Source organism: Odocoileus virginianus, chromosome 6, assembly GCF_023699985.2.
Source record: "Odocoileus virginianus isolate 20LAN1187 ecotype Illinois chromosome 6, Ovbor_1.2, whole genome shotgun sequence".
NCBI lineage: Eukaryota > Metazoa > Chordata > Mammalia > Artiodactyla > Cervidae > Odocoileus > Odocoileus virginianus.
In genome coordinates this window covers 30831271-30903359 of record NC_069679.1, presented here as the reverse complement: position 1 = coordinate 30903359, position 72089 = coordinate 30831271, and positions in this window count along the sequence as shown.

Genomic DNA, 72089 nt, shown 5'->3' with positions numbered 1-72089 from the left:
GAAGATTTTCTAGCTTTGTAATAAATATTCTCTTACTGCTGAGAATTATTGGACTATGTAAACTCTGAATTATCAGGTATGATTTAAAATAGAGCATACAGTTTAGCATGATTCAACTTATTCTATAAATATTTAGGAGCAGTTTCTTCCATTTTTAAATATTATATACAAAATATACCAATAAAATGAGTGCTCTTTCTCATGTTTAAATCCAATACTTGAAGACAAAACAAGCATATGTGGTTGTTTAAATAAATTTAACAGAAAATTTTCTCTTTTAATTTCCCTTTGCTTTTCATGAAACAAGTTAAAACAGCAAAGTGAATATAAGCAAATGACCCTGGATAATAACAGACATTATCAAAGGTTTCAAACAGACATTTTCACAGACTGACAAAATTGTTACCAGTATGGTTCCAAAGAATAGATAAGCCTCTACTGGCTGCAAACTGCAACCTGCAGATACTTAGAAAGGTGGTCCATGTCAACTATTACTTTCCCAGTCCTGTAGGAAGCCTTAATTGTGTGAGGCTGCGCCATGATAGGCAGCCTAGATTTGGAGTAGGCCTGGTTTTCCAGGGTAACATGATTATCAGGCCACCTGGAGCCAGCCAATCAACATGCGCCTAGTAGGAAAAAGGGAACCTATCAGGGGAAAGCTGAAAAGCCTGCGAACGCCCAAGTTTGAAAAAAGCCCGTGAAGGTTTGGGCCAAGAAGATTACTTTTCAAACATGTAACCAATCCGCTTAAGTCAGCTACCAACTGCTTATGCACACCTTATAAATTGGGTAACAGCTTGAGCTCAGCGCTCTCTGACCCCGTACCACTGCGTTGGACGCACGGCAGGAGCCCTGACTCGAGTCAGCAATAAACTTCCCTTTTATGCGAGTTGCATTGTCTCTCTTCCCGCTCAGGGATTCAGACAATGGGCATAACATCTGGGGGCTCGTCTGGGATCCCTTGACCGGGGAGGGAGAACACTTCCAGGACAGAGGGGAAGGATAGATATAGCACTGGTGCTCAGGCAGGACAGGAAAGTCCAGTGTAAATCCGAGGCCCTGCTGAGAAGCAGGAAGGTATCTGGCACAGGAGAAAGCTTTCTATAAAGGGGGAACGGATTGGACGTTCCAGCCGGCACAAGACCGAGGCCAGCGAGCATACTGGAAGGCTGCCAGCTCTGCAGGAAGGGGAGTTCCTCTCCTGATCCCGAGTCTTGTGAACAGTGGATGCCATTTGGTAAGATAAACCTTGTACCAGGAGGCAAGAGGACTCAGGGGGCCCAAAAACCCAGCGCTGTGTTGTCGGCTGACATTTGTCTATCCGTTGTTGTCTGCTGACATTTGTCTATCCGTGTGTTTGTCTACAACCCTCCGTGTTTATGTGTGTGTGCCAGCATTGTCTCTGGTCTCGTTCTCTTCTGGTGCATCGTTCTCTTCTCTCTCTTCTGACTTACTCTCCTTTCCTCTTCTTCTCTGATCTGCCCTCAACTCCTTTTATTTTCGGGAGTTTCAGTGAACAGGTGAACAGTTGTGGTGGCAATTGATGAGTCCCGGCCAGGGCTACACTCTGGCGGACTCTGAAGGCCCTACAGTATGTGAGCCTCAGTAACGGGAGCCCGATCGGGTGAAACTCTCCTTTAACATCCCTAACTGAGGACGTGGCCTAAAATTCTTTGTGTGGGCACGGGTCAGGCACTTAAAGGCCATTAGGGCGCCTGCCACTTGAAGACTCCCATGAGAGGATAAGGGGGCCATGGAATGGGCTAGAAACCTCTAGGGTGCCTGCCCCCAGCAAGAAAACTTCCATGCAATGACGCAGGCACATAAACAGTTCCAAAAGCATACCATAAGTCCAACCTCTTGGCTGCCACCACTCCCGGTAGGATATTTTGGTGGTCATTCTCAGTGACTTCTCTCTCTCTCTCCCCTACCATTTATTCTTTGACCATGGGTCAGGGGGATCTACCCCACTTTCTCTCATGACTGACCATTTTTCAGATGTCAGGGCCAGGGCCCATAACTTGTCTTTACTAGTCAAAAAAGGTAAATTAATAAACTTTTGCTCTGCAGAGTGGCCCGCCTTCCAGGTTGGATGGCCTCTGGAAGGCACCTTTCAACCGTCCATCATACAGGCCGTGAAGGAGAAGATTATGGCTCCTGATCCCTGGGGCCATCCAGATCAGGTCCCCTATGTCATGGTCTGGCAAGGTCTAGTGGAAAATCCGCCTAAGTGGTTAAAACCTTTCGTTTACAAACTTCCTAGTTCTTCCAGTTCACAGGTCCTGGTTATGGAGATTCCCCCCCCCCCCCCCGAAGAAACCAAAAAGAAAGAGGACCCAAAACCAGTCCTTCAGGAATCATCTTATCCAAACCTGATAGATCTAGAAACGGAGATAAGGCCTCCGCCATATGTGCCCCCCCCCTTGCAGTTCTCTTCGAGGAGAGAAGCTCCCACGGGTGAACCAATAGGATTAAGAGGGCCAATGGGAACCGACCGTGGGGGGGGGGGGCGGCAGCATTGGGGACCCGGGGGAGAACTAGGGGTGGACAAGACTCTGGGGACCCAGAGTTACCTTCATCTCCTGTTCAGGCACTCCCCATCTGAGTGGGACCAGCTAACCAGGACGGAGAGCGAACCTATCAGTACAGGCCCTTTTCCACGAGTGACCTGTGTAATTGGAAAACCCAGAACCCTCCTTTCTCAGAGAAACCCCAAGGCCTCATTGACCTCTTAGATTCCGTTTTGTTCACTCACAACCCACCTGGGACGATTGTCAGCAGCTGTTGCAGGTGCTCTTCACCACAGAAGAACGGGAGCGAATTCTGGCAGAAGCACAGAAACGGGTCCCAGGGGTCGATGGGAGACCAACCACCCAGCCTCATCTCATGGACAAGGGGTTTCCTCTGTTGCGGCCTAACTGGGATTCTGAGCGAACGGAAGGTAGGGAGGTCTCCGAGTGTACTGCCAGACTCTAATGGCTGGCCTGCACACCGCAGCTAGAAAGCTGACAAATTTGGCGAAGGTAAATTTAGTAAGGCAAGAGCCCACTGAGAGCCCGGCAGCCTTCCTAGAGAGGCTGATGGAAGCCTTTAGGCAATATACACCTATGGACCCCCAGGCTGAGGAATCACGTGCTGCAGTTCTACTAGCATTTGTGAATCAGGCAGCCTCAGATATTAGGAGGAAATTACAAAAGATAGAGGGGTTGGGAGAACAGACAATACAAGATTTACTGAAAGCAGCTGAAAAGGTATTTAATAATAGAGAGACCCCCAGAATAAAGGGAAGAGCGAATTCGACAGGAGGAAAGGGAATTAGCTGAGAAGATCAGGAAGGAAGATAGGGAACATAGGGCGAAGGAAAATCGGAAGAACCAGAGGGAGCTAGCCCAGATTCTTTTTTCGGGGATGAAGGCTGGAACAGAATTGAGGGAGCCTCGAGACCCCTGATGGGAGAAAAAGAGAGACCAAAAAGACAGGCCCTACTAGAGGCCCCAGCCCTTGCCCTGCCTAACCCAAATAAGCCATTCCAGCTTTTTGTAGATGAAAAGCAAGGAATAGAAAAGGGGGTCTTGACACAACAATGGGGACCATGGAAGCGGCCGGTGGCATACCTTTCAAAGCGATTAGACCCGGTGGCTGCTGGGTGGCCCCCTTGCCTTCGCATCATTGCAGCCACTGCCCTCCTCGTCTGCGACGCTGACAAGTTGACGTATGGACAGCAACTCTGGGTTTACACCTCTCATGCCATCGAAGGGGTTTTAAAGCAGCCGCCAGGTAAGTGGATCTCCAATGCCCGCTTGACACATTACCAGGCCTTGCTGCTTGATGCCCCACGGGTGCGTTTTCAGACCCCTTGCTTCCTGAATCCAGCAACGCTCCTACCTAACCCAGAGAAAGACCGCCCTCTCCATGATTGTAGTGAGATACTGGCTGAGGCCCTGGCGGCACGAAAAGACTTAACTGATGTACCGCTAAACAACAGTGAGCTAGTATGGTTCACCAATGGGAGCAGCTATGTAAGAGATGGACAAAAGAAGGCGGGAGCCACCATAGTTGATGATTCAGGGCAGATGATATGGGCTGAGACACTTCCCCCAAACACTTCTGCGCAAAAAGCAGAATTGATTGCCCTAATACAGGCTCTGGAGCAAGCCAAAGAGAAGAGAGTCACCATTTTTACTGACAGCCGATATGCTTTCAGCACTGCCCATATTCAAGGTCCAATATACCAAGAAAGGGGATTTCGGACAGCTGAGGGAAAGGAGGTCAAAAATTTGCCCGAGATTCGCAGGCTCCTGAAAGCTGTCCAACTGCCCCGGGCAGTAGCAATAGTACATGTCCCCGGTCACCAGAAAGGAGAAGACCCTAAGGCATGGGGCAATCGTGCCGCTGATGCGGCCGCTCGAGAAGCAGCTAGCTGGGACTACGCCGCCCCCATATTAGCCGTGGGACTTCCACCTTCTGGTATGGTGACTCTGTCACCAGTTCCCGAATATTCCCTCCCTGATCTCGTCTGGATCAACGAGGATACCACCCTCCAGAAGGATGACAAAGATGGATGGTACCGAAATCAAAACAACAACCTGATATTGCCTGCCATCCTGGGTCATCACCTGTGTGAACACCTGCACACAACTACACACTTGGGAGGGAAAAAGACCTTGACACTTCTCCAGACGGCCTGCCTGAGGTTCCCTCGACAAAATGCAACTCTACGAGAGATAATCCAGACTTGCAAAGCATGCCAGCTGATGAAGACAGAGAAAAAGCAGCACACGGGAATGAGGTACCGAGGGGAAGAGCCAGGGCAACACTGGGAGATAGATTTCACTGAGGTAAGACCAGGCAAGTACGGATATCGCTATCTGTTGGTTCTGGTAGATACCTTCTCGGGGTAGGTAAAAGCCTTCCCCACTAAGGGAGAGACAGCAATAGAGACAGAGATAGTGCCTAGGTACGGGCTGCCAGTGACTATGGGCTCTGATAACGGACCTGCCTTTGTGAGCCAGATTGTACAAGGGCTGGCCCAAGCTCTAGGGACAAAATGGAAGTTCCATTGTGAATATAATCCCCAGAGCTCAGGACAGGTTGAGAGAATGAATCGGACCCTAAAAGAAACTTTGACAAAGTTGGCAATAGAGACTGGCGGGGACTGGGTGACCCTCCTTTCCTTCGCACTCTTTCGGGCGCATAACACCCCTTATAAGCTGAATCTTACCCCTTTTGAGATTCTGTATGGAAGACCCCCTCCTGTGTGTCCTATTTTCGAGGGAAAATGCCTGCCACCCCCTACTTTGGGACAATTCCAGCAAACTCTGATGGCATTAAGTAAGGTGCATAACCATGCTTGGAAATTGATTCAGAGATACACGAGGGTCAGAGCAAGGGGGCCCTCCCCGCAGATACCATTCGCCCAGGTGACCGGGTTTGGGTAAAACGGCACCGGTCTAAGGTATTAGAACCCAGATGGAAAGGCCCTTATGTTGTTCTCCTTACCACCCCTACCGCTGTTAAGGTTGACAGGATTGGACCCTGGGTTCATTGCAATCACGTGCGGCAAGCTACTCCAGAGGAACAGGAAAGAGCGCGAGCAGAATGGAAGGCGAGTCCTCACCCATCAAATCCTTTGAAACTGAAACTTGTTCGACGGGAGGCCTCCTAATTCTCCTGCTGATGGCAGCTCTCATCGACCCAGGAGCGACGAGCCACAACCCCCATCATCTGGTTAACATGATTTGGGTGGTCTACAACCCTGAGACCCGAGGACTACTTAATTCGAGTTCCAACGTAGCCCCCAAAGGGACATGGTGGCCTGAATTGACCTTTGATTTATGCGTCCTGGCAGCCGACATTAACGGCTTCCACGGTCCCAGTCAACTGAGTGACTTCATCAGGAGCCCTCAGTTTGAAACCCTCAGCCTTTTTGACTGGGCCTTCCAGGGAGACACACCATGCACAAAACCAACACCCGTATATGTCTGTCCGGGGGGAGGAAGGGATCGGAACCAAATTGCAAGATGTGGGGGAGTTGATTCTTTTTATTGCGCCGCTTGGGGATGTGAAACTACAGGAATGGTCCATTGGCTCACCAATCCCGTCAAAGACCTCATTCAAGTAAAATTACCCCAAGATTCCCCACCATGTAAGATGTTGTCGTCTAAACCTGGACAATGTTTTCCATTACAGATTAAGTTCACTGATGAGGGGAAAAGGTTTACCAGGTGGGACGTAGGAAGAGTCTGGGGCCTACGTCTTTATCAGACTGGATCCGATAATGGATTCCAGTTTGAGCTCAAATTACAACTGGGACCATTCTATTTGGCCCCTAGGTAGCTTTATTACAACTGGAACCATTCTATTTGGCCCCTAGGTAGCTTTGGGACCAAACCAGGTGACAGCCCCAAAACCTTCTTCCCAGAGGACAACCCCAAAACCTCCCTCCCAGAACCAAAGTCGGGATACTGGATCCACTCCACACCCCATAGCTCCCCCCATAGTTGACATGTCCCCACCTACAGGCCCCCTTATAAAAATGATCTCCTCAGCTTACCTTACCCTTAATGCCTCTCGTCCAGACTTAACAAATGGTTGCTGGCTCTGCTATAATATTAGGCCTCCTTATTATGAGGCAGTTGCTTTTTCTTCAGGATTCAATATGACAGCTGATGTCTCAGCCTGTAGATGGCAGCAACAACCTGGTATGGGCCACCTGACAGTAAGCTCCATTATGGGTATAGGTACCTACATAGGAGCTATCCTTGAGACTTATCAACACCTATGTAATCACATGGTCTCTATGACTAACCTCACTAATTCCACTCACCAGTGGATCATCCCACCAGAAAATGGGTGGTGGGCTTGCTCCACCAGACTAACTCCGTGTGCCCATCAGGCAGCACTAAAGACCTCCCAAGAATTCTGTGTCCTAGTCCATCTAATTCCCCGGCTGAACTATTACCCAGAAGAAGAACTGCAACCAAGGCTAGAGACACCAGGTCAGTATAGGGTAAAAAGAGAGCCCGTCACTGCCCTCACTTTAACTGTCCTATTGGGACTGGGGGCCATAGGAACTGGAAGTGGAATTGCAGCCTTAATGCTCCAAGATAAACAGTATAACCAGCTAAGGGCTGCAATAGATGAAGATATTGAATAACTCGAAAAATCCATTTCCCACCTCCAAGAATCCTTAAGTTCTCTGGCTGAGGTAGTGTTACAAAATAGAAGGGGTTTAGATCTGCTGTTCTTACAACAAGGAGGACTATGTGCAGCCCTAGGAGAAGAATGCTGTTTTTATATTGACCATTCAGGAGTAGTACAGAAATCTCTTCAAAAAGTTAGAGAAGGCCTAAGCAGGCGAAAACAAGAAAGAGAAAAAGAACAATCATGGTTTGAGTCTTGGTTTCAATGCTCCCCCTGGCTGACCACCTTAGTTTCCACCCTCCTGGGTCCACTTATAGTACTGTTATTGACACTAACGATTGGCCCTTGCATTTGAAACCGGTTAATGTCTTTTATTAAAGAACGTCTAAATACCATTCAGATTATGGTATTGAGGCAACAATATCAGATGGTAGCCCAGGATAAAGAAAAAGATTCCTCTACAGAAACAACAAGAAAGGGGAGAATGTGAGGCAGTGCCATGACAGGGAGCCTAGATTAGGAGTAGGCCTGGTTTTCCAGGGTAACATGATTATCAGGCCACCTGGAGCCAGCCAATCAATATGCGCTTAGTAAGAAAAAGGGAACCCATCAGGGGAAGGCTGAAAAGCCCGCGAACGCCCAAGTTTGAAAAAAGCCCGAGAAGGTTTGGGCCAATAAGATTACTTTGCAAACATGTAACCAATTCGCTTAAGCCAGCTACCAACTGCTTATGCACACCTTATAAATTGGGTAACAGCTTGAGCTCAGTGCTCTCTGACCCCATACCACTGCGTTGGACGCGCGGCAGGAGCCCTGACTCGAGTCAGCAATAAACTTCCCTTTTATGCGAGTTGCATTGTCTTGGAGGCCTTCTCTCTTCCCGCTCAGGGATTCGGACAACGAGCATAACAAATTTCAGTCCTCACACTGTCTCACTTTAATTTATTGACCAAATGGGAATTTTCAAAAACAAACAAAAAATTAACTCATCAATGACAATAAGGTAACACTTTCTAAATTTTAGACTAATGAACAAAAATGTCTAAGGTACAGTCAATTAAATGGATAATTAAATTTCCCATTATATTGTGATGATATTTTGCATACACACGTACATACACACATACAGAGGTATAAAATACCCATATAGTACATAAGAAGTGGGGTATGTAAAAATAATGATCTCCCAGAGATATCTATAGCTCAAGTAGTAAAGAATCTGCCTGCAAAGCAGGAGACCCAGGTTCAATCCCTGGGTCAGGAAGATCCCCTGGAGAAGGGCATGGCAATGCATGGCAACTCACTCCAGTATTCCTGCCTGGAGAATTCAATGGACAGAGGATCCTGGCAAGCTACAGTCCATGGGGTTGTAAAGAGTTGGTTACGACTGAGCCACTAACACACAAAGATATATAGGTTCTAGTCTTTTGAACCTGGGAATATGTTATATTACATAGCAAGGAGGAATTTGAGTTGCAGATGAAATTATGGTTGCTAATCTGCTGATCTTAAAGAGATGATTGTGGATTATCCGGTGGGCCTAGTGTAATCACAAGGGTTCATAAATGGAGAAGAGGGAGGCAGGAGAATTGAATTTGAGGGACAGCACCAAGAGAAAAACTCAACTGGCTATTACTAGTTTTGAAGATGGAAAGGAGCTACATCAAGAACAAAGAGCAGCCTCTAGAAGCTGGAAAAGGCAAAACATGAATTCTTTCCTAGAGCCTCTAGAAAGGAATGCAGCCCTTCCAGTTGGATTTTAGCTCAGTGAGACTACATCAGACTTCTGGGCTCCACAAATAAAATTTTAAATATAAATATAAATATATAATTGTTATATAATATATTATTTTTATTATATTATATCATTTATTTTATTTAATTTTATTTATATATTATTATTTAATATATTGTATATTATATTATATATTAGATTTATATAACATAATATAATATAAACAAAATATATAAAATATAAATATATTTATAAATATAAATATAAACATATAAAGAAATATAACTAAATATAAATAACTTGTTACAGCCCAATAAAAAACTAATTAATGAAGTAAAATATTCCAAGATTATAAATGTATTACTAAAGGCAAATTAACTGCAAAAAAAATTAGAAATGATGCTTATGCCTTAAAAAATTATGCTTATTTCATTAGAGATACGGTACAGCAGAGTAGCTCAGTAGCTCAGAACCTTTTAAGTTTTATTTTTATTTCATTTTAAGTCCTAGTTCTACCAAATTCTCGGTGGGTAACCTTAGCCAGTTGCTTAATATCTGTGGCTCCATTTTCTCATCTTGATGGTGGATGAAATAATTTTACTTCAAAAATTAGTTTAAATAAATACATCTGATATTATAATCAGTAGTAACTGACACAGAGAAAGCCCTATGTGTATCTTTCCTATTATTTTTACTATATTATTTGTTTATTATTATTATTCTGAGATACAGAATAATCTTTAGCTTTTAGTAACATAAAAACTAAGCTGATAGTGTCCAGTTTAGCTCTTATGCTATTGAATATATTTTATATTATAAAGACTTTTTTGGTTTCAGTATTACACATCAAAAAATCCTGATATAAAATTTTAGCCCTTGATTATTTGTATAGATCTATTGAGGGAGATTTTTAAGGGGATAGTTGGCAACAATATCATTATCATAGGTGAAACATGAACAATTCCAGATATCCTCCTTTGTCTGACTTACTAACGTGAGTATCTTCAACATGAATTTTGTACATCAGAAATAAACATGGGAAATGATAATTTTTAAATCATGTGGTGGTGGGTATTCTAAAGTTAAATTAAAAAGCACTAGATCTCAAGGATCTTGTTCTTTCTTTGAAAATATATAATGTTTTATATATTTCTATATGTTTATGTGTACCAAACACTTAAAATTCACCCATTATTTGCTTTCTCTGTGTTATATTTCTATTAAACACAGCTATCGGAAAAATGCTTATGCTTAGTATTTCATGCAGTGGTTTGTATAAAGAGGACAATGTATACCTAACATAAGATAAACTTCTCTTTTATTTACCCTCTCTTTATAGGGAAGTGTTGATGTTAGCAATTTTTTAACAGTGCAACATGGTTCCCTTTAATATATTTATGCCACCACAAATTCACTTGTATCAGACAACCTCAGGGAAAGGAGAACATTTTGCACATTGCTGAAAGCAACACAAAACCACTGAGATGTAAAAAAGAAGATATCTAATGACGGGTTTTATCTTAAAAATAAAGTTACTGTTTTATGGAGAAAATAAACAAACACTACAAAAACTTAGTGCTTCTTTTCTAATCTCTAGAATGAAATTAGATTAAATATTCCTATCTCCATCTCATTTTTTAAGCCTGTTTTTTATTATATATGATGAAAGGATGTTTTGCAGGTATAATCATGTCAAACAGTGGAAGGTGATCCTTGAGAGACTCAGTAACTCACGGAGCTGGAAGGACTTTGACAGTCATCAAATCCATACACACTCAACTAAAATTCAACAATATATTGAGCAAACTATTAAAATTTATATCACTTTTCATGTTCAGGATATTCATGTTCAGGATATGTATGACATATCCCTTTTAGCTTGATTATTTATAGTTGAAGTAAAAAATACTAGATTGGTTAGCTTTGTTTTAAAAAAATAATCATGGCTTTTAGATTATTTTCAAGCTTTCCTTTCTGTTTCTTTTTTAATTAGATAAGAGGAATACTTTTATTCTTTGTTCCTTAGGTTATAGTGTCCAACATCTGGTCTTTCCCACCTCAGTCTTTGTTTACTTCAAGCTTCTAAAGAGCATATTGACAGGGATTTCCTTGGTGGTTCAGTGGTTAAGGGGTGCAGGTCCAATCCCTGGTCAGGGAACTAAGATTCCACATGCTGTGGAGCAACGAAGTGCTCTAGAGCTCATGAGACACAATTAAAGAGCTGTGTGCACAACTACTGAACTTGCATGTTCTTGAGCCTCTGTGCCACAACTAGAGAGTCCGTGCATGATAACAAAAGATCCCACGTGATAATATCCCACATGTTACAGCTAAGGCCCAACAAAACAAAAGAGAGAAGAAATAAAGAAAGGAAGGAAGGAAGAAATAAAAAATATACTGACTACAATTCCTTCTATTTTAAAGGGAAACATTTGCTCTTATTCTCATTATGAAAGTGAAAGTCGGAGGAGGAGCCAAGATGGTGGAGGAATAGGACGGCGAGACCACTTTCTCCCCTACAAATTCATCGAAAGAACAATTGAATGTAGAGCAAACTTCACAAAACAACTTCTGATCGCTAGCTGAAAAAGCAGCCCACTGTCTTCGAAGGAGGTAGGACAAAATATAAAAGATAAAAAGAGAGACAAAAGAGCTAAGGACGGAGATCCGTCCAGGAAAGGGAGTCTTAATAGAGGAAGTTTCCCAACACCAGGAAACCCTCGCATTGGCGGGTCTGGGGGAAGTTTTTGAATCTTGGAGGGCAACCTAACTGGGAGGGGAAGAATAAATAAAACCCACAGATTATGTGCCTAAAAGCAACTCCCAGCATAAAAGTACCCCGGACTCCCGCATCCGCCACCAGCAAGTGGGGGCGGAACGGAGAGGAGTGGGCGGCATTGCTTAGGGTAAGGACCGGGCCTGAGTGCCCTGAGAACAATTGGAAGGAGCTTTTGTGAGTTACCAACTTAAACTGTGGGACAGCAAAAGAGAGAGAGAAAATTAACCGGCCTGAACACACTACCAGCCGTTTGCAGAACAAAGGGTCTGAGCAAGTCCAGAGAAAAGCTCGCAGGCTGCGGACAAGCCCAGCCCCACCGGAGGCAGGAGGCAGGGGGGAGGGGAAAGGGGCAGGCTCGGCCCCAAGGACCACATCCCCCACCACACTGCAAACAGGCCTCCAGTTTTTAACCAAAGACTTCCTGAGATTCTGGATGGTTGACATCCGCCGGGAGGGTCGCGACGAGACACAGGGTGCACGCACCCGGCCAGCGCGGGCGGGGACTGGGGCTGGGGACGCGGAGGGGAGAAGGCGCACGCACTCCACTGGTGCGGGCAGAAAACTGAGGCTGGGACTGTGGAGGGGAGAAAGTGCGCTGCACGCAGGGAGAGTGCACCCGTCAAGCTCCTGGCTGCCTGAGCCGCTTGGACGGGGAAGGCACAAAACGCAGGCACAGCCTTTTGTTCTGCACTTTTGTGGAACACCCGAGGGGTGGAACTGAGAGCAGCGCAGGGCATGCTCCACATAGAGCAGCTGGGAGCCTGAGCAGCGTAGATGGGGAAAGCAGTGCCAGTCTCTCCCCACAGTGCGACAGAACCGCAACCTGAATAAGAGACCACCTCTGCCCGCCTGTGTCAGGGCGGAAATTAGGCACTGAAGAGACCGGCAAACAGAAGCCAAATAAACAAAGGGAACTGCTTCAGAAGGGACCGGTGCAACAGATTAAAATCCCTGTAGATAACACCGACTACACCGGAAGGGGCCTGTAGATATCGAGAAGTGTGAGCTGGAATGAGGAGCTATCTGAAACTGAACCGCACTGACCGCAACGGCTCCAGAGAAATTCCTAGATATATTTTTACTTTTTTTTAATTAAAAAATTTTGTTTTTTATTTTTTCCTCTTTTATTTTCTTTTAAAATTCCCTGTTACTCCCACCATTACTCCTTAACTTTCATTTTCATAGATTTTTACGATTTTTTTAATTAGGAAAAATTTTTTATTCTTTTTTTTTCCCTTTTTCTCTTCTTTTTTCTATTTTTCTTTTATTTCCTTTTAAAGTCCTCTATTACTCCTCTACTACTCCTTAATTTTCATTTTCATTACACTATAACCTTGCAAAAAAAAAAGAGTAGCCCTATTTTTAAACTGAACTTCATATATAATTCTAAAATTTTGTGGTTTTTGGTTTTTGTTTTTAATATTGTATTTTTAAGAGTCTAACCTCTACTCTAGATTTTTAATCTTTGTTTTTCAGTATATGATATAAATTGTGGACATTTAAGAATCCAATATTCAGTTCCCATTTTTATTCAGGAGTGTGTTGATTACTCTCTCCCAATCTTGACTCTCCGTTTTCTACCTCAGAACACCTCTATTTCCTCCTTTCCCCTACTCTTCCCAATCCAATTCTGTGAATCTTTGTGGGTTTCTGGGCTATAGAGAACACTCTGGGAACAGACAACTGTGGAGATCTGTCTCTCTCCTCTTGAGTCCCCCTTTTTCTCCTCCTGCTCATCTCTATCTCCCTCCTCCCTCTCCTCTTCTTTATGTAACTCTGTGATCTTCTCTGGGTGTCCCTCACGGGGGAGAATCTTTTCACCATTAACCTAGAAGTTTTATTATCAGTGCTGTATAGTTGGAGAAGTCTTGAGACTACTGGAAGAATAAAACTGAAATCCAGAGGCAGGAGACTTAAGCCCCAAACCTGAGAACACCAGAAAACTCCTGACTACATGGAACATTAAGTAATAAGAGACCATCCAAAAGCCTCCATACCTACACTGAAACCAACCACCACCCAAGAGCCAGTAAGTTTCAGAGCAAGACACACCACGCAAATTCTCCAGCAACACAGGAACATAGCCCTGAACATCAACACACAGGCTGCCCAAAGTCACACCTAACACATAGACCCATCTCAAAACTCATTACTGGGCACTCCATTGCACTCCAGAGAGAAGAAATATAGTTCCATGCACCAGAATACCGACGCAAGCTTCCCTAACCAGGAAACCTTGACAAGCCAATCGTCCAACCCCACCCACTGGGTAAAACCTCCACAATAAAAAGGAACCACAGACCTCCAGAATACAGAAAGCCCACTCCAGACACAGCAATCTAAACAAGATGAAAAGGCAGAGAAATACCCAACAGGTAAAGGAACATGAAAAATACCCACCAAGTCAGACAAAAGAGGAGGAGATAGGGAATCTACCTGAAAAAGAATTTAGAATAATGATAATAAAAATGATCCAAAATCTTGAAAACAAAATGGAGTCACAGATAAATAGCCTGGAGACAAAGACTGAGAAGATGCAAGAAATGTTTAATAAAGACCTAGAAGAAATAAAAAAGAGTCAATTAAAAATGAATAATGCTATCAATGAAATAAAAAACACTCTGGAGGGAACCAAGAGTAGAATAATGGAGACAGAAGATAGGATAAGTGAGGTAGAAGATAAAATGGTGGAAATAAATGAAGCAGAGAGGAAAAAAGAAAAAAGAATCAAAAGAAATGAGGACAACCTCAGGGACCTCTGGGACAATGTGAAACGCCCCAACATTCGAATCATAGGAGTCCCAGAAGAAGAAGACAAAAAGAAAGGCCATGAGAAGTTACTCGAGGAGATAATAGCTGAAAACTTCCCTAAAATGGGGAAGGAAATAGCCACCCAAGTCCAACAAACCCAGAGAGTCCCAAACAGGATAAACCCAAGGCGAAACATCCCAAGACATATATTAATCAAATTAACAAAGATCAAACACAAAGAACAAATATTAAAAGCAACAAGGGAGAAACAACAAATAACACACAAAGGGATTCCCATAAGGATAACAGCTGATCTATCAATAGAAACCCTCCAGGCCAGAAGGGAATGGCAAGACATACTTAAAGTAATGAAAGAGAATAACCTGCAACCTAGATTACTGTACCCAGCAAGGATCTCATTCAGATATGAAGGAGAATTCAAAAGCTTTACAGACAAGCAAAAGCTGAGAGAATTCAGCACCACTAAACCAGCTCTTCAACAAATGCTAAAGGATCTTCTCTAGACAGGAAATGCAGAAAGGTTGTATAAACGTGAACCCAAAACAACAAAGTAAATGGCAATGGGACCACACCTATCAATAATTACCTTAAATTTAAATGGGTTGAATGCCCCAACCAAAAGACAAAGACTGGCTGAATAGATACAAAAACAAGACCCCTATATATGCTGTCTACAAGAGACCCACCTCAAAACACGAGACACATACAAACTACAAGTGAAAGGCTGGAAAAAAATATTTCATGCAAATGGAGACCAAAAGAAAGCAGGAGTTGCAATACTCATATCAGATAAAATAGACTTTCAAATAAAGGATGTGAAAAGAGACAAAGATGGACACTACATAATGATCAAAGGATCAATCCAAGAAGAAGATATAACAATTATAAATATATATGCACCCAACATAGGAGCACAACAATATGTAAGGCAAATGCTAACAAGTATGAAAGAGGAAATTAATAGTAACACAATAATAGTGGGAGACTTTAATACCCCACTCACAAATATGGATAGATCAACTAAACAGAAAATTAACAAGGAAACACAAACCTCAAATGACACAATGGACCAGCTAGACCTAATTGATATCTATAGGACATTTCACCCCAAAACAATCAACTTCACCTTTTTTTCAAGTGCACACGGAACGTTCTCCAGAATAGATCACATCCTGGGCCATAACTCTAGTCTTGGAAAATTCAAAAAAATTGAAATCATTCCAGTCATCTTTTCTGACCACACTGCAGTAAGGTTAGATTTCAGTTACAGGAAAAAAATTGTTAAAAAATCAAACATATGGAGGCCAAATAACATGCTTCTGAATAACCAACAAATCATAGAAGAAATAAAAAAAGAAATCAAAACATGCATAGAAATGAATGAAGATGAAAACACAACAACCCAAAACCTATGGGACACTGTAAAAGCAGTGCTAAGGGGAAGATTCATAGCATTACAGGCTTACCTCAAGAAACAAGAAAAAAGTCAAATAAATAACCTAACTCTACACCTAAAGCAACTAGAGAAGGAAGAAATGAAGAACCCCAGGGTTAGTAGAAGGAAAGAAATCTTAAAAATTAGGGCAAAAATAAATGCAAAAGAAACTAAAGAGACCATAGCAAAAATCAACAAAGCTAAAAGCTGGTTTTTTGAAAAGATAAACAAAATTGACAAACCATTAGCAAGACTCATTAAGAAACAAAGAATCAAATTAACAAAATTAGAAATGAAAATGGAGATATCACAACAGACAGCACTGAAATACAAAGGATCATAAGAGACCACTGCCAGCAACTCTATGCCAATAAAATGGACAACTTGGAAGAAATGGACAAATTCTTAGAAAAGTATAACTTTCCAAAACTGAACCAGGAAGAAATAGAAGATCTTAACAGAGCCATCACAAGCAAGGAAATTGAAACTGTAATCAGAAATCTTCCAGCAAACAAAAGCCCAGGACCAGATGGCTTCACAGCTGAACTCTACCAAAAATTTAGAGAAGAGCTAACACCTATCTTACTCAAACTCTTCCAGAAAATTGCAGAAGAAGGTAAACTTCCAAACTCATTCTATGAGGCCACCATCACCCTAATTCCAAACCCAGACAAAGATGCCACAAAAAAAGAAAACTACAGGCCAATATCACTGATGAACATAGATGCAAAAATCCTTAACAAAATTCTAGCAAACAGAATCCAACAATATATTAAAAAAAATCATACACCATGACCAAGTGGGCTTTATCCCAGGAACGCAAGGATTCTTTAATATCTGCAAATCAATCAATGTAATACACCACATTAACAAATTGAAAGATAAAAACCATATGATTATCTCAATAGATTCAGAGAAAGCCTTTGACAAAATTCAACACCTATTTATGATTAAAACTCTCCAGAAAGCAGGAATAGAAGGAACATACCTCAACATAATAAAAGCTATACATGATAAACCCACAGCAAGCATTACCCTCAAAGGTGAAAAATTGAAAGCATTTCCCCTGAAATCAGGAACAAGGGTGCCCACTCTCACCACTACTATTCAACATAGTGTTGGAAGTTTTGGCCACAGCAATCAGAGCAGAAAAAATAAGTAAAAGGAATCCAGATAGGAAAAGAAGAAGTGAAACTCTCGCTGTTTGCAGATGACATGATCCTCTACATAGAAAACCCTAAAGACTCTACCAGAAAATTACTAGAGCTAATCAATGAATATAGTAAAGTTGCAGGATATAAAATTAACACACAGAAATCCCTTGCATCCCTATACACTAACAATGAGAAAACAGAAAGAGAAATTAAGGAAACAATACCATTCACCATTGCAACAAAAAGAATAAAATACTTAGGAGTATATCTACATAAAGAAACAAAAGACCTATACATAGAAAACTATAAAACAATGATGAAAGAAATCAAAGAGGACACAAACAGATGGAGAAACATACCATGTTCGTGGATTAGAAGAATCAATATTGTCAAAATGGCTATACTACCCAAAGCAATCTATACATTCAATGCAATCCCTATCAAGCTACCAAGGGTATTTTTCACTGAACTAGAACAAATAATTTCACAATTTGTATGGAAATACAAAAAACCTCAAATAGCCAAAGTAATCTTGAGAAAGAAGAATGGAACTGGAGGAATCAATCTGCCTGACTTCAGTCTCTACTACAAAGCCACAGTCATCAAGGCAGTATGGTACTGGCACAAAGACAGAAATATAGATCAATGGAACAGAATATAAAGCCCAGAGATAAATCCACGAACCTATGGATACCTTATCTTCGACAAAGGAGACAAGGATATACAATGGAAAAGAGACAACCTCTTTAACAAGTGGTGCTGGGAAAACTGGTCAACCACCTGTAAAAGAATGAAACTAGAACACTTTCTAACACCATACACAAAAATAAACTCAAAATGGATTAAAGATCTAAATGTAAGACCAGAAACTATAAAACTCCTAGAGGAGAACATAGGCAAAACACTATCGACATGAATCACAGCAGGATCCTCTATGACCCACATCCCAGAATATTGGAAATAAAAGCAAAAATAAACAAATGGGACCTAATGAAACTTAAAAGCTTTTGCACAACAAAGGAAAATAAGCAAGGTGAAAAGACAGCCCTCAGATTGGGAGAAAATAATAGCAAACAAAGCAACAGACAAAGGATTAATCTCAAAAATATACAAGCAACTCCTCCAGCTCAATTCCAGAAAAATAAAAGACCCAATCAAAAAGTGGGCCAAAGAACTAAACAGACATTTCTCCAAGGAATACATACAGATGGCTAAAAAACACATGAAAAGATGCTCAACATCACTCATTATCAGAGAAAGGCAAATCAAAACCACAACGAGGTACCATTACACGCCAGTCAGGATGGCTGCTATCCAAAAGTCTACAAGCAATAAATGCTGGAGACGGTGTGGAGAAAAGGGAACCCTCTTACACTATTGGTGGGAATGCAAACTAGTAAAGCTGCTATGGAGAACAGGGTGGAGATTTCTTAAAAAACTGGATATAGAACTGCCATATGACCCAGCAATCCCACTTCTGGGCATACACACTGAGGAAACCAGATCTGAAAGAGACATGTGCACCCCAGTGTTCATTGCAGCACTGTTTATCATAGCCAGGACATGGAAGCAACCTAGATGCCCATCAGCAGACGAATGGATAAGGAAGCTGTGGTACATATACACCATGGAATATTACTCAGCCATTAAAAAAGAATTCATTTGAATCAGTTCTAATGAGATGGATGAAACTGGAGCCCATTATACAGAGTGAAGTAAGCCAGAAAGATAAAGAACATTACAGTATACTAACACATATATATGGAATTTAGGAAGATGGTAATGATAACCCTATATGCAAAATAGAAAAAGAGACACAGATGTACAGACCAGAGTTTTGGACTCTGTGGGAGAAGGCGAGGGTGGGATATTTTGAGAGAACAGCATGTATATTATCTAGGGTGAAACAGATCACCATCCCAAGTGGGATGCATGAGACAAGTGCTCTGGCCTGGTGCACTGGGAAAACCCAGAGAAATCTGGGTGGAGAGGGAGGTGGGAGGAGGGGATCGGGATGGGGAATATACGTAACTCCATGGCTGATTCATGTCAAAGTGTGACAAAACCCACTGCAATGTTCTGAAGTAATTAGCCTCCAACTAAAAAAAAAAAAAAAAAGAATAAGAAAGGATTGAAGTATGAATGTATGTTACAACATAAAAAAAAAAAAAAAAAGTGAAAGTCGCTCATTCTTGTCCGACTCTTTGTGACCCCATGGCTATACAGTCCATGGAATTTTCCAGGCCAGAATACCAGAGTGGATAACCTTTCCCTTCTTCAGGGGATCTTCCCAACCCAGGGATCGAACCCAGGTCTCCCACATTCCAGGTGAATCCTTTTACCAGGTGAGCCACAAGGGAAGCCTGTGTATTCTCATTAGATATCACCAATTTACAATGATAAATAAATCTTATCCTTGAATGTATTTGACAGTCACATCCAAGTTTGGCAAAAACAAGCATCTAATGAAGATGATGATTGTGGTGATTGTGATGATAGTGCAGATGGTGATTGCAGCAACGAAATTAAAAGACACTTACTCCTTGGAAGGAAGATTATGACCAACCTTGACAGCATATTAAAAATCAGAGACATTACTTTGTCAACAAAGGTCGGTCTAGTCAAGGCTATGGTTTTTCCAGTGGTCATGTATGAATGTGAGAGTTGGACTATAAAGAAAGCTGAGTGCTGAAGAATTGATGCTTTTGAAGTGTGGTCTTGGAGAAGACTCTTGAGAGTCCCTTGGACTGCAAGGAGATCCAACCAGTCCATCCTAAAGGAGATCAGTCCTGGGTGTTCATTGGAAGGGCTGATGCTGAAGCTGAAACTCCAATACTTTGGCCACCTGATGCGAAGAGCTGACTCATTTGCAAAGACTCTGATGCTGGGAAGGATTGGGGGTGGGAGGAGAAGGGGACGATGGAGGATGAGATGGTTGGATGGCATCATCGACTCAATGGACATGGGTTTGGATGGACTCTGGGAGTTGGTGATGGACAGGGAAGTCTGGCGTGCTGCGGTTCATGGGATCGCAAAGAGTCGGAAACAGCTGAGTGACTGAACTGAACTGGATGAAGATGAGAAATTTTTCTTCCATTTTGTTTTTTTCTAGTGATAAAGCTGTCAAACTACATCTGAGCTGCTCACTTAGGGAAGGAGTAAAACCATTATCTGAAACTAGGTTGTCACAGCTGAGTCTCTCTGTTTTTTAATTTCTTTGGAGTATATTTAAATGTAAAGTTGATTTCAAAGAAAAAAAATTCAATTCTTCTTAAATACAGTTTAGCTGGAGAGATCAGGGAAGCATAGCTGAATAACACTTTGAAAATTCTGAAGTATTATTCAGAAAATAGGGTATGACAAAGTTCTTATCAAAAGAAAAATACAGATATTTCTATTCTGGCAATCTTAGGGATGGAAAATGGGTTGAGAAGGCAATGTAAACTGAAAAAGATATGTTAAAACCTTTGTGTCCTGAATCATGGGTGCTACAGATGTTTCCTAAATTAAATGATATTGATTCAGTTTTAATGTGAATGTATATGATACAGGTTTTCCAAAAGACATTCATGATTATAATTTGAAATATATGGAAGAAGTGGTAAACACCTTTTTAGTATTTCTCCATTTGTTATCTAGCTTGTAAATAGAGCACTAAGAAACTAATATGTGTGTGTTACAAAAATGTATTATATATAGGCATTTTTAAAAATTACAGTGAAGTTTGACAATTGGCATGAAAGTTATAAGGTTACCTTCTATTCAGCGTAATCACCAATACTAGGAATATCTTTCAATATTCATCTTATAAATATTATTGAGGCTTTCAGATGCTAATATGCATCTTTCAGTTTTTTAAGGACATCTAACAAAAATTCTGTGGATACCATGGGAATAAACAATAAAATTAAGCATTATTTTGAAATTTAATAGCAATGCTTTTAAAATAACTATAAGTAATCCTGCCTTAAATGGTATGTTTTTCTTAAGTTTATTGCAAAATTTTAGTGAACCAAAGTCAAATAGGCACTTACAGACTCTAAATTCACTATCCCTAAAATGTGATCTTCAGTTATTGTCTGTAAGTTGGGAACACCTACTTGCTAATTCTTTTAAAAGGTCTTATTTGCATATTTTTGGAGAAGATAATGACATTAAATAAACATCCACTAATCCAATGAGATACAGCCCAAAAATCTGTTACACTGAATTGAAATAGATGTCAAACACCACTTCCCAGTGATTTTTCCTCCAAAATTCCTTGGAGTCTCACCCCTTTATTTTATAATCTGACATTTCTCTAAAATGTTCACATCCTGAAAGGCTTTAGAAATAGGAACAAATCTCTTATTACTATTCTGTGTTTCATTTTACAAATGAATGCTTTACTCTAGTCAGAGTTAGTGCAAGGAAGAAAATGAAAGTAATAATATATTATCTGAAGTGACCTCTCAATTATATCTGAATAAAGATCAATTGCATCCATTACAAAGGGCCAGATGATTGAGAGGACTCACAAGCCTCCATAGGATGTACTGACAAAAAGCTTTAAAAAAAAGCAAAGAGCACAGTACAGCAGGAAAAAGACTGTACCACCATAGAAGGTATGACATTTCCAGGTGCAGCCCATTGCAGAACATCTGCAATTCCTTTCTCAATTGCAGATGTCTTCTGTCTTTAGATTATAAACCAACAAAACATATCTAAGGCTTCTTGTTTTCAGAGTTGCTCACTCAAAACTTTACAACAGTATTTTTTTTTTTTTACACCCTACCGATTATATAGCTAAGACCAGGCTCTGTAGATTGAACCAAGCATAAGCCATCAATTCATCTCCAAATAATGTAGAGAATTTGGCACTAGGCACCTATATGAGAAATTCAAACTGTAAACTGCCCTTTATCAATAACTAATACATCTTCATTCTTATCAAATGTCGGTACCAGACTTCCAGGGATTCCTGGAGATAAGCACAGAGCTGATCAACTGCAGATGAAAGATAACTGCATCTTACACATGACTGGTAGTTTCTTCATTTCTCCAAAGAGAAAACAAAGAGGCAGAACCAGTAATCAAGCTTATTGAGAGAGAATTAAGACCCATCAGTTGACATTTAGCCTTGAATCTACTAATGGAACACACAATCTCTTAGGGGAAAAAAACTGCACACTTGGTTAAAAGTAAACAGACTTTAGATTCAGGGTTCTTTTGACCAGAGAGATAAATATTTGCAAAAAGAGTGAGGGCCTTTGTGCTTTTCCCATTCTGAAAGCAATAGGTAGGCCAAGAAAAGAAAATAGAAAGAAGAAGAGGAGAAAAGGAGAGTGACTAACAGTGGGAGGGAGAGAGCAGAGGAAAGGGGAAGAGGAATAAGAATCTAATTTATGCAAAATTGTAGATGTCCAATAAAATGTCCATTTTTTGGCAATTCCAAGTGGATTTGTGTCAAAATGGGAAACAATCTCACAAACTCCAGGAATGATTTATAAAGGTAGAATATTAACTATTAAAACACAAAGGATGCTTTAATATTAACTATTAAAACACAAAAGGATGGGGCTAAAGTGGTAGTAGGAATCTCAGTTTTCCATTGGACTCAATTCCCCATCTGTGGAGCTTGCAGTTTAAGAGGGTATAGTATCCATATAGGTACTTAAAATAGTTTTTAGGGGTGGAAGGGAATCTGCACAGGTTAGAACACATTGACCTAAAATTCAACTCTTAATTTTACAAAAAGAAAAAAAAAAGACATAGGCCAAATCATGATACTGAGGAAGTAAAATGCCTGCTAATGGCAAATGAAATAATCTCTATAAAAACTATGTCGGCCAGGTAGAGAAAATGTCTTTACAGACCTTGTTCACAGCTTCTTACTTTCCCATTTTCTCTTGCCTTATCCAAATAACACAATATGCTTCCAATGTAAAGCTGTCTGTTCATTGCTTTTAAACATTGGAGACTTTATTTGTTCTTGATCTCAAGTTTATAGACAAAGAAATGCACTTACTGTGGTAGGCTTCTGGGTCATTGAGGGTCCACAGTATTTCTTGAGAAAAACTGAAAAGAAAACATATTTTTATTTTAAGATGGAGGAAAACATAACTGACAATATACCAAGTTGTCTTTTACTTTTCCACTTGTTGTTTTAATAATTGAATTAAAATATACTTCTTTTCATTTTAAGACATAACACATCATCACACGATGGCACTGGAGTGATACAGCCATTTACATTTGCTCTGGCCCAACATGCATCTCTTCTATAATTTTAACATGAGTTGGGATAACTCATGTGAAGTATCACTCTTCATTGAAAGAAACTCATTATAGAGCAGAGGCAGCTTTCTCCACACGTATTCAGTAAAGACACCTTCCTTAAATCCTTGTTTAAAAGATGCATTCACAGTATGAAAATGAATCAGAAACATGGCCTTCTGAAGCAGCTCCTTATCACAATGCTCTTCATCTTTCTCTGCTATCTGAAGGCCAGCTTACTAATTCAGTGAGTGTTTTGAGTGCTTACCATTTCTTTCCCTTCCTTTCTGGTATTGGCTCTCACCAATGAGGTGTGTAAGGAACATCAAACTTATTTACTTTTCTTCTGGTTATTATAGATCTTGAGGAAATTCCAATTTCTTTCAGCTAATTCACAGTGGAGTGGCTATGAGGAATAAAAAATCCTAACATCTTTTACATTTACCCAGGGTCCACAATATTCAGGATATAGATGATCTTGGATCATTGTGGTAATTCACAATTTCTACTCCTGTTGGTAGTAAATCTTAATAGATGCTCCTATGTATTTTAGCTATCCATAGGTTCATCAGTTTGAATCTAGGTGTCAAGAATTTGTAGAGCATCCAGTGCAAAAGATATCAAGAAAAGAGACCCTCTAAGGGCCCAGCTCTCATACATCAAGACACCCTAAGGGTGTAAGAGCATATTTGTGCATGTATGTGCTCAGTCACTTAGTCGTGTCCAACTCTTTGTGAGCCCATGCACTGTAGTATGACAGGCTCCTCTGTCCATGGGATTTTCCAGGCAAGAATACTGGAGTGGGTTGCCATTTCCTACTCCAGGGGATCTGCCCAACCCAGGCATCAAAACTGCATCTCCTGCATCAGCAGGTAGATTCTTTACCACTAGCACCACCTGGGAAGCCCCAAAAGCATATTACCTGACATCAATTCTCTTGCTTATCTATCCATTTAGCAAGCATTTACTTAGTGCTCACTATGTTGTAGGCACCCTTATAGGTACTGAATATATTGTATGCCTTCATGGAAGTTATATTCTGGTGGTAGGAAATATTAAAAAATACAAATAATATGAATTATTTAGAGAGAAGTAGAGAAGAGAATTAGAATTGAGTTGGAGGATTAGAAGTTATTGAGCAAGAAAGACCATTTTGAGATCAAAATTAATAAAATGCCTGCTTTGTAGGGACCAAGATTTGTGTTTTGGGGAAGAAGAGTATTCACACACAGGGAACCACATGGCAATGTGGGTTACTGAAAGCTTAAACTTTCATGACATTGTTGCTTTGCCTGAGTCAATAATAGCATACCCATACAAGAGCTTGACAAATTTGTTCATAGGAATTCTGTATGTTTCTTCATTTTTAATCTTTAAAACTATTTGGGAAAAAATTATATTTTTTAAAACTATCATCACTATGAAACAATTCAAATCTTAAAGTAAATAGAATAAGCCAAAAATCCAAAATTTCACCACCTCAGTTTAAGTGTAATTTTAAATTTTGGCCATGTTTTTCAAAATTCTTTTAAGGAAGTAAAGAGAATGAAGACATGTGTGTACCTGAGTTATTTAAGGTTTATTGTTGTAAGTAACAGAAAATAATATGAGGATCAGACTGGTGGCTGATACTAGCACCAAGAATGAGTAGAAACAGCTCATCCAGAGTCACTATGAATAGAGTTCCCACAGTGAAAAGAATAAAGCTATCAGGGAAGGGACACTTTAAAGAAGAGTTACACAGGTAATCCCAAAGGCACATGTCTAGCAAAATGAGCCACAAACACAAAGGAGAACTTCAGTCAGAAAATGGTTCTCAGGTAGTAAAAAGTATAGATGGCCACAGAGATTCCCTGGGCGAAATGTCTTGTGAGCACCTATATGAATACTTGGAAAGTGACTGAGCTGACCAGGAATATATAAACTTCTTCCAATGAAGAGCTCATGTAGAATAAAGAAGGACATACTTGTCCAGGTACAAGGAACCAGTGTTTGCTGCATTAATCAATGCTTAGTAGGGGAGCAGAAGGCAAGGATGGCAATCCCTTCATTATCTCAGAATACAGCCACAGATCAGGACATATATTCAGGTCCTGTAAGAATTATGAAGCAGCAAGGGCCTGCACCTTTCCCCAAGTTCTTTGAAAAGGTTAATAGTTGATGATGAAAGTGAAGGAAGAGAAAAGAGAGGCTGGGGCATATAGGTATTCCGAATATCGATTGTATATAATGTGGATAAGATGAAGCACATGGCAAATTGCAGCAGAGATAATTTTTGAAGCCTGGATAAACTGTCCTCCAATGACTTGCTCCAAATAGTACCAGTCCTGGCTACCAAACCAGTTACTGCTACTGCTGCTAAGTCACTTCAGTAGTGTTTGACTCTGTGCGACCCCATAGACAGCAGCCGACCAGGCTCCCCCATCCCTGGGATTCTCCAGGCAAAAACACTGGAGTGGGTTGTCATTTCCTTCTCCAATGCAGGAAAGTGAAAAGTGAAAGTGAAAGTGAGGTTGCTCAGTCATGTCCAACTCTTAGCGACCCTTTGAACTGCAGCCTACCAGACTCCTCCGTCCATGGGATTTTCTAGGCAAGAGTACTGGAGTGGGTTGCCATTGCCTTCTCTGGGCTATCAAACCAGTTACAGAAATGATAAAATTCCACCTCAAGCAGGAACTGGGTAGTCCTGTAATTGAAATACAGACAAAACTAGTGGGTAATATTCTCAAATCTCAGGACACCAAAGCAACAAACGAAGAGAAGATAATAGTGATCACCAACAGAATGAAAAGCTTAACAAGGGTGTCCTGCTTCTCACAGGACAACTGCAAAAGTCTCAGCTAAGTCACCTTGACATTGATGGCTGGCAATAGGTTACCCTCTAATAAATAGCACAGCAGTCCTTAGGAATCTGCTCTTCTAAAACAGGAATTTAAAAAACACACTTGTTTTTTGACTGAGAGGCATGGAATGTGGGATGTTCATTCTCTAACTAGGGATCAAACTTGCAACCCCTGCAGTGGAAGTGCAGAGTCTAAACCACTGGACTACCAGGGAAGTCCTGAAAACATATTACTAAAGTTTTAAATGACAAAGTGCATTTAATTGGGTAAAGAGAAGTAATAAGAGGTCCAAGATTACTAAAATGAATAGGAAAACATAGTGGGGAGATTTATAAATGGAATGAAACACTTTCCGCTGATTGTGGAGCCTTATTATGAGTCTTCAAGTTTCAGCAGCCCTGACCCACAGGGAAAAAAATTAGACTGTCTAGATTCCATAGAGAACAGCCAAAAGAACCAACAATTTCTAACTCAACTCTGCCCCTATACTTTTCTCATATAATGTTTTTAAAATCTTTTAATTTATTCTTTAAAATCTAAAGTAGTGATGTTATTAAAAAGTTAAGCCTAATTGTCACTAGACTACTAGTTGAGATTTCATATTTTCTTATAAATGATCAGAATGCATGATGAGATAATTTTTTAAATTTGGAATTGCCTTTAATTTGTTGCTATAATCAGGCTCTAACAGAATTTCTCAAACTTTAATATGCATATCAATTACTCAGGGATCTTGTTAAAATGCAGATTCTGTTTCAATAGGATTAAAATCAACCACGTTTGAGATGCTGAATTTCCAACAAGCTCCCTGGTGATACTGATGCTCTTGATCCAAGGATCATATTCTAAATAGCAAGGACTTATTCTTGACTTTTACCATTCCAATCTAAAGCTTGTTCATCTGATAGCTTTCCATTTAGTAAGCAAAGTCAGACCTAGGGACGATGTCAGAAACAAAAATAATAGTTTTAAAATAAATATTTCATACCCTAGTCAAAATTGAAAAAAAAATCCTGAATAGTATTTTTCTTACAGTCAAATTGCTAGTTCTATACAGGTGTAAATAGGTTATTCTTTGTATGCCATAAACTTGTCTTAAACAGTTTGTAATATTTTTTAATTAACATGTAGCAAGAAATAGGCCTCTGAAAGTTGAGAACCACAAAACAATAAAAGAAGTAAACCCTTTTGTTGAAAGGCTCCAATTCCCATGCTAATGTCTCAATCACAGCCTAATTGTAACCCAATTAGGAAAATGAAGATAAGTAGAAACAGCTGGAACAGAGGTACTCTGCGTGAAGTGAACCCTCTGCACTCATTATTTGATGGAGATCATTACCCAGCTCTACATACAGTGTGTGATATTTAATATGATTGGGCTAATTTATATCTGAGAAGAATAAGAACACCTTATGTAAAGAAATGAACTGGCCTATTAGCTCTGATTCTTTAAACAGTCTATTATCTGAGATTTCCAGTGCAGTCATGTGATAAGCCTAGGAAATACTGCTAGTATTTCAATCTTTCTCCATAACATTCCCCTTCTACTTTTTGATCATGGTATTATATTCATCCTATGAATCTTGCAACCAAAAATACATGGTTGACAACACTGAGACGTCCATTTTTCACTTTTAGGTGTGGCTAGTGTTAAAAAGAGAATAAAGCCTTGCTTTGATTTTTATATTGGTAATTACATAACTATATAGTCTTCCTATTCAAGGAACTCATACATATTGAAACAAATACCCTACATTGTTATAGCATGTTGTTTAAAAACACACATTCAGCATCACAAGGAGAATTTTTTTCTTTTATTGTGTTTAAATGAAATAAAGGTTAGGTAAACCTATAATTGTGACCATTTCACAATATATTTAAGTCAAACCATCATGTTGTACACCTTAAACTTATATCATTATATATATCAATTACTTCTCAATAAAATTGAAAGATAAAGAATACATGTTAAGCAGTTGTAAGTAATGACTTAAGCATTCCAAGACTTACTTTCCTCATGTACAAATAATGGACAATAACATTGAGGAAAATATGGAAACAGTGTCAGATTTCATTTTCTTGGGCTCCAAAATCAAGATAGACTGTGACTGTAGCCATGAAGTTAAAAGATGCTTGCTCCTTGAAAAAAAGCTATAACAAACCTAGAGAGTGTATTAGAGGGCAGAGATGACACTTTATTGACAAAGGTACATATAGTCAAAGCTATGGTTTTTCCACTAGTCATGTATGGATGTGAAAGTTGGACTATAATGAAGGCTAAGTACTGTAGAATTGATGCTTTTGAACTGTGATGCTGGAGAAGACTCTTGAGAGTCTCTTGGACTGCAAGGAGATGAAAACAATCAATCCTAAAGGAAATCAACCTTGAATATTTGTTGAAAGGACTGATGCTGAAGCTGAAGCTCCAATACTCTGGCCACCTGATATGAAGAGCTGATCCACTGGAAAAGACCCTGATGCTGAGAAAGATGGAGGGCAAAAGAAGGGGGTGACAGAGGATGAGATGGATGGACGGCATCACTGACTCAATGGACATGAGTTTGAGAAAACTCAAGGAGATTGTGAAGGACAGGGAAGCCTGACGTGCTGCAGTTCACGAAGTTGCAAAGAGTCGGACACAACTGAGTGACTAAACAGCAATAAACAGTGCATATCTTATAGGACTGTTGAGATGATTAAGTGAAAATAATTCATGTAAAACATGGATTGTGCTTTGCTAATGTAACTACTCAGTAAGTATTCATTATATTTATGCATGGGGACCCAACACTTTGATTATTATGATTCATAATCTCGCTCCTTCAAGGTCAACTCCTAGACAAGTAAATTCACTGTCACTTATAGATTGTCCAGTGTGTATATACAGAACATCTCACCATCCCAGGAGGTCCATCTGCAATTATGCTGTGGAGTACATGAAAACAAGTAAAATAAATGACAGGAACAAAGAATATTTCTGATAGGTAAGTAAGTAATGTAAATATAAACTAAAATATCAATGAAGATAGGTTCATATTCTCTTGGTGTGTTTCCATTTCAAATGGAAATCCCAAACCATTACATTTTCTTGCCTATCATGTTTAGTTTTTATCTATAGTTTCTGCATTTTGAGTGGACAGAGTAAGTATACATAATAGTGCAATATAATGCATGATATCTAAGGACTACAAAGTCCTGACCCCCTTTTACACACATACACACACACTATTCAGCTAAATATTAATGGGAAATGAAACTAAATAAAAAAAGGGCCCTAAGTAAAGTCTGGTAAATCTGAACTGTGTCTATACAATACTAACATTCAATTTTATCAAGGCTGAAAAACTACTCATCATCGTGGGAGGTAAGATTGCTTCATGGAATCAATCAGTGATTGGCTGAGTTCACTGATCAATTCAATCAACTTATTTTGTGTGATAACTCTGGAGGGGGAGTCTGCCAGGGTTAGCAATGTCAAGCACCACTCTGGTTTACATAGGAATGATAGTCCCTTACCGTTTTAGGGTTGGGGATTGTTCTCAGATTCTATAAGAAAATAAGTTGGCTATATTTTGTAATACTAGTAAAAAGAAATCAAAAGAAGATGAGTTCTCTGGTACATATGTAATGTGCTATATCCACAGTATAAATGGGCTAAATTCTATTTCTGATATAGCAATCTCAGACCCAGAAGATTAAAAATAATATATTCATGACTGTGACCAGATTTGCATTAATATAGCTAAAGGTAAAATTTTACCCCTTGTGTCTATGCTTCTAGACAATCTGGTACTTAATTTGGTGGGGGAGGAGGTTCTATTTCCAATATCCCCAGGGGATATACATGTATAGAAAGTTCAGCTACTTAAAAGAGACATGGAAGCAGTTCTGCAGGCATTTTATGACTAATGAAAACACATACACACAAAAGCAGTTTCTAACTAGCTAAGCCTGACAAGTTTACATTTATACTCCACAAGCCTGATTATTTATAGTTCATTTATTTCCATACTAATTATAGAACAACCAAATAGTCAGGAAATTTCACTGTTATTTTGAAGACTGATAACCAAATTGGGTTTCCCTGGTGGCTCATATGGTAAAGAATCTGCCTCCAACACAGGAGACCCGGGTTCTATCCCTGGGTCAGGAAGATCCCCTGGAGAAGGGAAGTGCTACCTACTCCAGTATTATTGCCTGGAGAATTCCTTGGACAGGGGAGCCTGGTGGGCTAAGAGTTGGACATGACTGAGCCACTAACACTTTCATTTTCAACCAAATTAGTTTGCACATTTTGTTTGGACTGTTTTATTTTCCCAAGAGAGTTACTATATTTTAAAGAACCTGAAGAAGAAGAATTGAACCGGCATAGTATTAAGAATAAATGTAGTTCCTAAGGAAGAATAATTTCAGATACCATTAATGGATTTGAAAATAATAGGTGCTTTTTCAAGGACCAATATTTAGCAATTGAGTGTGTAAATTCATCATTATTAAGATACTATAAGATTATTCAGAAAAACATAAATTCTGTTAGAGAAAGATTTCATAGCAACTCTAAAGGTTTCATTACATGCAATACACACAAACTTGTAAAAATTCTCCTGGCTCCTTAACTCCCATAGGCCCATCACTTCCCTCTGCCCAGCCTCCTGTGGAGGTGGGGCACACATTTGCATGGCCCTCCCTCCAACTCCAAAAGCTGGTTCAGGGAGTGGAAATAAGCTGGGGCTTGTAGGAGCATCATGAATCCTGCATAAGAGGTTAGGAGAAACTTCCACGACTCCTTTCTATTCATGATTCCACAGGAGAAATTTCCATAGCAGGCCTGCTGAATTTCCTGATCAACCTGCAAATCCTGCTATGGAAAGAAGAATGGGCCAAAAAGCTGAGGTGCAGCAGGGGCACTGGCAGGCTCTAGATGGATGGTAGTGAGAGACTGGGCATCCAAACTTAGAGGACTACAATCGATCCCAGCACGTCTAGAAATACTCACAAATAGGGAGATGATGAGAAGTGTTCCAGATATGGGGATTTTATAAATGCTGCTGAGAAGGTAATTGGAACTGGAAAGCTCAGGCACAAAATTGTTTCTGATGTGCCAAGTGTGGCAAGAGTCTGGTATAAACTACAGTGACTAGGAAAGAAGGTGAAATCTACTGTAACAGATGCTATGCAAAGAACTTTGGGCCAAAGGGATTTGAGCAGGAGCCCTTCCTTGTTCACGCTCATGAAGGTATAAACTCAGAACCCAGATAACACACTGAGAATCTCCATATAATCAAGATGCAGGTTATCTAACACTAAACTCCTGTAAAATTCTACCAGCACTTAAGTACTGTATGTCATGCTGTACTTGGATTGATCAACTAAAAGAGTGCACTGTATATTTCTGTTTTATCCATCAACATTTTCAAGAATCATTTCTTTTACATTTTACATAAAGCTTTAACTAGGAAAAAACAACATCTCTATTCAATATAGTAATTCAAAAGCAAATGGATGTGTGCTCAGTCGTGTCTGACTCTTTGTGACCCCATGAACCCTGACCCACCAGGCTCCTTTGTCCATGGGATTTTCTCAGCAAGAATACTGGAGTGGATTTCGTTGCCCTCCTCCAGAGCATCTTGCCGACCTGACCCAGGAATCGAAACTGTGTCTCCTGCATTTCCTGCATTGCAGGATGATTACCACTCAGCCACCAAGAAAGCCTCAAAAGTGTATACATTAATATTAAATAAGTGTAATATGATACAACTTCTGTTTGTTTACATTTCAACCTTATTCCTCATTTCAACTGCTTTGCAATTGGGACTAGACCATTAATTTCACTAAGGCTCTTAACATCTGTAAATTTTTTTTCTGGCTTAATTTTCCTGTGCACTTTTTACAATACCTGTAGATTATAAAAGGCACCAGGGCAAAAATCTGCAGATTGTCTAAGAGGTCAAAAGCTGAATGTGAGAAATTCTCACAGATTGCAATTGCCACGGGCCACGGAAAGGAATCACATGAGTAAAGCAGAGATTTCCAAGGAGCATATGCTCTCCAGGAAAAGTAGAATCTCATTCTATCCAACATATGCTTGACATTTCCTTCATCCCATATTCCCTCAACAACTCCACCAGTTCTGCTCAGGTCTTCAATATGTGATAAAAAACCTATTTTTTGAGGAGATTTCTCTGCTGATTTTATCAAACCCAAGTTACTAATTTTGTGTTTTATCCCCGAATGACAGACTTTGAAATCTGCCTGTTCCTTGCTTTTGATACCCTACTTTGTTTAAAGACTCCTCCTTTCCATGTTTCTAATTAACTCTTATTCATTCTTTCAGATTCAGTTTTGATCTTACTTCATGTAAGTCAGGGTAGCTAGGTTACTCTGCAGTAGCAAATAATCCCTAAATCTCATGGCTAAAAATATTGTGTTTATTTTGTATTCACACCAGATGTTTGATGTGGGTAGGAGGTTCTGTTAACTGTAGGTCCACAGAGCTGACAGAGGCCCTATCTCATTCTTTCAGGATTGTTATGGCAATTAATAGGGAAGAAAGAACCAAGACACCATGCACTGGTTCTTCAGGGTTCCATGCAAAAGGTAAAACAACACCTCTGCCCACATTTCATAAATGAAGCAAGTCATCTGGACAACTCTCAAACGGGGGTATTGGGAGTGCAGTCTACCATATGCCCAAAAGAAGGGCTAGCCTTGTGATGGTTTCTTTTATCATCTAGGGGATAAAAATTATGTCATGTTTATCATGATATGCCCTGGTTATGTATCTTTTAGATTCTGTATATCCTGAGTGCCTATTCTGTGTCTAACAATTTATATTATTTATTATTAATAACATTATCTTTGCTCTTCAGGACAGGAAATCAACATTCAACCATAAGTTAATTAATTATTCCATCTCTAACTAGCAAAGAACATGCTGAAAAAATGAATAGGTCTTTGAGATGACTTTCTTCCTTCCTTTTTTTTTAAACTTTGAGGGAAAACATTCATCAAATAGTGAGATTTTATAGTCAAAGGTAAAATAGTGAACACAGGGTGAGGAAAGGTCTATTACCTTCATAATTAGCCCTCCATTTTTTAAGGCAGGGAAATATTCAGCCAAATTGGAAAACTTATCATAACATTGAGAAGGAACCTAAATTTTCACCCAAGATCATATAAAAAAACATAAATGAGATCCCAGAAATAATTTCCATTTTATTTTTGACTAGGGCATAGCAAAACACTTAGATTCCCCCATGAGAGGAAAACACTCTCTTCTCTGCTCAAATATAGAAGACTGTGGAGGTGTTAATGACAGATCTGATTATGCACTAGGAGAATCATAACATCTGCACATGGACAAAGATTCCCAAAGGCTGACTGACAACTCTGCTTTTGCAGATAGTTCTTGGAAGGGAAAAATGAGTTTCTGTTATCACTTGTCACTGCTTCTCTAATGAACACTGTCTGGATCTGACTGACAATGTCCCCCCAGCTGTACCCAAATAAGGTTATATAGTAGTGCTAGGAAAAACATCTGTCTTTTGTGCTGATGCTGCATCTGTGCCCAGCATACAGATTTTTTCTTCCTGGGTGCTAGTCATGATCACACAATTTTCTTGGACTTTCAATTGCCTTATTTTGTAATTGATTTTATGTTTCATCATTTAGCATAAGTTTTCTAACTCTCATAGGGTTTGTAAGTTTTTATCTAGTTTAATCTTCCTGTTCATTTCTTTAAATACATGGGAAATGCTCTTAGGTTAATGCACCTAGATGAACATAGGGCAGAACCAATTTGTGGAAAGAAAAATGAGGAGTCTTAGAAAAGCAAAGTCATACTTTCATTTGTATAACAAAGAAGAGGGTCCTGGGCTCTTCTTTAATAAAATTTGAAATACAGTTAAATTTTTTTTAATTAATCAAATTAAGATGCTTATCTGTTGTAATTCCCTATCATCTTAGCATCTTGAGCATAGTAGAGTGTGTAAATTTTGCTTTAAGACAATGATTATCCTCATTCAATGAAGGATAATAACGTCCAGATAATTGAACAGTGCTGTAAGTCAGTTCAGACTCACCCTACTACCCGATAGCTCTGATGATAACAATAAACATTAGGACAAAATTATATGGTGGAGAAGTATTTCCCACTCTGATCCACTTTCAACATTTCCAGAAGCTCATTTTTCAATGTCTTTCTAGCATCATGTTCAGTTCAGTTCAGTCACTAAGTCATGTCTGACTCTTTGCGACCCCATGGACTGCAGCCAGGCCTCCCTATCCATCACCAGCTCCCAGAGTTTACCCAAACTCATGTCCATTGAGTTGGTGACACCATCTAACCATCTCATCCTCTGTCATCCCCTTCTCCTCCTGCCTTCAATCTTTCCCAACACCAGGGTCTTTCCAAATGAGTCAGCTCTTTGCATCAGGTGGCCAAAATATTGGAGTTTCAGCTTCAGCATTACCATGTACCATACTGCTATTTCATTTACCAAAGAAATACACCCAGAATACACCTTAGGATATATCTTTCCCTTAGGCTTTTACTCTAATATCATTTCTACCATTGTCTTCTATTTACACAGAACAAATAAGAACTGTTTTGGCAGTCATAGTAAGACAGGAAAATTGACCTCCACTTTTATATTTCTTTTGATCTTATCATAGTAAACACCTGCATAGTAAACCTAGCAATTGACTTGCTTTTTCAGAATAATATTTGTATAACTATAAAAGGTCATTTCTGTAAAAGTCAAAAAAAGACATTTGTCAATGAGGAATGCTATAATTGTGCTCTGATTTGAAAAATATTCCCTTTTTTTCAATACTTACAGAGGTAAAACCCAAAATGCTAGGGTCTCTCTGAATTTTGGTAGATATACAAACCTGATCAGCATAAATATATATACCTATGTTTTATTTGCTGCCACATATTCATATTAAGTATACAGTTTTAACATTTTCATGCATTTCTCTTAATGCAAAAGGCAAAAAAGACAAAAAAGAAAAGATTAGGCCATAAAGTGTTTTACCACCTCATTGAAAATTACAGTTATTAGTTGTACGTTATGAAATAAAAATGAGATCTACACTAAAAATAGAAGCTAGAAAATCATTGGTATTTATAAAAAGCCTACATGTCCACAAAAGAGGAATGGATAAAGAAGATGTTGTACATATTAAATATATACAATGGAATACTACTCAGCCATAAAAAGAACAAATAATGTCATTAGCAGCAACATGGATGGACCTGGAGATTATCATACTAAGTGAAGCAAGTCAGAGAAAGCCAAATATATGATATGGCATATATGTGGAATACAAAAACAGCACAAATGAATTTATTTGCAAAACAGAAATACAGTCACGGATGTAGAAAACAAACTTGTGGTTACCACAGGGTAATGGGGAGGGATCAATTGGGAGATTGGTACTGACATATACAAAGTACTACACATAAAGTAGATAACTAATAAGGAGCTACCTTATAGTACAGGAAACTCTACTCAATACTCTGTAATGACCAAAATGGGGTCATTTCCCATATAGGGGTTTTTTCCCATATAGGGGTCACTTCCCTATATGGGGAAATCGTTGAAATAAAGAGTGGATACATATATATGTATAACTTCTTCACTTTGCTGTATACCTGAAACTAATACAACATTATAAATCAACTGTACTCCAATAAAAATTAAAAAAAAAAAAGAATTTGAAATAATGGAGTTTTTGAGATAAGTCAGGCCACAGGACTGGAAAAGGTTAGTCTTCATTCCAATCCCAAAGAAAGGCAATGCCAAAGAATGCTCAAACTACCGCACAATTGCTCTCATCTCACACACTAGTAAAGTAATGCTCAAAATTCTCCAAGCCAGACTTCAGCAATACATGAACCATGAACTTCCAGATGTTCAAGCTGGTTTTAGAAAAGGCAGAGGAAGCAGAGATCAAATTGCCAACATTCTCTGGGTCATCAAAAAAGCGGGAGAGTTCCAGAAAAACATCTATTTCTGCTTCATTGACTATGCCAAAAGCCTTTGAGGGGATCACAATAAACTGTGGAAAATTCTTCAAGAGATGGGAATACCAGACGACCTGACCTGCCTCTTGACAAACCTGTATGCAGGTCAGGAAGCAACAGTTAGAACTGGACATGGAACAACAGACAGGAAATATGGAAATTTCCTATTTCCAATAGGAAAAGGAGTACGTCAAGGCTGTATATTGTCACCTTGCTTATTTAACTTACATGCAGAGTATATCATGAGAAACGCTGGGCTGGAGGAAGTACAAGCTGGAATCAAGATTGCCAGGAGAAATATCAATAAACTCAGATATTCAGATGACAGCACCCTTATGGCAGAAATTGAAGAAGATAAAGGGCCTCTTGATGAAAGTGAAAGAGGAGAGTGAAAAAGTTGGCTTAAAGCTCAACATCAGAAAACTAACATTAGGCATCTGATCCCATCACTTCATGGCAAATAGATGGGAAAACAGTGGAAACAGTGGCTAACTTTATTTTTCTGGGCTCCAAGATCACTGCAGATGGTGACTGCAGCCATGAAATTAAAAGATGCTTACTCCTTGGCAGGAAAGTTATGACCAACCTAGACAGCATATTAAAAAGCAGAGACATCACTTTGTCCACAAAGGTCCGTCTAGTCAAGGCTATGGTTTTTCCAGTGGTCATGTATGGATGTGAGAGTTGGACTATAAAGAAATCTGAGCACCGAAGAATTGATGCTTTTGAACTGTGGTCTTGGAGAAGACTCTTGAGAGTCCTTTGGACTGCAAGAAGATCCAAGCAGTCCATCCTAAAGGAGATCAGTCCTGGGTGTTCATTGGAAGGACTGATGTTGAAGCTGAGACTCCAATACTTTGGCCATCTGATGCGAAGATCTGACTCATTTGAAAAGACCCTGATACTGGGAAAGATTGAGGGCAAGAGGAGAAGGGGACAACAGAATATGAGATGGTTTGATGGCATCACCAACTAGATGGACATGAGTTTGAGTAAACTCTGGGAGTTGGTGATGGACAGGGAGGCCTGGCGTGCTGCAGTTCATGGGGTCACAAAGAGTTGGACACAGCTGAGTGACTGAACTGAACTGAGAGAGACTGTGTACAGTAAGTAGAGAATAAAGCTCAGAACAAAACCCAGAAAAAGATGCTGAAAGTAAATTAAAAAAAAATAAGTCATAGATGGAAAACCAGAAAATTATGTGTCATAGATGCCTACAGAAATATTTTCAAGGATCAGTGTGTTGTCAGTGGCATATGTGTTGCTGAAAGGTCAAGTAAGGTAAGAAATGAAAAGTATTTTGCAATTAAAAATTCATAAATGGAATTAATATAATTGGTTTCCATAGAATGTGTATGTGTGTGTATATAAGGAGAAATGAGGAAAAAAATTGTGCAGACAATTCAAGATTAGCTCTGAAATAGTCAGAAATGATATGACCACAAAGTAGGGTTAAGGAGTGAGAATAGGAAAGGAATGTGACAGGAAAGTGTGGTAGATAAAATAATGGTTCCCCAAGATGTTTATGCCCTTATCCTGAAACCTGTGAATGTGTTAACTTACATAGCAAAAGTGACTTCACAACTGTGATTAAGTTTAGTATCTTGAGTTGGAAAGATATTCCTGGATATTCTGGGTAGGCTCAGGGCTAAGAGGGTTCTTCTAAGAAGAAGGCTTCTGTCAAAGAAAAAGTAAGAGGTTGGAAGCAGAGATTGGAAGCATGATTTGTTTATGGGTCCCACAAGGGGAGAACTCAAGGTATTCTCTAGAATTTGGAAAAGGCAAGGAAACAGATTTCCTTTTAAAGCCTCCATGAGGAACAGAGCTCTATTGACACCTTAATTTTAGCCCTTAAAGATCAATTTCTGATATAATAAGTTTGTCTTGTTCTAAACCACTAAAGCTGTATTTTGTTACAGCAGCAATGAAAGAAAAATATAGAAGGTATTGGTAAAAAAAAAAAAAAAGCAAAATATAATAAAAGAGAGGAAGTCAATAGTACAATAGTTCTGAGAAGCAAGAGAAGATGGGATCTGAAGCCATTGAAGACAGTTGAGCCTGGGCAAAAGCAATGGAACCAGAAGATGCAGGTGCAGAAAAATCTGCTTCTAGGTTTAGGTTTATGAGGCTAGAAGAAGTTATCAGGATGTGAAAAGAAGAAGGAAAGGAAGGTTTGAGAAGAGAAATAGAGGTTTGAAGTAGTTGCATAATGTGTTAGAAATAAGCCTTGGAAAATATAAAGAATTTCCAGGAAGTATTAAAAGACTTCTAGAGATGGTAGTCTATATATACAGAGGAGCACATGTCTGCATGATTATGTGATTTTATTTGCAATTGCTTATTAGTTCAGATTCAAAAAAGCCAGATGTATGGATTGATTTTTAGGGTAGGACAGTAAGGCAAAGGAAAACATATCATTGGCAAGAACGTGGTTAAAAGGATTATGAATGGGGTTCTAAATCTATCTGCTCTAAACTGTTTCTGAGAGAAGTTGAAATATTTACCCAAGAAAACACAGCTAGGAGGAAAGGCTAGTCTTCGTGGCATTATTGCATTTTATGTGTTTCCTAGTCAGTTTGCTATGTAACAGAGACGACTGTTTTTTTCAGTAAATTATCTGATTCTAAGGTTCTTCCAGACTAAATGTGCAGAAGATCTCAAACTACAATATTTTGTACAGAAAATTCTCAAATTTCCCCATTGTGATTTTTATCAGAGCAAACACTTCAGTATTCTTGTTGGAGTATATCTCCAAAACAATAATTGCCAAACTTAATTCAAAACACAGATGTTTATTTTTACATCTTTCCAAGAATAGAGCAAGTAAAAAAAGGTCAAGTTTAATTTTTAAAAGACAGAAAGAAAATAGAAAGTGGAAGATATTTGCACAGTACAGTAGAATTTCACTTTAATGGAATTTAGTTTATACAATACAAATAGTGATATATGTATGTAAACAGATGTATGCAAATAGTTAATATGTAAACAGATATATGCAAATAGTTAATAAAAAGTGAAGTTGCTCAGTCGTGTCCGACTCTTTGCGACCCCATGGACTGTAGCCTACCAGACTCCTCCATCCATGGGATTCTCCAGGCAATAGTACTGGAGTGGGTTGCCATTTCCTTCTTCAGGGGATCTTGCTGACCCAGAGATTGAACCCAGGTCTCCCGCATTGCAGATACACGCTTTACCAACTGAGCCACGAGAGAAGTTCTAAACGTTTAATGTTACATAGGAAACAAAAGTCATTGATGAGACTATAGACTACTATATAGAAAATGATGACTATAAAGAACAATGAAGGATCTGAAATTTTAACCTGCTCACAAGCAAACAATTTTAGCCTGCCATCACTATATAGATGCTGGTAGAAGGCACATACAGAGAAGGCAATGGCAGCCCACTCCAGTACTCTTGCCTGGAAAATCCCATTGACGCAGGAGCCTGGTGGGCTGCAGTCCATGGGGTCGCTATGAGTCAGACACCACTGAGCGACTTCACTTTCATTTTTCACTTTCATGCATTGGAGAAGGAAATGGCAACCCACTCCAATGTTCTTGCCTGGAGAATCCCAGGGACGGGGGAGCCTGGTGGGCTGCTATCTGTGGGGTCGTACAGAGTCGGACACGACTGAAGCGACTTAGCAGCAGCAGAAGGCACATAACTCCCAAGCTAAAAAGCAAAGAAAGTTGATAACTCATAGCAGTAGCTGCTGCTGCTGCTGCTACTGCGGCTAAGTCACTTCAGTCGTGTCTGACTGTGCGACCCCATAGACGGCAGCCCACCAGGCTCCTGCGTCCCTGGGATTCTCCAGGCAAGAACACTGGAGTGGGTTGCAGTTCCTTCTCCAATGCATGAAAGTGAAAAGTGAAAGTAAAGTCGCTCAGTCGTGTCAGACTCTTCGTGACCCCATGGACTGTAGCCCACCAGGCTCCTCCATCCATGGGATTTTCCAGGCAAGAGTACTGGAGTGGGTTGCCATTCCCTTCTCCACAGAGCATTAGCAGTAACCACAACTTCATCACTTTGCATCAGTTGTCAAACGGCATCCTCACATGGTAATGCAAAGAGGGCCTGATGATAACTGCAAAGGAATATGTTTTGTTACAAAAGAGGAACTCCGAGCATAGGCAATTTCAAGTTTTTTCTTAGTGCTTCAGAGGGAGGTGCTATGTCTATTTCCCAAGGTTATTTCCTAAACAGACATCCTTGAAAAGAGTCTGGAAAAAAGGGCAGCTACTGCCTTATTAGCAAGATGGGCAGAAACATGAGGGATCCACGAAGACCCGTCTTCTAAAAACTCTTTAACTGAAGAAGGATCATCATTGGGCACCTGCAGGCTCTAGATTAATCAATATACCTGCACTTATACTTTTGGGAAATGAAGGGTAATCCTTGTGAAGCATACCCGTGTATTTCTAAATATCTTTTCACTGAACACTGTCTTAACAAACCTTCCATCCATTCTCTATAATTATTTATTAAAGTGGAAACAGAATTTAAAGGTTTTGGACACCAAGAAAGGAGTAAATATATAAAACAATAAAAGGGAGTAATTAATTTAGAGCTAAAAGCTAGCAGCATCTCTGAAATGGACTCATATTAAAAAACCCTATAATAAAATAGAAAGTCCATTGATGTAACTATTCCCACCTCTGTCACATGTACTATGTGATTAAGTCAAAACATAGATTTGGTGTACAGGATGTGGCTCCAGCTACTTTTTTTAAGAAACATGAGATGTTTCCAAAAATGGTATGAAGATAAAATTTTAAAGATTATAATTTCTGAAGTAAAAACATAGTTCTTTCGGACCTTTCAGGTCTCACTTCTGAGGCTCATCTTGACCACATTCTGAACGATTAGCTGTCTCTGTTGATATGCTAGAAATAGCAACATCTTCATTATCACACTTGGAAAAGTTAATTCGTATGAAAATTGTAATAAGCTTTTGAATTTTGGGTACCACAGTCTCTTCTTTCCTAGCATTATAGTTCTCTGATAACCCTGGAAAATGACACATCCATGGACTCATTCTCTAATTTAACAAATCATTCTTAAGCACCTACTATGTGCAAGTGACTGTTCTGGGCAAGAAAGCTTTAGGTCTCATCTTGTCAGAATAGACAAGACCCTTTTTCTGACTGAATGTAAATTTAAATGGAAAAGTAAAATAACACTGCAAAATATTTTGCAGTAAAATGAATAAACAAGATGATGTGATGGAATCCTGGGAAAGGATTTTACAGCAAATGAAAATGAAGAAGCCCTATGGATGAGACGTGAGCTAGGAGAAAAGAAACACACGAGAATCAGTACCGCCAGGTCCCTAAGAAAACAGTGCAGGCTGTTTATAATAGCCAGGACATGGAAGCAACCCAGATGCCCATCAGCAGACGAATGGATGAGGAAGCTGTGGTACATATACACCATGGAATATTACTCAGCCATTAAAAAGAATTCATTTGAATCAGTTCTAATGAGATGGATGAAACTGGAGCCCATTATACAGAGCGAAGTAAGCCAGAAAGATAAAGACCATTACAGTATACTAACACATATATATGGACTTTAGAAAGATGGTAACGATAACCCTATATGCAAAACAGAAAAAGAGACTCAGATGTATACAACAGACTTGTGGACTCTGTGGGAGAAGGCGAGGGTGGGATGTCTCAAGAGAACAGCATTGAAACATGTATATTATCTAGGGTGAAACAGATCACCAGCCCAGGTTGGATGCATGAGACAAGTGCTCGGGCCTGGTGCACTGGGAAGACACAGAGGGATCGGGTGGAGAGGGAGGTGGGAGGGGGGACCGGGATGGGGAACACATGTAAATCCATGGCTAATTCATTTCAATGTATGACAAAAACTACTGTAATGATGTAAAGTAATTAGCCTCCAACTAATAAAAATAAATGGAAAAAAAAAATAAATAAAGAAATGCAAATCGAAACCAAAAAAAAAAAAAAAAAAAAACAGTGCAGGGAAGAATGGAAAGAGCAAGAGGTAGGATCCCAAAACCAGGAAGAGCAGCAAGTCTGTATGACTGTAGGATGGTGAATGAGAAGAATTCAGAATCAGGTGAAACACTGGTAGGCCTAAAGGCTGGAGCAAGAAGTTTGGATTTTATGCTTTAAAAAACTGTAGTAACTGAGGAATTTTTATAGCTGGAAAGAGGCATTATTTGACTGGCTTTGGGGGCTCAGTGGTAAAGAAGCTGCCTGCCAGTGCAGGAGACATGGGTTCAAAACCCTGGGTCAGGAAGATCCCTTGGAGAAGGAAATGACAACCCACTCCAGGATTCTTATCTTGAAATCCATGGACAGAGGAGCCTGGAAAGCAAAAGAGTTGGACACAACTTAGTGTCTAACAACAACAAAAATACCATCATTTTAAATACTGTATGAAAAACTGATTTAATGGGGCCCAGGAATCATGGTAGGAAAACTGGCATATTTAGAAATATTTGAGTTATTCCTTTTTTTTTTTTCCTTGGCGGCACCTCAGGGCATATGGAACTTCCCCAATCAGGAATAAAACCATATCCCTTGCAGTGGAAGTGCAGAGTCTTAATCACTGGACTATGGGAAGCCCTGAATTATTCCTAAAAGCATGTGATGATGTGTTGGAGGAGAAAAACATAAGTGAGAAAAATAATATTTCCCAAGTTGTGAGCTCTACAATGTTATTTACTTAGAAGGGATATAAGATATAAAGAATACTAGACGTTACAAACTTGAGATACTGATTTTATGTCCAATTGAAGATGCAAAATAAAGTATTGGATTAATCATCTGATCATATAAAATGAGCACTCATCATATACAAATATTGTTTATAGTCATAGTATTAGATGCAATCACCTGGGTTGAAGATAAAAAAGAATGAAAAGTCCTCCAGCTTAACCTCAGGGGCACATCTAAATAGGTATATCCTGAAAAGGGGGCCTACAAAGGAGGGAAAGAGAGAGGAGAGCAAAGTCAGGAATGTGTGATTTCAAAGAATTCAAGAGAGGAACCATTCCATAAAGACGGGTGGTTGATGAGATTTCAAGTAAGATGAGGCTAAAGAAATACTGGTAAGTTTGGCAATGTATTGTTTTTTTATCAACTAGGTTAGTATAGTCACATTAGTTGTGAGGAGAGAAGTCCAGCTAAAATTGGTTAACAAGTAAATAGAAGATAAAATCAGACACGAATTGTAGAAGACGATTTGAATATTTTTCCATAAAGATTAATAGAAAATGACCTGTCACTGAAGGGGTTGTGACATCAAGAATTTTTTTTTTTTTGTACAGAAGAGTTATAATTCATTTAGTAGGAGACAGTAGACCAGCTACTATCAATAATCCAATGGAGCAGCAGAATAATCTGATGATTTAGAAGGGAATGGTGAATAGTGAATAAGCTAAGATTTTGACTAAAATCAAATGAATATTATCCAGAACCAAGGAAAAAGAAGGGATTTTGATAAAAGTAAGGGTTAAGAGAAAAGACAGACAGAAGATAGAAACTTATGTTGAATTACAGGAAAAAGCAGGAGGGTTCCCTGGTGGCTCAGTGGTAAAGAATCTGTCTGCCACTGCAAGAGACACAGGCTCTGTCCCCGGATCAAGAAGATCTCCTGGAGTCAAAAATGCTCACCCCCTGCAGTATTCTTGCCTGGGGAGTCCCATGGACAGAGGAGCTTGGTGGGCTGCAGTCCATGGGGTCATGAAGAGTTAGACATGACTTAGCGACTAAAGAGCAACAAGTCGAGAAAATAGTTTGTTTTCAGAGTTAGATTTGATTTTTCAAGGAAGCATAAAACAGAATCATTACATGAGAGTGAGGGGTGGTGGGAAAGGAAGGTGGTGAGAACTTGGAAGATAAAGAACATATACCAACAAAAAATAGTAGGTTTACTTGGTAGCACTACTATTTGATTGCAGTTAGGAATAACTAGTGGAACAGATCACCATGCTTGTGATATTTCTCCCCGGTTACAGATGGCAGTTTTGTGGCAGGTGTAGAGATAGAAGACCCTGCATTCAAGTATGATAAAGTTCAGTTCAGTTCAGTCACTCAGTCGTGTATGACTTTTTGTGACCCCATGAATTGCAGCATTCCAGGCTTCCCTGTCCACCACCAAATCCCAGAGCTTGCTCAAACTCATAGAAGTTGAGTGGAAAGGGAGTTGTGAATATTTTCAATGCAGTTGTGTAAATGATAGCTCAGTGTATACTAACTGAGTGAATCTGGAAGTGCATGAAAAATGGTGCTGATGAAGGATGAAAATAACTATGGTAGGATAAAATGAATCAGTAAGATGTGGTAGTAGAAAAGTGATGTGCTTAAAATAAAAGTTTTAAGAATTGAGGACTTCCTATCTGCTTCCTAGATCTGAGGGATGCAGGCAAAGCATTATCCTCAGCAGAGAGTTAAATTTTAGATAAAGTCAGGAGGTGAGCATAAGTAAAAGACTAAAGATTTATGGCTTGTAAATTACTGGTTTAGAGCTTCCAAAGGCACAGTGCCTTGATCTTGGCCTTCACAAAAGGGATGAAAGATGAGAACAGATTAAGAGATGTCCAAGATGGCAAGGAAATTAGCATTCAGGTGATGATGGATTAACTGGGATGCCCAGTTTCTGGAAATGATGAATATTCCCCACAATAAGCAATGGTAAACAGTGGGGTTTGAAATGACTGTCTTTGAGCAAGGTGGGCCATAAGTTCAAGCTTGTTGTTATGGGTTCCTGGAACCATTAGTCTGTTTTATAGCTAGGAATGATATAACACTGTTGAGTAGGGACGTGATAGCAGAAGTGTACCCTCTAGATCCTAAGGCAATGTGGTTAAAATTACAACCACTATAGTTATACTGGTATACTATATCAGAAGTAAAATAGACATAGCTTCAAATTCTGGTTACACAGTTTAATTTCTAGAAGAATCACATAACTTTAAGCTAAGAATTTTTTCATGTGTTAAGAAAGAAACATAAAGAAAAATATAGAGAGGATAGATAATCACTCTTATCTCAGTGGGGTGAGGTGAATGTTAAATTGAGTGAAATGAGGTGTCATGAAGTACCTTCTGGATGTCTGGATGTTATTTTTCTCTCCCACCCTTCTTAAGGGACCTGTCTTCCCACCTCTTTACCTCATCCTACTACCTCATTATTATGCAATGTACCAGCTAAGTAATGATGATAAGTTTAATACTTGAAAGAAGTGGTATTCATTTTGTGATAGCCTGGCTCATATCAAGTTCCCTAAGTATTTATCTGTCAAATTATCAAAATGTGTAACTGTGAACATATTAAATCTTCAAATCCAATTATTGCAACTTGAGTACTGAAGAGTTAAGCAATATCATTTTCATAATTTAGGAAGATGTTAAACCTCTCTGAAATGTTGGATAAATGTAACTGTTAGTACTTGAGTATCTCCTTTTTCTTTAAAGGGAACTTTGCAAGTTAATGTGATTAGAAATTCAAGATAGAATTATTCATCTGCCAAAGGGGTCATCTTCCATTTGAAACAGGGTTGCCAAAGTAAGAAAGACAGCCACATGTAGCCCATATTTTAAATGCCAGGGCTAATGCAATCTTTATTGTATGTCACAAATAGGTGGACAATACAGCTTTTCTTCTTTGTAAATTCTCATCAGCTACCTTGATTAATGTTTACTGGGTTCCCACAAAGAACGTAACTCTGTACCTGGCATTGAATTTATTCATTTCCTCAAACTGATGAATCAGCACTATTGGATGAAAGGATGACCAAAACATGAGTACTCTACAAAAAAATCTTTCAACAAAAATAATGCATTATTCTCCTTTTCAAAGCTTTTGTTTTTAAAGGTACAGACAATTGGACATTTTCTTTGCCTCACTTCATAAAATGCTTCCTTTGCACTGCTGGTAACATTGCTGCTATTTTAACTCTTCTCTTTCTGTTGCTGCCTTTACTTAGAAATCGTAAAGTGAAAGTGAAAGTCACTCAGTCATGTCCAATTCTTTGTGACCCCACGGACTATACAGCCCATGGAATTCTCCAGGCCAGAATGCTGGAGTGGGTAGACTTTCCCTTCTCCACGAGTCTTCCCAAACCAGGGACAATAAGTAGATCATTTTTCTACAAAGAAGGCAGTTGATTCTATCAAAGGAAAGGAAAAACTAGTAATCTTAAAATGCTTATATAAAAATATTGCTGGCATTGTCCTCTCTAAATCCTTTCCCAAAATTTGAGTGGGAAATTGCTTTAAACATTAGATCACAATATATTAGCTCATGCCTTCATTTTAAAGTTTTATACAAATTTAATCATTACTCTTCCTGCTAGTTATTTTACATATACCTGAATTCATATTAATTGTGTTTTAAAAAATATACTTTTGATATCATTGGGAAACTTTTCTTGTGAATGTAACCCAAATCCTGTCTGAGTAGACTTTGGATTCATCACAATGTGCTTCCCTGAAAAGCTCTGGAGCCAGGAAAAATAAACTTTGCTAAGACTGCATGACTGGCATTTTCTTCTTGACTTTTCCCTTTTCCCCTCAACTGTCAAAAGTCTTGGTAACATAGACATGCTTCCTTCTGATTAAGGAACTCAGGAATTAACTTAGCTTCAGACAGGCAGAAGCAGAATATCCAATCATGATGTGATTTTAAAGGCCTTTTATAAAATTTTGTTTTTTTTTTTCTTTCTTTGCAGGAGGAAGGCTCATTTAAGTGTCTGTTATTTGAAACCAAATTCTGATAACTCCAGTTTCTATTACTCTGCTTCTGCTAGAATCACTTGTGTCTTTGAACAATTTCTGGTTTGCATTTTTCTCTTGCTGCATTCAGTTTGGAGCTTTTTAACTAGAGGCCTTTTTGTTCCTGTTCTCAGATATAAACTTTCTCATTTACAAGCTGCCCCTCAGAGCTTTAAAAGGAACCTCTTGACTTGTATTCAGATCAAAGACACCCAAAATCAAGTGTCATGTTCTTAAGATGCATTGCTTTATCTACAGTGAAGAGCTGCCACAAAAGCAAATTTTGTTTCAAGTCCAGTAGTTTCGTTACTCTGACCATATTTATGATCCACTCTGATACTTCCAATGGTTTTTGAACCTTGGACCCAGTGATGTATTTTGTTTCTGCTTACTCTGATTTGCTTGCTGGGAAAATTTCTGAATTTGAAATTTTGGATGAGACACACATGTGAGCAGAACAACTGAAAGAATACAATTCCCGTGGGAACCTATAGGAATGAATCCTTGAAAAGTGAAAGTGTTAGTCACTCAGTCATGGCCGACTCTCTGTGACCCCATGGACTGTAGCCTCTGTCCATGGGATTCTTCAGGCAAGAATACTAGCGTGGGTAGCCACTAGCTTCTCCAGGGGATCTTCCTGACCCAGGGGTCGAACCTGGGTCTCCTGCATTGCAGGCAGATTCTTTGCCAACTGAGCCACCAGTTCTTTATTATTTTACACTGAAAGACGACCCCCACCCCTCTTCTTATTATTGTCCAGCAAAGTATAAATATCAGCATTTAAAATGCAAAAGCTGCTACTCATACTCAAACTGTCGATGGCCCAGCAGAAAAATATTCGTCTACATTTAACGTTCATTAATGCTTATTGTCTCACTGTATGTGTGGTTTATCATAGGTGCTACAGAATTCTAAATTCATTAATTTCCATAAATAAGTCATTTTCTTTGTTTTATCTTTTCATGACCTTTCTCCTCATATTTAATCATAGCTTATGGCAAAGATCTGTAAAAGCAATTATGAGGCAGCACAGGTTTGGCAGTCTTGTCATTATCTCATGAGCGAAGAAAGGTCAGATTCTCTCAGTACTTGAGATCTCCAAAGAAAAGACAGGTGTCTCGTGGATAACTACTGGGGATTCACAAGGGAGAAGTCTGTCCTTTGAGACAAAACAGCATATTCTTCATAAGACAATCAGGAAACTGCCCGCTCCCCACCATGCCCTCTATTCTAGTGAAATAGCTCTGTAGTTTGGGGGCTAGAAGAATTAAATCCACATGAGTGTACAGACTAAAAAGAATGGAAAAAAATGAACATTAACAACTTTTTAGAGCAAGGTTCTGCTAGGAAAGTAAAATAACTGAATGGCTAAATGTGGAATTGTTTACACAGTATGGTAATTCTATTCATCTCTCTCCCTTCTAAGCTTCACAAGGGAAAAGAAGAAATGGCAGGTATGCGTGGTGATTAATTGCACACACTTACCTCCCCAGAGTCATATCATGGTGATAGATGCCTGCATAGTGCTGAGGTCCTCTAATTAGGGGTGACTGAATTTGGTAGATTAAAGTTCTAAACATTAGGCTTTAGGGAAAAACTCCAGCTCCCATTCAATTTTCATTAGTTTGGAGTCACTTCATATATTTAATATCATCTGAGAAATATTTATAGGTTTCCTGAGAAGTGCAGCTACATCCCAGGAATGCTGAATTTCCCAATTCTTTTAAATTCATAAGCAAACACGATTGTTTCAGGGGCACCTTCTGTGTCAGGCCAATGTCTTTGAGATAATCAAGGGAAAATGGGTAGAAAATTTTCTAAATTACTGTGTTTGTTTGTTCCATAGTTTTTAAGGCCCTAACCCAGTTTTCTGAAGTTTGAGATTCACATCTTGCTTGGATTTCTGCCTACTCTCTACTTCTGAAGCAATATTCCTATTTCTTAAATATGTTAGCCCTAAATATATCATTGAGTACAGAAAATCACCCCAAATATGTTTTCCTTTTATCTGCTTTTAATTTCCACTTTTTTAAGGAGAAAATTTTATTTGGTACATAACATATAAAGAAAATAATGCAATTAGAATAATAAGTTTAAAAATTAAATAGAAAACAATTTCAGCAGGCCACTGAGAGTTAGTGTCTTATAAATTTAATTCAGTTAATAGATTAGGCAACCTTTCTTAAAACTGAGTAATTTGATCTCAACATTGCTTTGTATTTCAAGAAAATCATGGTAGGCAATACCATCTCTGGTGGTCAGTTTCTATGTTTACTTGTTTTTCTTCCTTAGCTTGAATTCCAGAAGAGCAAGGCTGTTTAAATAAATACAAAAAGACTGAAGGGAAGAGTTTGGATGGAGGGAAAAGACTGGAAAAGAATCCTTACTCTAGAATCTGCACCAACCTCTAAAAATTCTCCCTGGCAGAAATCCTGAATAATGTTCTGACTCAGAAATGCAGACAGAGCCTCAAGCAAGGATTCCTATTATGGAACTAATTCATAACATTTGAAGACTATCACCTGCCTGTAAGATGAAAACTTAATGAAAAATTTTATGGGCAACATGATGACCTAAAAGTGGGAAAAAGGAAAATCAAGTCTTGAACAAGTAGCAAAACAAAATGAATAACTTCCTCATTTGATTTTAGCTGTTCACTGTACATTTGGAGATACTGGTTACTGTTGGCGTTCTTGTATTGGTTTCCATCTCTATACTTTTGGATAGCTGTGGTAGACAAGAGCTTTCTCTCATGCGTTGCATTCATTTTCCTTGATTTTTATGGTTGACACAGATCAGGAATGGACATTTTCATTTGTTATCTTTGTGATGACTTAGGTCAGTAGGGAAAGTACTGAACTTGTTTCTTGCCTATGTAATATGTTTACCACTTAAAGGCATATTTATGCCATCTGTGAGTTTGAGACATGCACACAAAAGGCAATAGTTAAGAATGAAGGGTGATCTTGAGACACTTAAAGGTGTTATGCACAATTGTAGAGTAACTATGTCAGGTTGTATTTTTTGCTTGTAATTTATATTTTGTTAAGTTTCCTGATAGCTCAGTTGGTAAAGAATCTGCCTGCAATGAGGGAGACCTGGGTTCGATCACTAAGTTGGGAAGATAGCCCTGGAGAAAGGGAAAGGCTACCCACTCTAGTATTCTGGCCTGGAGAATTCCATGGATTGTGTAGTCCATGGGGTCACACAGAATCAGTTACAATTGAGCGATTTTCACTTTTCAAGTTATGTCATCCCCCTTTCTACCTATTCTGCTTCTAACCATTGTCAGAAAGCTCTAAAAGTCTCTTGTTTAAAAGAGTTCTTTTATCCCCCTTTCTACCTGTTCTGCTTCTAGCCATTGCCATAAAGCTCTACAAGTCCACTGGTTAAAATGATCCTTTTTTTTTTTTTTTGCTGCAAAATTTTCTTCAGGCTTTTCAGTTACTTCTTATACAAAAATTGAAACCTACTGAAAAAAAACCTTTTTTGATTCCATTTTAAGGGTTATCTAGTTATTATTGGTATCAAGTAGGACTGTTGTTGTTCAGTCACTCAGCCTGTTTGACTCTTTGCAACCTCATGGATTGCAGCATGGCAGGTTTTCCTGTCCTTCACAAACTCCCAGAGCTTGTTCAAACTCACTTCCATTGAGTCAATGATGCCATCCATACATTTCATCCTCTGTTGCCCCCTTCTCCTCCTGCCCTCATTCTTTCTCAGCATCAGGGTCTTTTCCAAAGAGTTGGCTCTTTGCATTACATAGCCAAAGTATTGAAACTTCAGCTTCAGCATCAACATCAGTCCGTCCAGTGAATTTTCAGGGTTGATTTCCTTTAGGATATACTGGATTCATCTCCTTGCTATTCAAGAGACTCTCAAGAGTTTTCTCCAGCACCATAGGTTGAAAGCATCAGTCCTTCAGCACTCAGCCTTGTTTATGGTCCAAATATCACATCCATACATGACTTCTGGAAAAAGGATAGCTTTGACTATATGGACCTTTGTAGGCAAAGTGATGTCTCTGCTGTTTAATATGATATCTAGTTTTTTTGTTATAGCTTTTCTTCCATGAAGCAAGAGTCTTTTAATTTCATGGCTGCAGTCTCCATCTGCAGTGATTGTGGAGGCCAAGAAATTAAAATCTTTCATTGTTATCATTTTATTCCCTTCCATTTGCTATGAGGCATGGCAGAGGTGTGGGTCAGAGGTGGCCTGCTGCGGGGGGGGGGGGGGCACTGAGTGCAGTACTATGTGCCTGGGACCTTTTGAAGGAGGTTGCCATTAACTTCATTACCTCCACCATAGTTTGGCCTCAGATCAAACAGTAAGAAGGGAACACAACCCTGCCCATGAACAGAAAATTGGAATAAGAATTTACTGAGCATGGCCCCACCCATCAAAACAAGACCTAGTTTCCCCCTCAGTCAGTCTCTCCCATCAGGAAGCTTCCATAAGCCTTTTATTCTTCTCCATCAGAGGGAAGAAAGAATGAAAACCACATCACAGAAAACTAACCAATCTGATGACATGGACCACAGCCTTGTCTAACTCAATGAAACTATGAGCCATGGCATGTAGGGCCACCCACGATGGATGGGTCATGGTGAAGAGTTCTGACAAAGCATGATCCACTGGAGAAGGGAAGGGCAAATCACTTCAGTATTCTTGCCTTGAGAACCCCATGAACAGTATGAAAAGGCAAAAAGATAAGACACTAAAAGATGAACTCCCCAGGTCGGTAGGTGCCCAATATGCTACTGGAGATCAGTGGAGAAATAACTCCAGAAAGAATGAAGAGATGGAACCAAAGCAAAAACAACACCCAATTGTGGATGTGACTGGTGATGGAAGTAAAGTCTGATTATGTAAAGAACAATACTGCATAGGAACCTGAAATGTTAGGTCCATGAATCAAGGCAAATCAGAAGTGGTCAAATAGGAGATGGCAAGAGTGAACATCGACATTTTTGAATCAGTGAACTAAAATGTACTGGAATGTGTGTATGTAACTCAGGTGACCATTATATCTACTACTGTGGACAAAAACCCCTTAGAAGAAATGGAGTAGCCATCATTGTCAAAAAAAGAGTCTGAAATGTAATACTTGGATGCAGTCTCACAAATGACAGAATAATTTATTTTCATTTCCAAGGTAAACCATTCAATATGACAGTAATCCAAGTCTATGTTCCAACCAGTAATGCTGAAGTTGACTGGTTCCATGAATATCTACAAGACTAGGACTAACACCCAAAAGACATCTCCTTTTCATTACAGGGGACTGAAATGCAAAAATAGGAAGTCAAGAAATACCTGGAGTAACAGGCAAATTTGGCCTTGGAGTACGGAATGAAGCAGGGCAAAGGCTAATTGAGTTTTGCCAAGAGAGCCCACTAGTCATAGCAAACAACCTTTTCTGGCCACACAAGAGAAGACTCTGCACATGGACATCACCAGATGGTCAATACTGAAATCAGATTGATTATATTCTTTGTAGCCAAAGATGGAGAAGCTCTATACAGTCATCAAAATGATACTGGGAGCTGACTGTGGCTCAGATCATGAACTATTTATAGCCAAATTCAAACTTAAATTGAAGAAAGTAGGGAAAACCACTAGACCATTCAGGTATGACCTAAATCAAATCCCTTATAATTATACAATGCTGCTGCTGCTAAGTTACTTCAGTTGTAGAAGTGACAAATAGATTCAAGGAATCAGATCTGATAGATAGAGTGTCTGAAGAACTATGGACGGAGGTTCATGACATTGTACAGGAGGCTGTCATCAAGACCAACTCTAAGAAAACAAAATGCAAAAATGAAAAATGGTTTTCTGAGGAGCCCTTACAAATAGCTGTGAAATGAAGAGAAGTGAAAGGCAAAGAAGAAAAGGAAAGATATACCTATTTAAATGTAGAGTTACAAAGAATAGCAAGAAGAGATAAAAAGCCTTCCTCAGTGATGAATGAAAAGAAATAGAGGAAAACAATAGAATGGGAAAGACTAGAGATCTCTTCAAGAAAATTAGAGATACCAAGGGAACATTTCATGCAAAGATGGGCACAATAAAGGACAGAAATGCTATGGACCTAACAGAGGCAGATTACATTAAGAAGAGGTGGCAAGAATACACAGGAGAACTGTACAAAAAAGATCTTCATGACCCAGATAATCAGGATGGTGTGATCGCTCACCTAGAACCAGACATCCTGGAGTCAGAAATCAAGTGGGCCTTAGCAAGCATCACTACGAACAAAGCTATGGGAGGTGATGGAATTCCAATTGAGCTATTTCAAATCCTAAAAGATGATGCTGTGAAAGGGTTGCAGGCAATATGCCAGCAAATTTGGAAAATTCAGCAGTGGCCACAGGACTGGAAAAGGTCAGTTTTCATTCCAATCCCAAAAAAGGCAATGCCAAAAAGTCCTCAAACTACCACACAATTGCACTCATCTCACACACTAGTAAAATAATACTTAAAATTCTCCAAGCCAGGCTTCAAAAGGATGTAAACCATGAACTTCCAGATGTTCAAGCTGGATTTAGAAAAGGCAGAGGAACCAGAGATCAAATTGCCAACATTCACTGGATCATCAGAAAAGCAAGAGCGTTCGAAAGGGACACTTACTTCTGCTTTATTAACTATGCCAAAGCCTTTAACTTGTGGGTCACAACAAACTGGAAAATTCTTCAAAAGATGGGAATATCAGACCATCTGACCTGCCTCCTGGAAATCTGTATGCAAGTCAAAAAGCAACAGTTAGAACCAGACATATATCAACAGACTGGTTCCAAATTGGGAAGCAGTATGTCAAGGCTGTATATTGTCACCCTATTTATTTAACTTATATGCAGAGTACATCATGAGAAATGCTGGGTTGGATGAAGCACAAGCTGGAGTCAAGATTGCTGGGCTAAATATCAATAATCTCAGATATGCAGATGACACCACCCTTAGGGCAGAAAGTGAAGAAAGAACTAAAGAACCACTTCATGAAAGTGAAAAAGGAGAGTGAAAAGGTTGGCTTAAAACTCAACATTCAGAAAACTAAGAGATCATGGCATCTGGTCTCATCACTTCATGGTAAATAGATGGGGAAACAATGGAAACATTGACAGGCTTTATTTTGGGGGGCTCCAAAATCACTGCAGATCATGACTGCAGTCATGAAATTAAAAGACGCTTGCTCCTTGAAAGAAAAGTTGTAACCAACCTAGACAGCATATTAAAAAGCAGAGACATTACTTTGTCAACAAAGGTCCATCTGGTCAAGGCTATGGTTTTTCCAGTGGTCATGTATGGATGTGAGAGTTGGACTATAAAGAAAGCTGAGTGCTGACTGATGTTTCTGAACTGTGGTGTTGGAGAAGACTCTCGAGAGTCCCTTGGACTGCAAGGAGATCCAACCAGTCCATCCTAAAGGAGATCAGTCCTGGGTGTTCATTGGAAGGACTGATGCTGAAGCTGAAACTCCAATACTTTGGCCACCTCATGCAAAGAGTTGACTCATTGGAAAAGACCTTGATGCTGGGAGGGATTGGGGACAGGAGGAGAAGGGGACAACAGAGGATGAGATGGCTGGATGGCATCACCGACTTGATGGACATGGGTTTGGGTGGACTCTGGGAGTTGGTGATGGACAGGGAGGCCTGGCATGCTGAGGTTCATGGTGTCACAAAGAGTCTGACACAGCTGAGCAACTGAACTGAACTTAACTGAGAAATCAGGACCCAACAAAAACAGTGAATTCTATTACTAAGATAAAGGGGAAAACAGATATTGAAGACCACAGCAATCTCTGATATCTTCTAAATTTAGTAAATTTAGAAGCCAATATATTCAATAAAGAAACAAAATGCTATTTTATGAGTTAAAACAGGTAAAAAAAACAGTGGGTATGTATCTGAAGAAGAAAAAATATTTGTACAGTAAATGCACAGCAAATTTATAAAATATTGAATGTATTTTTGTTTATTTGTGTATGTCCCATTCGTTGAATCACTGACTGATGCATCCTTAATTTATTTATCATATATCAGCATTTATATTCAAATATAGATACAAACTGGTTTTAGTTCATTAAGAAGAAAAAAAGGGATCTTAATGGTCCTAAATAAAATTTTAATTATTAGAGGTAAATTTCTTATCTCAACATTAAGTCTACATAGTGATGATTAGTTGCTAATATTTTAAGTCAATATGTAAACTAGGTTACATAATCAATGGTATTGAACATAATCTAATTGTACCACTGAATAAGGAAGAGTTGAATCAACATTTGATTCTGCCAGTGCTAACAAAATCCATGTGTTTGAATCATTGTACTACTTCACAAATGAAAGGAGATAAATAGATTAAATGTAGGCAGTTAAAATGCAGACAACTAAACTAATGAATCTCTGTGGCAATAATTAAACAACACTGACCAATTCTATAAATGTACTTTTATTAATAAATTTAATAATCTTATGGCAAATTTCATTGATTTATGTTTAAATATATCAGGGAATTACAATGAATTTATTTTAGAACAAAAAGATTTTTTTTGTTTTTCCTGTTTGAAATCCCTCACTCTGTGCTTGAAAAAACCAAGGCACAAGGAAGGTGAGTTAATTCAACTCTAGGTAACTAGTTTGTGTCAGAGGTACTACAATTGAGGTAAAAAACTACATAAAAAATGTGTATGAATGTTGGGGATTCTAACTTTCAAGAAAAGTATAGAAGACAAATTTCCCTCCTAAATTGCAATTGTGCCCTAGGATATGTGCCACAATCTTGCTTTTATCATGAACACTCCTGCTCAAGCCCTTCAAACTTACTCTTGCAAACTTACTCTTGATAATCTTGTTTTCTTAGGATATTCACAAGAACCAACTGCAATTAGTGAAGTCAGAGGCAGCATTTTTATTTTAGAAATTTAGAGTTGCTCTATTTGCTTAAAATAAGGGAAATTTATTCTCTCACATAACTGGAGTTCAGAAACCCAAAATCAAGGTCTTAGCAGAGCCATTCTCCATTGAAGACTCTAGCAAAGGATCTTTTCTGACCTCCTCCAGCTCCTGGTGGTTTCTTAGCTCCTGGCAACATAAGTCCAATCCCTGACTTTGCTTTCACATGGCTTTTCCCCTGAGTTTTCTGTTACTTACAAGGATATTCTCATTAGGGTGGACTCTAACCCCATATGACTACTTTCACAGATACCAGGGATTATGATTTAGTTATATCTCTTTATTTTTTGAGGGGGAGCACTATTCAATGTAATAAAATACTCAAAAAGTTATGTTTGTTTAACTTATTTTTCCAAAACAAACAATGCAATATCTACCACAGTGATGTGACTGTGGCTGCTGTCTAAATAAGGTTGTCATATTCCAGTGTCATCTCTCATAATCCATATGGGTTTTGACAACTTTCAGGACTTTGAATATGACATTAATTCAGCTAGTATGTGTTATTTCTTCTGATTTATGGTCTTGAGTGGGATGTTTGTAGGAGGAACCACTTCAGGGATTTCAATATGACTTTCTTGGTAGTTCTAGTTTTACAATAAACTCCTAAACCAGATTTTCTACAAATCTGCTGTTTGTTTGCTGAAAATAAGGATCTCCTTAAGTGCTGTAACAGAGACTATTTGGCCTTCACACCATGTCCTGAATTAATAATTATTAATTATTTAATTGGATTTCCCTGGTGGCTTAGATGGTAAAGTGTCTGTCTATCAATGCAGGAGACCTGGGTTTGATCCCTGGGTCGGGAAGATTCCCTGGAGAAGGAAATGGCAACCCACTCCATTACTCTTGCCTAGAAAATCCCATGGATGGAGGAGCCTGGTACATGGGGTCACAAACAGTTGGACACGACTGGGCGATTTCACTTCATTTCACTTCACTTCAATCATTTAATTAATAATTTGAGCATGTCCTACTGTCCTTAGTGCATTACCTTCATTTCCAGCAACCAACTAAATCCAAGTCCTTAAGTGCTGGAGATGTCATATAAACTATTGCTTCTTTCTCCACCTACAGCTCAACCCAAGTCACCACATATGAGATTCTTGCCAATGTGATACTCTAGCATGTCAGGGGGTACCATTCTCCTAAGTTATTTTCAAAGGGAGTGTTTTTTTTCTTTTTTTTTTTTTATTTGTCTCACAGGCATTCCAGTTTTAGTGTCCTATTCACAGAATTTTCTTCCTGAAGCCACTTGTATAGTCAAATATCCACCAGAAGCAGATATGTGACAGAATTTCAGTGCACTAAGTTTATTTGAGAAGTAGAGGAAAACCTTGTAGGAGAACTGGGCAGTCATTCAAGGGAGGAAAGGCAGCCAGTGAAAGGTCCACTATCAAGGGACGATTAGAATTGAACATATGGGGAAACTTTGGAAACAGTAACATACAGATCTCAGGATTAACCCACCCAGGAGGGAAGAAGCCTTGATCGCCACACACTCCTCCCAGTCACTGACTGAGGATTATTTCCTGGGCTTGCTAACCATGAAGGCTGTGTGCCCTTTTGATGTCTTCAGAGAAAAAAACAAATCTGGCCAAGAGATGCAGATGCTGGAACTAGAAGTGAGATGCAGCTCACTGAAGGGATGTGAGCAGGGACACTAAGCATCTGCTACATCTACACTGTAAGATTTCCTCCATGTCTCCAAAGTTTGCTGTCAATTTATGTTCACACTGTCCTCAAAGATATGAAAATTTTTATTTTTTTTTAAAATTGTCGCTTTTCTCCACCAAGCATAAGTCAGGTCAGAACTATTTTTGTTAACTTATTCACATCAGTTCTCAGTAACTGACAGAGTACTTGGAGTAGATTAGGCTTTCAAAAATACTACTTAAAACTCAATATTAAATCAAATAATGCATTCTCTTGTGAGCGTCTAAGCTGGTGACACTGTCTACCTACACAATTATTATTATCTAGATTTTCACACAAAACTGAAAATCAAATTTCCTATTGACTTAAAAAATGATGAGAATTTACATGAGAAGGTTTTGCATTTTTGTTTACTATCTAGCTTATTAAGGGAGGAGTAAATACTTTACCATTGATCTAGCTATTAAGAAATCACAGAAAATAAACTAGTAGGATTTTTGACATGGAAGTAACTTGAGAAAGCTAAATATAATTTGAGCATGTATGTATTGTGAGGTCAAAACAATAAAATTTATCTATACAACAAATATACACTTTTCTCCCTCATATTTCACACACACAAACATGCACACAGTACCCATTTCTTAGAGAAAAAAAGATATTTCTGTGCTTTATCACTTTTAAGTGACTATACCATGTCTTACACCTTCATATCTCCCATGCTCTGGTACATATGCCGGGAATTAAATAAAATTGTTACTTATTTAGATTCATATTTAGTTATAATATTTAAATATATTAAAATATAATATGTAATGTCTAGGTATAATTAGCACTCCTTAACATTTAAAGGTCATTGCAGTCCTCTCTCCTGAATCTTCTTAGAAAAGAGACTTAGGTCTATAAACATTAAAACCAATTTATGTTAATTTGGTGTGTGTGTTTTAATATTACCATTTGGAAAGTGAATCATTAATAAAGTTTAAAGAAAATAAAAACTACTATTAAAATAAATGCCCTGCATTGAGCCCGAGGACCAACTCTTAGAAGAGGTCTACTAACCATTTGTTGAATAAATTGCTCTAAGATTTCTACTCAAAATTTTCTTGTAACACAATTACAGAAAGTATCTATGAAACCACAATCTTCCTCACACTATAGAACAATGCAGAAAAGATCTGGGATACATATTTAAACCTGAACAATGCTAATGATCATTTTATTTTTATGCCTTTACATCTGCATTGAAGAAAGATAAAACATACAACTATACTAGATATTGTTTACTGGTAAACTAAACATAATAACAGTTTATTTTCCTGGTATAAATGTGAAAGACATTTCTTTAATTAGTTGATTGTCAGAAATGTGCAGCAAATATATCCAAAGAAGAATATTATAAATAGAATCCATTAGGATGTTGCCTTTGATAAATCAATAATTTCCAAAGAATTCATGATGATCTATTTAACAGACTAATAATATAATGTGTTCAGTGTTGCTTGAAACTATAATAGCTCCCTCACAGATACAAAGAACACACTAGTTATTACCAGTAGGAAAAGGAAAGGAGGTAGGGACAAGATAGGGGTAGGGGATTAAAAGACGTGAACTATACTGTATAAAACAGATAAGCAACAAGGATATGTTGTGCATAGAAAAATATATCCATTATTTTGAAGTAACTTTAAATGGAATATAATCTATAAAAGATTAAATCACTGTGCTATATCCCTGAAACTCCTATAGCACTGTAAATAAACTATAGTTCAATAAATTTTTAAAAACATTTCAATATGTCCATTCTAAAACACTAGGTGATTTGAATTAATACATGATTTTTAAAAATGACTCACACATTGATCATACAAATGATATTTTATAGATACAAATTATTTAAACACAAACAAGATTTTACATGGGGTAGTGATAATAATATGGTTTAATATTATGGTCTCATAGTGATTCTAGGCTTCTATTATCCTCAGCCAATAAAATCAGTTTGCTGACTCTCCTAAGGAAATAGAAATAAAAGCAAAAAACAAACAAACAAACAACAACAAAAAAAAGCAAGGGGGGGGGTATCTAAACTTAACAAGCTTTTGTACAGCAAAGAAAACCACATACAAGATGAAATGATAACTTAGAGACTAGGAGAAAATATTTTCAAGTGATGCTACTTGGGATTAATGTTCAAAATATACATACAGCTAAAAAGACAAATAACCCAACCAAAATGGGCAGAAGACCTAAATAGACATTTCTCCAAGGAATACATACAAGTGGCCAAAATGCATATGCATATGCCAACATGCACACTTTTAGCTCATCCCCAGAGAGCACACTAAAATTAAGGTAAACACAAAAGGATTAAATATACGAGGACATGAAGGAGAGAGAAGAGCTAACAGCAAATAGAGAAGATTAGATATGACAACAAAATTTTGGAAAATTGAAAGTAGATGGAAATCTAATATCTGACAGAATGCTGGGATCTATTAAACTCTAAATCTACAGAGAAAGGAGTCAATTAGAGTTGAAGTGATCTAAACTAAAGCTCTCCTAAATTTCTCAGAAATTGGATATAAAGAGCTGAAAATAACAGGTGGCTAAGTTCTTATGAAGAGGAGTTGGACTAATAGATACCTTTCCACACTATTTTAGGGATGTTACTGGATTCTCTGAACCAAGTCCTGCTCCAAAGGATACCAGGAAGAAGGGAGGGAATTATGTACTGCAAGCAGAAGGTTTAAGTGAAAATCTACCTGATATATATATTTTTTTCTCTACACTCCCTCAGGTGGGTGCATTTGTGCTAGACTTGTACTCCAAAGTAAGAGATTGAGAAATTCATCTCAGAAAACCTGACAGAACAAGCAGGAAAAAAAAAAAAATGTACAGAAATCCTAACTGGGGGTCTTACAATAAAGTCTTTTCTTTTCAAGCCACTCCCACCTACAGAGATTACAATATCCTTGTGAGTGCCAAAGAATGACAGATATTTGAGAAAAGTACCTAAACTGGCAGAAAGAAATCAAAACATATAATCATAGAAGCAGACTCTGAGGAAACAGAGGCAGAGACATTATAAAGACCAGAAGTAAATTTAGACAAGAAGGAATTTATTATTTTCAGAGGAACGAAAGATGATATTGTATTCGTTAAATAAGAACTGAAGGCCATAAGATAATGGTCATAAAACAAGAAAGAAGTCTTGGAAATTAAAAAAAAAAAACAAAAGATGGTGATAGTGGGTATTTATTCAAAAAAATAGAAATGTTGAAAGTGAAGTTGAGAAAAATCTTACAACAATGGAAACAAACTGATAAAGATGAAAAATAAGGAAAATGTAAGTCCATTAAAAAGATTATCTGAAACTATCCCACATCTAATTCAGAGTAGCTTCTGAAAAGAGATATAATGTAGTTAATAAGTAACCACGGGTATGTACTTTATAGAACTAATGAAATAGTCCAAACTTTGAAATAGTCCAAACACTCTTCATTGGGTTTTCAAGTATCTGGCCAGTCTTATGTAAACAATAACTAAGCGATATTTCCTCCCTACTGACCTAAACCTGGGGACTCCCACCTCCCACAGTCTGGTCTCTACAGCAGATTTGGGTCTAAGAAGTCATTTTTGCAAACTTTGGTGCTTTTCCTATGTGATTAACCTGAGCATCGATCCATCTCTAATCTCTGCAGAGTAAATGATATTCTCTCAAAAGGTATCATTTTAAGAGTTACAGGTAATGACAAATCAGACAAGATCCTGTTTTACATTTTCATAAAGTTGAGGCAAATTTCCTACTGTGTTTTATGAAGTTCTGTTCAAGTGTTAAAATAAGCCTGTTTTTCCCTTTGAGTGAATTTCTGTTCCACAAAACAACCAAAAAACCCATTTAGTCTCCCACATTGCAGGTGGATTCTTTACCAGCTGAGCCACAAGGGAAGCCCTATGAGGACAATCATATTTCATTCATATTATTATGAAAATAGAGTATTTTTGCATATATTAACTTGCCAATTCTTACAAGTATTGTATAAAGAATGTTGTCTCAGTATTTACATTGGCATGAACTTTATCCTGTATGAAATACGGTCATGGATAATGAGCTGGGAGAATAAGCAATTTACAGCTTTACTCTTCTCAAATATAACAAAGATGAATACAGCATTCTAATAAAAGTCTCTCATAGAAAATCTCTCTAATCATATGACTATTTCTAGTCCTGGTTCTGAATAAAACAAGAATTCGCAAAAATCTCATTTCTGATTCTGACTCAAATGTAGTCCACTGAAATAACATAATGAAATATAAAACATCTTGTAACTACTTCAGATATAAATAAGAAGCATTACTCACTTTCAACATTAATTCAAGGCTATAATCTCATTTCCATTTACACATTAGTTAGTAAAATCAAGTAGAAACACTTCAGTATATTCTTGACATTGTTCATTAAATAGTTGTTTATTAAAGCACTTATATCTGTGATGCTTAATTTCTCAGTTCTAAAGCGAATTTAGAGGAGAAAACATAATTGAGATTAATGTGTACAGGTTTGTAATTCCAACTGATTTCTGATAAATGCAATCACCATGATCTGGAAGGTAAGTTAAAATATTACTCATTCTGGGTCTTAAGACTTTTTCTTTTGCTTTTTCATGGCAGTGTTCACTTTTATTTTGTCAATGTTATCTTGCCAAATGGAAGAGATTTGTAGAAATAGCAAAGATAACTGAGAGCAATGGTCATGGATAAATTTTAATTAAGTATATGTACCACTGGCGGTCTTCTCACTATCATGTCTGTCACAGACCATAGCCTACCCCTAAGCCTTTCCCTAAACTATGATCATGGCATCCACTCCTGTCACTTCATGGCAAATATGAGGGGAAAAAGTCTAAGCAGTGACAGATTTTATTTTATTGGGCTCCAAAATCACTGCAGACAGTGACTGCAGCCATGAAATTAAAAGATGTTCTTTGGAAGGAAAGCTATGAAGAACCTAGACAGTGTATTAGAATGCAGAGACATCACTTTGCCTACAAAGGTCTGTGTAGTCAAAGTTATGTTTTTTTCCATTAGTCATGCATAGATGTGAGAGTTGGACCATAAACAAGGCTGAGTGCTGAAGAATTGATGCTTTCAAACTGTGGTGCTGGAGAAGACTCTTGAGAGTTCCTTGGACAGCAAGGAGTCAAACAAGTCAATCCTAGAGGAAATCAACACTGAATATTCATCGGAAGTACTGTTGTTGAAGCTGAAGCTCCAATACTTTGGCTATGTGATGCAAAGAGCCGATTCATTGGAAAAGACCGTGATACTGGGAAAGATTGAAGGCAAAAAGAGAAGGGGTGGCCGAGGATGAGGTGGTTAGATAGTATCACCGACTCAGTTTTGCTCATGAATTCGAGCAAACTCTGGGAGATGGTGGAGGACAGAGGAGCCTGGTGTGCTGCAGTCCATGGGGTAGAAAAGAGTTGGATACAATTTAGTGACTGAACAAAACAAAAACAACAACAATGGTCTCTGTTGGGAATTTCTCCTGTTACAGTTAATTTCACATGTAGTTAAATTGATCTTCTCAAAGGAGTGCTGAGATGATTTTTCTACCTTAAATCAAACGTTTTTGGTTAAACAAATAGTTGTTATTTTTGAAGCACTGGTCTTACAGTATTGAAAAGACATGCACTTTAATTATCTCCAAGTCTAACTAAGGAGGATGTGAGAAAGATAAATTATAATAGAGGAATGACTCATATGTACATGATTCTGAGAGTCCTAGTCCCCCATGTGATTTATTGGAGAGTCTTTAAGGACATGATTAAGGTTAAATAAGATCATAGGGGTGGAGCACTGATCTGGTAGAACTCGTACACTTATAGGAGTGGAAGTGACACTGGAGGTCACTCTTCATCATGTGTTACCCAACAAGAAGGTGAAAACCTAGAAGAGAGCTCTCACTAGAATCTGACAACACTAGCACCCTTATTTTGGACTTCTAGCACCCAAAACTGTGAAAAATAAGTTTCTATTTTTTAAGCCACCCAGTATTTTGTTATGGTAGCCTGAGCTGACTAATAAATATGTTATGGGAAAAATATACCCTGGGTGAGGGGATGGGGAAGATATGCCTCTTACAGAGAAGGAGACTAGGGTAGATAAAGTAATAACCTAAGATATCTATATTTTAGTCTTGCAAACTTGTGAATATATTACCTTACTTGGCAAAAGGGACTGTGAAAATGTGGTTAAGTTAAAGACACAGTGATGGGAAGACTATTCTGGTTTATCCTAGTGGGCCCAATTTGAAGATGCTATACTTCTTGCTTTGAAGGTGGAGGAAGGCTCATGTATCAAGGAATACAAGTGGTCTGGGAAAATGGACAAAGCAAAGGGCCATATTGTCTTCTAGAGACTCCAGATGGAATACAGTCCTCCTGAAACCTTACTTTTAGCCCCATAGAACCTATTTCAGATTCCTGACCTCCAGAACTGGAAGATGATAAATTTGCCCCTGGGTTTGTGGCAATTTGTTACATCAGCAATGAAAACTAATACAGTGGCCTTTGATTTTAGAAGGCAGAATGAACTTTTATAAGGAAAACAAAGACTAAGCTAGAGAAAGCAGCTTTTATTGCATAGGCATCTGCATGAAAAAGAAGGGAAAGGTCAGGTAATTGCAAGGGATTCTGTTTGATGTAATGCAACAGGCTAGTTGGAACCAGAGGGTAATGAAGACTGAAAGTACTGGCAGGGTATGGAATTTGAAGATCTGGTGGGCCTTGCAATTTACTGAGGTTTGCTGTGAGGAGTGAGAAGGAGGTTTTAGACAGAGGCATCACACTTGGAGATTCATTTATCAGAAGACTAATTGCAAGAGGCAAGAGGCAAGAGGTGGGGATTTGAATGGGGCTTATCCTAACAGCATGAAGGTAAGTTTGAAGGCTGAGACAATGAGCTCAATCTGATCAGCAGATCCATTGTCTAGCAGGCCCAGGGAGACCCTCTGTTGTTTTCAATCTGCCCAACCTCTCTTGTCTATACAAAAAATTAATAAGGAAAATATTGCGTGATACAGTTAAAAGAAAAAACTAAAATTATGGGTTTTTACCTGATTAAATCCCAAACTTGGATATTGAAGTCCTTATTGATCCTGGAGTACAAGCTAATTAGAATACAAGAATATAGAGGATTCCTTTTTCAGCTTTCCTACCCTCTCCAGATCATCTATATCATCTACACCAAAAGTTCAATGAGTTCCTCCTCTCTGAGCTTCCATAATTCATTATGCATAATCACCACTATATATTTGCATTTCTATTTTGCACATTTAAGTTTATTGGTAGACCATGATTCCTTTAGGGAAGAGATAAGTTTCTTTATATCTCTAGAATTTACTAGTAAATAATAAATGTTTATTGAAATTATAATAAATAAATGAAAAGACTTGAAAACATGAAGTCACTCAGTCATGTCCGAGTCTCTGCAACTCTGTGGTTTGTACCCACCAGGCTCCTATGTCCATGAGATTCTCTAGGTAAGAATACTGGAGTGGGTTGCTTTGCTCTTCTCCAGGTACTTCCTGACTTTAGGGATCAAACCTGGATCTCCTGCATTGCAGGCAGATTCTTACTGCCCGAGCCACAGAGGAAGCCCAAATAAATGAAAATGAGTGACAACTGATGTGGCCATTTCCACATCTATTGCTTTTCTGAGAAAATCATTAGATTTGTACAAAGGGGGAAAAGTCAGTATCAAATAATTTATCTAAATTCAGAATTGAGGGTGCTGAGTAGCTGAAGAAGATTTCATATGAATATGAAATAGCTGGCATGAATTGATACAGTAGTATGTGCATTCCATTCAGACCAATAACATGCAAATAAAGATGTTTTAGCAATAACCAGTCTTCCACACAACATCCAGACAAGCCATCTTGTTGGGTATTGTTCATACATATTGCTCATAGCAGTTGGCTTAAAAGAAAAAGTCATCAGAATGAAATGGTAACTGTTTAAAATTCCTTATTATCATAATTATTAGAATTATCATAACTTTGACTAATTGCTCACATATTAATTATGTAGCTTTTAACATTTTTATATACTTGATAAAGTAACCCTATTTGTTCTCTAATTAATGCACAGAATTTTACTGTTACTAGAATCTACTCTATCAGCAATAGCATCAGATTTATGAAAGTTAATCTCATTAATATTAACGGCATTTTTGCACATAAATCTTATAATGTATCACTAATGGATGAGAATTTGGTGAAAACTCTATAAGTTTCACATGTTGAGGACATTAGTGAAAATAGGTGGTATCAAGGGAAAGGAACCTTATTAAAGTATGATCATCTAAACTATGTCCACCAGTGTTAAGAAATAATTGTCATTATATCATAGAGAAAATGGGTGTTTTGGAGAATAACAACAGATTCAAGATCCTTTTACTATTTGGAAAAAAGTACTGCAGTGATACCTGCAAATGGAAAAATCACTGCATATGTCTTTTGATATAAAATATTTCTGACAGCTTTGTGATATCTTTTGAAGTTACACATTTTTGGTGCTCTTTTAATTTATAGTTTCAATGAGAAAGAAAACCTCAATTAAATGCTTACTTTCCTAAGCAGTTCAATCTAATTTGGAATGGCTACCTTTCGCTGTGCTTAGAAAATCTCAATTTAATAGTGTAGGCAGCAACTACAACTATTGTAGTAGTGCTATAGAAGTATGGCATTATATGGTATTATAGTAGTATAGTATTATTACCATAGTCATGGTGATTTTCATCAACAAGCAAAGTTAGCTTAGGCTGAGCAGGGCCCAGGTTTCACAAGATAGCAACTATTTTGATTTGAGAACTATAAGCCTATTGCACAAATACTTATACCATATATACAGGTTGAAATATTTAACTGGGAACATATGCAAATTAATGCCGCAGCATGGGGTGATGAAATAGCCATTTCTTTTTTTTTTCCTCCTCTTTTATACAAAAGTCTGTGAATGTTCTTCTTCTGAATCAAAGCATTTCATCTTATCTTCATTAAACAGCATAGCAATGTAGCTTTGAGTGGAAAAAAGTATCTTGACAAAGACGAGTTAGTTGAGTAAAAATGAGAAGATGGAAAGAAAATCTTCTGAGTTGCCATTTCCTTCTCCAGGGGATCTTCCCAACCCAGGGATTGAGCCCACATCTCCTGCACTGGCAGGCGGATTCTTTGCCACTGAGCCATTAGGAAAACCCAGGGCTTTTTTAGGAAGTAACATTTAAGATCTGAAGGCTGAGTGAAAGATGTTTGATCGGTGATGAATGGAAGAGGGGCTTGTGGACAGAGGAGGGGATGCTTAATATCAAAATAAGACAGAAAGAATAGTGCCATTAATTACCTGAGTCAGAAAGAACTGTAGCAATTCTTGAAAAGAAAGATCAATGTAGCTAGAATATGAAGGACTGTGTGAAATGAGGTGGATATAAACAGATCATGATGTGTATGTTAAGACTCTCAGCCTGTGTCATTAGAGTTATCAAAGTCGTTGAATCATTTATGTAGGATGGAGTGGTGACATAATCATATCTGATTTGTAAAACAGCATTCTAGTTTTGATATGAAAAGAAATTAGAGTGGAGAACAGATGATATTTAAGTAAATTTTGGGGGTTGGAAGCTTTATAAAACACTTGGAGTCTTTCAGGGCTTAGAAAAGCAATATACTTCTAGATAGTCAAAATCTGGTTTGTTAAGAATTTAAAATATTTATAATTCATTACTTGAGCTTAAAAACACTTTATATCAAATACTTAATAGTACATCATATAATATCTATGGGTGAAAATATTCTAAAATAAAAATAATAATTTTCATAATTAATCATTATGGCAGATACAGCCACACATACTAAAAGATACATTAAAAGAGCTACTTTTGTAGAATTAGAGATAAACTTTTCACTAGTGTTGGGGACATATTTAAATACAAACCTATCTAAAGCAAAATCAACACACTTCTAGCTAGACTAAGGATAAAACAAAGAAGGCTTTTATAAATAAAATCACAAATGAAAAAGGATAAATAACAGATATCACAGTCATACTAAGGATTATAAGAGAACGTTATAAGCAGCCAAATGTCAACAAACTTGAGAGACAAAATGGACAAATCCTTAGAATCTTACAACTTTCCAAGTTTGAAGAAACAGAAAATCATAATAGACCGATCACTAGTAGAGACATTAAAGCAGTAATTGAAAAGCTCTCAAAAAACAAAAGTCAGGAACATATGACTTCACAGGTAAAGTCTACCAAACATTCAAAGAAGATTTAATACCTATCCTTCTCAAACTTCTTCAAAAAATCGAAGAGGAGGGAATACTTTTAAACTTTTATTTTGAGGCTAGCATTACCCTGTTACGAAAACCTGACAACTTGACAAATCACATGCACACAAAAGAAAATTATAAGCCAATATCCCTGATGAACAGAAATATAAAAGTCATCAATAAACATTAGCAAACCAAATAAAATAACACATTAAAAGGATCATACACTATGATCAAGTAGAATTTGTTCCAGAGATACAAGGATGGTTGAACACCTACAAATCAAACAACATGGTACACTACATTAACCAAATGATGGATAAAAATTATACGACTATCGCAATAGATGTAGACAAAATATTTGACAAGATTTAATACCTATTTGTGAATAAAAATGAGTAAGAAGGAACATATCTCAACATAATAAAAGCCATATACGACAAATGTGGGGTCCCCTGGCGGCTCAGATGGTAAAGAATCTGCCTGCAACATAAAAGTTTGATTCCTGGGTTGGGAAGAACCCCTGGAAAAGGGAATATCTACCCACTCTAGTATTCTTGACTAGAGAATCCCATGGACAGAAAAACCTGGTGGGCTACAGCCCATTGAGTTGTGAAGAGTCACAATTAGTGCATGCATGACAAATGCACAGCTAACATCATACTCAGTGGTGAAAAACTGAAAGCTACCCTTCTCAAATCAGGAACAACACAAAAATGTGCACTCTTGCCACTTTTATTTAAAAGCATTTGATGTTAGAGCCAAAGTAATTAGGCAAGAAAAAAAAAAAAAGAAAGAAAGAAAAGGAAATCAATTTGAAAGGAAGAAGCAAAATTGGCATTATTTGCAGATGACATAATTTTATATATATAAAACACTAAAGATTCCACCAAAAACTATTAAAAATAAAAATAAAGTTTCAGGATATGCAATCAACAGCAAAATGTGCTGCATTTTCTATACGCTAATGATAAGCTAACAGATAAACAAATTATAAACACAATCTCATTCACCATCACACAAAAAAGAGAAAAATACCTAGGAATAAATTTAACCAAGGAGACAAAAGACCTGTATACTGAAAGCTATAATATACTGTTGGAAAAAATTGAAAAAGATGCAAAAGGAAATATATTCTATGTTCACTGATTGAAATAATTAACATTGTTAAAATGTCCATATTTCCTAAAGAAATCTACACATTCAATATACTTCCTATCAAAATCCCAATGATATTTTATTTAGAAATAGAACAAAAAAATTCTAAAATTTATATGGAAACACAAAAGACCTTGGATGGCCAAAGCAATCCTGAGAAAAATAAAGAAAGTTGGAGGTGTTATGTTCCCTGATTTCAAACTATATTACAAATTCATAGTAAAGAGAACAGCATAGTAATGGAAGAAAAACATAGACATAGATCAATGAAACAGAACTGAGAGCTCAGAAATAAACCCACATTTATATGGACAATTAATATATGACAAAAAAGCAAAGAATACATAACGGAGAGTGGATATTCTCTTCAACAAATGGTGTTTGGAAAACTGGACAGTCCCATGCAAAAAAATAAAACTAGAGCATTAACTCATATCATATAAAAAAGAACAAAATGGATTAAAGATTTGAATGTAAGACCGGAAACCATAATACACCTAAAAGAAAGCAGAGGCATTACACTCTTTAACATCAGTCTTAGTAATGTCTTTTTAGATAGGAATCCTCAGAAAAGGTAAACAAAAGCAAAACTAAATAAATGGAACTACATTAAACTAAAAACCTTCTGCATAGCAAAGGAAATCATCAATAAAACAAAAGTACAACTTAACCAAATGGGAGAAGATATTTTCAAATGATTTATCTGATAAGTTATTAATATCCAAAATATATTAAGAACTCATACAATTCAACAACAAGAAAAAACACCTCAATTTAAAAATGGATAGAAGAGTGAATAGATATTTTTCCAAATAAGATATACAGATGGCCAGCAGTTACATGAAAAGATGTTCAACATCACTAATTATTAGGAAAATGCAAATCAAAACCACATTGTGATTATCACCCCACACCTGTTATAATGGCTATCATCAAAAAGGCAAGATATAACAAAAGTTGGTAAGGATGTGGAGAAGAGATAACTTTCATACATTATTAGAAGAAACATAAACTGGTTCAGCCTTTATAGAAAACCAAATAGAATGTAGAAAACAAACATGGCTATCAGAAGGAAAGGGAGAGAGGGATAAATTGGGAGACTGGGATTGACATTCACACACTGCTGTATGTAAAGTAGATATCTGATGAGGATCTACTGCTTTGGAGTGAGAGCTCTACACAACACTCTGTAATAACCTACATGGGATAAAAATACAAAACTGAATGACTATATGTATAAGTGTAACTGATTAACTTTGCTGTACTCCTGAAACTAATACAACATTGCAAATCAACTATATGTCAATAAATTTTTTAAAAAAATTTAAATGGAAATTCCTTAACAAAATAAGAACTACCATATTATCCAGCTATCCCACTTCTGGCTATTTTTCTCAAGAATAGAAAAACACTAATTTGGAAAGATATATGCACTCCTCTGTACATCACTGCATTATTTATAATAGCCAAGATAAGAAAATAACCTAAGCATCCATCTATAGACAAATAGATAAAAGAGATGTGAACTGTAGTGTATATATATACACACACATATACATATCCCACATTAAAAAAGTGAAATCTTGTCATTTGCGACAACATGGATGAATCATAAGGGTATTATGCTGTGAATTAAATCAGACAGAGAAAGACAAAAATTATATGATTTCATTCATATGTGAAATATAATACAGACAAAATAAATGAATAAACCAAACCAAAGACATAGATACAGAGAACAGAGCCATGGATGTCAAAGAAGTGACTGGTAGTAGGGTAAAATGTGTAAAGGATGTAAACTGTATGATAATGGATGGAAACTAGAATTTTGGTGGTGATCATGTTGTAGGGAGGGCTTCCCAGGTGATGCTAGTGGTAAAGAAACTGCCTGCAAATGCAGGAGACATAAGAGATGTAGGTTTGATCCCTGCTTCAGGAAGTTTCCCTAGAGGAGGGCATGGCAAACCACTCCAGTATTCAAGCCTAGAGAATCTCATGGACAGAGGACCCCAGGGGACTATAATCCATAGAGTCACAAAGACACTACTGAAGAGGCCTGGCCTGAATGCATGCATGTCATAGGGTATATAGAGTTAGAAATATAATGTTGGAAAATTGAAACATGTAATGTGATAAGCCAATGTTACCTCAATATAGATTAAAATTGATTAAGAAAATTAAAAATTCAATAAAGAAATAAAAATAAACCTATCTATCATAATAGAATGATTATTTATATTTATTTTCTTATGCAGAAAAATTCTAGGTAATGACAGTGGAGTGCAGAAAGATTTTATAGTTCTCATTTTCCTAAAAGCAAGAAAGCAAGCAAATAACAAAAACTAGGAGAAACGGAAAGATAAACCCATCTGAATGTAGAGTTCCAAAGAATAGCAAGGAGAGATAAGAAAGCCTTCCTCAGTGATCAATGCAAAATATAAATAAAAACAATAGAATGGGAAGGACTAGAGACCTCTTCAAGAAAATTAGATACCAAGGGAACATATCATGAAAAAATGGGCACCAAAAAAAGGGCAGAAATGGTATGGATCTAACAAAAGCAGAAGATATTAAGAAGAGGTGCCAAGAATACACAGGATAATTGTACAAAAAAGATCTTCATGACCTAGATAATCATGATGGTGTGATCACTCACCTAGAGCACACATCCTGGAATGTGAAGTCAAGTGGGACTTAGGAAGCATCACTACGAACAAAGCTAGTGGAGGTGATGGAATTCCAGTTGAGCTATTTCAAATCCTGAAAGATGACGCTGTGAAAGTGCTGCACTCAATATGCCAGCAAATTTGGAAAACTCAGTAGTGGCCACAGCACTGGAAAAGGTCAGTTTTCAGTCCAATCCAAAGACAAGCAATACCAAAGAATGTTCAAAATACTGCACAATTACACTCATCTCACATGCTAGTAAAGTAATGCTCAAAATTCTCCAAGCCAGTCTTCAACAGTACGTGAAATGAAAACTTCCAGATGTTCAAGCTGGTTTTAGAAAAGGCAGAGGAACCAGAGCCCAAATTGCCAACATCCGTTGGATCATAGAAAAAGCAAGAGAGTTCCAGAAAAACATC